We start from the raw sequence: 63272 nt of genomic DNA on the forward strand, positions 1-63272 counted from the left end.
ATTCCATTTTCCACTTTTCTGCCCACCTGACCAGTCCATTGATACCTTCCTGCAGCCTACAGCTTTCCTCCTCACTATCAACCCCAAGGCCAATTTTTGTATCATCTGCAAACTTCTTGATCAAGCCCCACCACATTCAAGTCCAAATCATTAGTATGTACCACAAAAAGCAAGGTACCTAGTACTGAGCCTTGCGGGACCCCACTAGAAACAGCCTCTCAGTCGCAAAAACCCCTGTCACCATTACCCTTTGCTTCCTGCCGCTTTCCTGTGGATCCCATGGGCTTTTACTTTTTTGACCAGTTTGCCAAGTGGGACTTTGTCAAAAGCCTTACTAAAATCCATGTACACTTCATCAATCGCGTTACCCTTATCAACCCTCCTTGTTACCGGCTCAAAAAAGTTCAATCAAGTTAGTCAGACACGACCATCCCTTAACAAATCCACGCGGACTGTCTTTGATTAACCCGTGCCTTTCTAAATGCCGATTTATGTTGTCCCTCAGAATTGATTCCAATAATTTGTCCACCACCGAGTTTAGACTGACTGGCCTATAATTACCCGGTCTATCTCTTTTTCTCCCTTTTTAAACAACGGTATAACGTTAGCAGTCCTCCAATCCTCCGGCACCACGCCTGTAGCCAGGGAGGATTGGAAAATGATGGTCAGAGCCTCCGTTATTTCCTCTCTTGCTTCTCTTAGCAGCCTGAGATACATTTCATCCGGGCCTATGCTGTTTGGTGGCATCTGTAAATTTAACTAATTTACACCGAGTGTCAATCCATCCATCCTGAACAATCCTATGCTTCCCCCCATTGCTGCATCTAATTGTTTCTTAAATGACTCCATGCTATTCTCCTCCGCTACTCTACTTAGAAGTCCATTCCGAGTGTTGATTTCTGTATGAAGAACAACCTCCTGATATCAGTCTCGAAGTTACATTTTACTAATTTGAACCTGTGGCTCTTTATCCTACTCCCACTTTATTTTAAAACACTGTTCCAGATTAAGCTTTTCCATACCATTTACGATCTTCCAGACCTCTATAAGATCACCTCTCAGTCACCTCCTTTCGAGACTGTAAAACCCAAGTCTCCAGTCGTTCCTCATAACTCAGACCCCTGACACTAGGGATCGGCCTTGTGACTCTTCTCTGCACTGGTGTCAGTGCTTGAGTGTGTCTCTTGTTTCTAGATGACCAAAACTGGACACAGTGCTCAAGGTGGGGTCTGCCTAGAGCCTGGAGACTTCCTCCAACTTGTATTCTATTGTTTTGGCTATGCTGTTTGGTGGCATCTACAAATTTAACTAATTTGCATTGAGTGTCAGTATTCAAGTCATTAACGTAAATTAGAAATAGTAATGGTCACAACAGAGAGCTTAGGGGGACACCACTCAGTACTTCCCCTCCCTCACACTGACAATGACCCCTCTAACCAGTTCCTATTGTTTTCTACCCTTCAAGTTTCTTATCCATACCCAGGTTTTGCCCTGAATCCCCACAGCTTTGAGCTTAATTAGTAATCTTTTGTGTGGAACTTTATCAAATGCCTTTTGGAAGTCTAAGCATACAACATTGTAGGGTTTACCACAGTCAAGTGGGTTGTCAGTTCCTCAAGGAAATCAAGGAGGATCTTTCCCTGTCCAAAGCCTTACTGTTTACAAGGTTGTCGTTCAGATTATCCTCAAGTTTACTCCTGATCATTGACTTAACTACAGACCAGGAGCCTGTAAAATAATTATCTTTGACTGTTTTGTCACCTTTTTTTAATGTTTTCAATACACTGGTATTACCCCAGTGTCCGTGAGTCCTTTATAATGATTGCTAGTGCCTTGCAAATCTCCTTGTTAATCCCAACACTCTGGAATAAATACTATCTAACCCTTGGTATTTATTTAAAGTCCTTTCAGCTTGTACAGTTCTTCAATCTTACATAGAATGTACAGCACAGAAACAGACCATTCAGCCCAACAGGTCCATGCCGGTGTTTATGCTCCACACGAGCGTCCTCTCACCCATCTTCATCTAACCCTATCAACATATCCTTCTATTTCATTCTCCCTCGTGTTTATCTAGCTTCCCCTTAAATGCATCTATGCTAGTCGCCTCAACTACTCTTTGTGGTAATGAGTTCCACATTTTAAACACTCTCTGGGTAACGAAGTTTCTCCTGAATTTCCTATTGGATTTATTAGTGACTATCTTATATTTATGGCCCCTGGTTCTGGACTCCTCCGCAAGTGGAAACATCTCTATGTCTACCCTATCAAACCCTTTCATAATCTTCTTTATATTAAAGTCCTGAATTATGCTGTGGCTCTTTTTTGAGGAAGGGCATTGTTCACGTCTTCCCTCATGAATACTTTGAGGAGGTAATCATTCAGAATGTTTCCTATCTTGTATTTATTATCAGTTTCAAGCCCATTGTAGTACTCAAAAGAATTTTTTAACTGCTATATTTTGCCTCTGCAGATATGCTTTTATCTAGATTTTTTTTTAATTGCTCTGATCACTCTAGTTCTGCATGATCCTATATTCATCCCCTTTCTCTCTACAGGCTTTGTAGATTTAATTTCTTCTCTTTATTTCACTTTTAATTTTTAATGCATTTGGGATAAATACCCAAAATTACATAGAGCTTAGGGGGACACCACTCAGTACTTCCCCTCCCTCACACTGACAATGACCCCTCTAACCAGTTCCTATTGTTTTCTACCCTTCAAGTTTCTTATCCATACCCAGGTTTTGCCCTGAATCCCCACAGCTTGTAATTTAGGATCGCCCTTGTTTATTTTGAACTTCGGTGTATACTTGGCCTGCTTATCCAGCATTATTCTTTTAAAGGTGCTGTATTTGTCTTCTACTGAAATGTTGACAAACATCCTTCTCCACTTTTGTCTCAATTCTTCACCCATCTCTTTGATTTAGCCTTTTTAAAGTTATAAACCTGGCTTCTGTTTTGTGGTATAATTGGATCCTGGTTCTTGTTAAACTTGATCATTGTGCTGTCACTGTGCCCATGGGCGCAATGACTTCCATTCCTTTTACATTATCTGGGTCATTTACGAATAACAGGTCAAGATGATCAGTGCCTCTCGTGGCTTCCCTTAGGCACTGAGTCATAAATCAGTCATTCATTACGTTTACCAACTCTGACTCTAAACCACTTTGGTTTTCTCAATTTACATTGGATTAATTGAAGTCTCTCATTAAAATAATGTTCCTGTTTTCACACAGAATTCTTATACCTTGTGTAGCAAACTATGTTGAACTGGTGGGCTCTGGAGTCGAGGGGGAATGGGGGTTGGAGAATGGGGGGGGTCAGAGAAACTGCAAAATGGGGACTTGGGGGAAGAGAGGGAGACTGGAGAATGGGGGGAATTGGGGCCCGAGCGGGGGGTTAGAGAGGGAGAGCAACCTGATGAGTGGGAGTGGCACCATGAAGCACAAGCCAGTAAATGGGCGAGTGAAATCAGAGGACCTTACCGAGATTTCCCACTGAAAAAAACAAGGGACAAGAAAGGCTCTTGAACTCGGGGCTATTAGACCACAGGATGTTTCACCACAGTGGCTATTGAGGCAGGTTAGACGTTTATTTAAAAGCGAATGGGATGGCTACCCCTTGGATATATAATTTGCAGACAGGGTCAGCTTCCACATTTATTCTGACAACACCCAACTCCACTTCTCCAACACCTGTCTTCACCCTTCTACTGTCTCTGTGATGTCAGACAAGCTGATATCCAATCTTGGATGAGCCTCAATCTCCTCCTAATAAGCATTGGAAACACTGAAGCCATCATCTTCAGCACCTGCCACAAACTCTGTACCCTTTCAACGGTTTCCATCCTCCTCTGCAGCCAATGTCTCAGGTTGAACCAGACTGCTCAACCTCAACGACCTCTGATCCCAAGCTGAGCCTTTAACTTTAGAGCCTCTCCATCACAAAAATCACCTACTTTCATCCCTATCTCAGCCCATCTGCTGCTGAAACACTCATACATGTCTTTGTCACCTCCAGACTTCATTACTCCAATGCTCTCCTGGCCGGTCTCCCATTCTCCACACTCCGAAAACTCTGCTCCTTGTATTCTATCCCGCACCAAGTCCCAGTCACCCATTACCTCTGTCCTCTCAGACTTACGTTGGCTCCTAGTCCTCCAATTTAAAATTCTCATCCTCATGTATCCCTTCATGGCATTGTCCCTTCCCATCTCTGTAACCTCCAACCTTCCTTCCCCCCCCCCGCCCCACAAACTCTCTGTTCCTATGATTCCGGTCTCTTGTGAATCCCACTTACCTTCACCCCACCATTGGCGGCATTGCCTTCAGCCCTCACTCTGAAACTCCCTCCCTAAACCCCTCCACCTCTCCACTTCCCTCTCCTGCTTTAAGACCCTCCTTAGAATCTACCTCTTTGACCAAGCTTTTGGTCACCTTTAAATATCTCCTTCTTTGGCTCAGTGTCCATTTTTTTTTTGCTGATGCCTCTGTGAAACACTTTGTCGGGGGAGGTGAGGCTGGCGGTTGTCCCTCACTCCTAATTCAGTCACGTTGCTTCTTTTCACTGATCTGTCTACCAATAGAAATTTAAAACAGATCATTAAACTAATGTGACTTAATGCAAATTCAACTTTATTTTGTTTTGTGAAATTATTCAAAGTTTACAAATATGAAAACATAAATGGCTTAGTACCTGTGGTTTGTTTGATTTGAAGTTGTTTTGGAACAAACATTTACAAAGTTTTTCACCAAGTTTTGCATTATTATCCAAAGCAGGTAGGTTAAATAAGAGATAAATTTCAAGTATAAAATATACATAGGTTCAAAAAGCAAAATCACATTATCTTGTGGTTTCCACCATTGAACAATTGTTTAGAAGTTAAAGTTGCAGGCTCTGATTAGCCTCAAATTACTGAACTTTGCTTGCAGCTGTAGTATATACCAGAAACTAGAGGAACAACGCAGTTTGTATTTTACAAAACACAGTAATAGCTGATGTACTCAGTCGTACATTGCCGATTACATACAAGCAAGGGAGTCTCTAGATTTTAAAAGCATGTTCCAGCGCATTATGTACTCCCATCAGAAATCTGGCTAGATATGTAGTTTTGGGAGTGTCAGCTTTTGGAAGCTATATAATTAATTTTCACCCACAGCAGGAGCGCTCTTAAGCACAAATGCTGCCGTGATGAAATTGTGTTTTGACAAAAGAGCCATCATTTAATTTATGTATAAAACCAAAAATGCAATGGTAAAATGAGAAGATATTTGAGCTCTAAGGGGTTGTTCCCTTTCTGAAGTGTCTCACAAAAGTTGACAAGTTTGCATTTTGTTCTCCCTCAGTAATAAATGATGTACGTCCTTTACTCATATTTAAATATCAAAAATATGAATGACATACAATAACATAGGTATGGGTTCTTCCTAAATGTGTTGTATCTCTAAAACATAATCACCAGGAATTTCCTTGGAAATTCTCCCAATCAGCTGCCGATACTGACTGACCTTCTGAATGTTTCTGAGTCGTACGTGACTGAATATGCATAATGCATTTCAGGAAGCATAAGGAACCTGATAAACAAGTTCCAAACTAATTTTTCTCCCGTTTTCATGGTTCAACAATATTAATTGGTCTTCATCAAAGCATTAATAAGAACTAAACTTGTCTTTTAATGTATAATGTAGACAACATGCTAAAATGTATTTATTGCATTAAAATATAAACAGTAATTAAAATAATATATATGCACACACACAATCATGAATATCCCACCAATACGCTTAAAAACTTTCCATTTCTATCACATATGTGTGATTGTAAAGCCAGTAAAACTCATGTGATGTGAATTTCACAATGGAATAGTCCACATATAGTTCAAAGAAACAGTTGGCTTTGGCTTTCCATTACATCATTGTAGAATATAAAACAGATGGAGTAACATAAATCTTAGAATTCAGATGATAGCAAGGCATACAAGCTTGATTCTTAGGGTTTACAATTTAATTTGAATCCTTTAATTGTGTTACAGGCTAGTAAAACATCAACAGATAAACACCACGATACAATACTATGGTCTAAATAACCTTTATACTCTCCAGTGAATCACATAACAGTAGTTTAGTAATGATATACTAATCCCTCACAGCCTCAGTCATTTGAACACTGCTTTTAATCATTATTAGTTTTGTTTCCATTTTATTGACTCCACAGTAAATATAAAAATAAGAGCCAGTACAGATTGAACAAATCCTGAAGTTTAATCTCAGGATTCAGATAATGTATATAAACTATTTAAGCTTCTCATCCATGCTGTAGTGGTCAGACCATTTAACTAAATTATAAGCTTATCACTCATTCCTTAGCCATCCATAATTACATTTATAATGCAATATATATACTATACTGAAACCATAGTAACCATTGCCAAAAAGATATTGTAGAATCCTAGTAACTGCCATGTGATGCAATCCCACCTTATTTGCTTTTGGTACCAGCTAGTGCTTTAAGAACTTAATTAAGCAAAATATTAAAAAAACCTACAGTTGAATAGTGAATCATGTGCAAGGAAGATATTGCCTCAAACAAGTATTGAAAAATAACTTCAAACTTGGCATGGTTCCACTAAGTAACTTTATACCATTAAAAGAAGTACAGTGAAGAACATGCTGGCAGATAAATCTAAACACAACAGAGTTGGGTGGACTGTCAACACAATGCCAAGGGGCATTAGGCACAGGCTTGCACCTATGATTCCTCTGGTCTCAGCTGGCTCATCAGTGGGATGGCCCAGGGGACTTTTGCACAGGAAAGCACTAAATCTTCCCGTAGAAAAAAAATGATAGGCACTTCGGATCCTTGTATATTTTCCAGCAGCAAATCAGTGTCACATAGGCCTGGGAATAAATCTATTATCTGTCATGCCTTTCATGAGGAGTTGGGGGTGGGGGGCATATATGCACATTACAAAAGCACAGCAAAGCAACACACTGACACCATTAAATTCAAAGAAAGATCAAAATTATATTACAAAATCTTTGTCATCATGCTTCAAGTGTTGTATGTAGCCCAAGGCAAAAAATCACTCTGGTTTCACCCTTAGTTGTGTTGCTTTTGTAGGAGTATTAGGTCGCTGTTGTTATCTGTGTAATAACCTTTTTAGCTGTCATTTAATGCCATGCTTTAGAACTCCTCTCCTGGACTCTAGCATCCTTCTATCAGTCACGTGAACAACCAATTCCACCACCGTCAGCTACATAACTCTTACTATGAGGGTAAAGTATCATTTAAAACTGAACCCGGCAGTGCTCTACTGTTACCCTGTAATTATTTTTTGATGTGTAGGTGGGCGTTGAAATCAACTTATTCAAATTTTGTTTCCTTCCAAGGACCATCTGTTCTGAAGATATTCAGATTGCTGTATGAGGCACTAAGTTGAGGAATGTGCAATCCATGTACGCCCACCGCTGACTTCTGTCCTTTGCTCCCTAAGCTCCTACAAATCACACACATCCAGAACTCAAGGGTGAAAAGTGGAGAACAGCATGAGCGTACAAACTGCATGTTCCTGAAGCTGAGCTTTACTGTGGAAACCTAAAGATCTCCATAACAGATGGTACTTACTTGGAAGAACATTTTTTTAAAACACTTTAGTCTTTTTTGTGATAGAAAATTACAGTTCAAGAACAACTATGAGACGCTTAAAGTTTGAACAAGACAAGCAAATTCAAAAACAACTTAAATGGAGGGACAGCCCATTATTTTTTTCCTTTTTCTTCTGAAAGCCATGACCCATGCTGAGGTGTGGTTCTGCAGACACCAGCAATCCTCCAGTACCTCAATTAAGTGGCTATTGTTGGCAGACTATTTATTCCAGTGGGCAAACATCATAACTGAGCCAATTTTCAGTGATCAAGAGAAGTAACCAGGTATCACACATCATTGGTCAAGGAAGGAACTCTGGCTAATTTACCCCTTCCCTCCAGTTGAGGGATCCTGGGGCATCCCCAGGGTCAACACAACTGACATGAATTAAGCACAAACTATGGATTGAACCTGATACCTTCCTGGTTTGTATAGCTTGGTAATACACAACACAGTGCAGTTATCAATTGAGTCAGTATGGGATGTAGTTGGAGAGGGCCCAAAAGCTTTTAACCAATCTCAGCTTTTAGCTATATTGATCATAAACTGCTTATGTCATTGTGACTCTCCCAGGAACCTATTATAAATTAAATAAAACTTTTAATCACTGGCATATTTTAGCTGAAGTTACGGTAAGGCTTATTTATTAAAATAAAATTGGCAATTTGTATAGATTATAGGATAAATTTTATGAATGCATGCTCCTGACATAGTATCTCTCCCACTGGGAGAGAATATAGGGAAATTATGGGGCATATATAGAGAAATCATGGGAGTGCTCCCCATAATTTACCATCTGTTTTAATGTGGGAGAGAATTTGCAATGTCCTGATATGCACTGCTGGTGGCTATTGCTCATTTCTGTATATTCATAAAATTCACCCTTTTTAAAATTATGTGCTGCACTGATCTCAAAGCATGTGAAAGTTTGACAAACATTTTCCTTCCTTTGTGTTAACTGGTCTCAGCTTGGGCAGCAGTTGAGGGGCTGCAATTAGTCTCACTGGAGGGAATTTTACCCCCCTATAACAGGTGGGAGAGGGTCGGGGAGGGGTTAAATTGGTAAAAATGTGAAACCCGACCCCAACCCGCCGCGAATGCGCCTAGTTCCAGTGAGTTTGGGGGCGTCCGAGTAACCAGTTCTGGAGAGGCGGGTCAGTGATTATAACATTTTATTGAGGCTTCATTCCTCAGATTTTGGCAGCCATTTGAGTTTAACGGCTGTGGGCCGAATTTTCTCGGTCTCGGGAAACTCGTCAGCTGAAGGGAGGTGGGAGCTGCCAGATCCAGCAGGTAAGTGCTTTTCCAGCAATACTTGTGGGCTAGGGGGTGCAGGAGGGCTCCCCCCAGCAAGCAAACCTTCTGCCGCAATGATCGGCCGAATGCCCCAGCAATCTTCAGACCCCCCCGTATCTTCCCCTGCCCTCGCAATCTTCTCCCTCACCCCACGATCTCTCCCCCCAAAACCCCCCACGATTTCTCCCTCCCCTACGATCGATCCCTCCCTCCCTCCTTCCTCGCTGCTGCACTCTGAACCCCCCACCAACCCCTGATCTTCTCAATTGCCAGGGACTGTCCCCAGCGGTCCCCGCCTGCTGCCTTGTGTCGCTGGCTTTCCCGCCCGGCGCTGGCCAGTCTTCAATCTGGCCGGCTGTCGGGCAGGAAACAGAGTAAAAAAATTCTAATGAGGTCCTGCATCAAATTTGGCAAGACCTCCACCATCCCGGTATTTTCGGGTTTCCGGGCTGCTGACAGGCTCACTCCCTCCCCACCCACCCACCCACCCACCCGTAAATATCAGCGCCACAGTCCCTGGACTTGGGAGGGGAAAAGTCATCAAGGTTCCCACTCCTGATTGCTGTCCAGTGGCCTGCGGGGAAGTTTGTGTGTATGGTCAGTGAGTAAGGACAGGCTGAGCCCCAGCTATGATGGTCTCCATGGTGGAATAGCCTGACAGCATACGCTATTTAGACTCATACACATGAAAAAATCACCGTTTGGGTGAGATAATGGATGGCTACTCAGCAAGAGTGGGTACCTTCAGGGTAGGAAGGGAGAAAACCAGAAAAAAATCCTTAAAACAAAAAATAAACACTTTCAAATAAATCAGACTGAATGGAAGCTTTGAATAATTGTTGGTTTGGGATATATTTATCTCTAAATTGACAAAATAATGAAAAATAACTCTGAAGTTTTTATTATATGTGAATGTGGACACTAACGACCTGTATGATCTGAATTTCAACACTGTAGAATTCATGTAAATATGAACAGACAAGTATGGATTTGACACAATGTAAAGTACCATTATTTTCACAAAATACTAGTAACAAGTAAAGTGTATTACTCTTCAGTGGAAAATTTAGTACCAAAAGGTCAGGATTAGCAAGGTAAAATATTCTATAAACAAATTTAAATTATTATTTAATCAGAAAAATACAACTTTCTGCTTCCAGTTTTGTATAAAGTTGTTCTAATGTCTTAACTTCATATCGATATGCGTTAAGCTTACAGCTCAGTAACAAACTAACTCTTTTCGAAAGCTCTCATCACCAAGATTTTCTACAAGACTGCCAACAACAGGTTTTGGAAGTTTTCTCATTATTGATACCTGGTAATTAAGAACATTGGGAGTGAAATTGGTCGTGGGTGGGGGCGCAAAATGAGTGATAGTGAATCGGCCGCCCGTTTTACACCCCGCCCAATTTTCTTTAATATTAACCCTGCCATGTACAAGCGTCGAGTTCAACATTTCATTTTAGTGCTTGCAAATTAAAGATCTAAATCCATTATAAATTGTGATACAAATAAAACCCAACAAGTGTGTAACCAGTTTACCAATGCATTTCATGCTTGGAAAATTACTTTCAGTAAATATTTATTACTTCTAAAGGAGCCACTTATAATATTTATGCATCATTCCATTTAATCACTGTTACTGCAACTATATCTAAATTGAAACCTTTTATTATACAAAGTACAATTTTACCTTTTACAGGGTACCTGTCGTGTGTAAAAGAAGATTGCTACGCTGGACTGGCACATTAATTATCTTCAGCAATGTAAAACAAATTAATTGAGGACATTTTGCTGTATCAGAATCATTTTCATAATCCAGATAGGAAATGTTTGGTGCATAACACATTTAAGTAGTGTAACTGAATCAGAAATTCTGTATAATATTATCAATTTGGTAATTTGGAGTTCTACGCACTGACTGGAATTGTGCTTAGATCAGGAGTCCATGATGTCCTCGCCAGATAAAATTATTAATAATGCACCATATCAATGCAGCTTTGTTCATCTGACATCCTCTTTTTATTTTTGGTATTCAGTCATATGTAATTTTTCATGTACAAAGAGGCCAAAATTTATGCTTCTCTAGGTGCTTGAATTTGTTCACACGTCTGTGACTAGTTCGATATTTTTATGTTCAACAGGGCTTCCAAGATCTGAGGGTTCAGCATCTCCTTCCTTGCTTGCTTCACTGTCTGTGTTGTTATTAAGGAAATCTTCACAGTTCATTTGTACCATCATATTGACCCTTTCAGCCACACAATGTGCTGTAAGACGTGCCTCAGGATCATGGTCCCAACACTCTATGATAGTATCACACAGGAAATGCATCCCCTGTACAAGGAACAATAAAAAAAAATGGTGGTTGCCACAGTATAAGAACATTAATAGTCATAAATTCATCGATAGTTAGTACTTCTTGATTTTAATTGGGACTATACTTGCATCAGTTCCAACAACACACTGTCATTAACACAAATATTCCAATATCACACTGCCATTAACACAAATACTCTAATGTTAGTCAGCCATAATCATAGATCATACTATAATAATGGGTCAACTGACATTAATTATTAATTTAATTAATTGCTCAGTCTATGACATGTTTTGCTTGTATGTTTTACTGAAATACCCCAAATAATTATCATGTAACAGCCTATTTTAAAGGCACTTTTGCATTTAGCAATTCTATAGTTAAGACTTCGATGGTTCAGATTCTAGTAGAGTGAAGTCCATGAGCCAGTTTCCCATAACTAGCTCACTTATCTTGATGGTGAAATCATGAAAATGTAGGTGAGTGATTCTGCTGTTTCAATTAAGGGTTTCGGTTTTAACAAGGTAAATGTAGGAACCTGCTCACAAATGTCATGTCCCCCTGATCCTAACAGTTAAAAAGTAAGATTGCCTTAAAGAAGGGGGAAAATGTGTGAGGGAGTACGTATTCTGAATAGTATCTAAAGAAACCTCTACCTCTCGTGGATATACTAATTCTTATTTATGTTTTACAGTCGCAAGGAGACCAACCTTTTTAGTCTCCTTTCTCTGCAGGGAACTATTTCAAACAAATATAAATAACACGTGGGCTCTGGGTGCATATGTTTTTGCCTTTCCAATATGGCAGGCAATGCACTTCCAGGTCGTAATGAATGTGCGCTTCCTGCCCGCCATATTGGAAGCTAAGGAGGCTGATTAGTGGTTAAAATACAGTCGAATTTCTGGGCCCAAATGCTCAAGTCTCTGGAGTGGGATTTAAACCCACAGCCTTCTGACTCAGAGGTGAGAGTGCTACCACAGACACCAGAGTAATCACCCATTCAATATGTATCTCAATCTCAGTCTAATCTGTATTTCCCTTGCCCTGTTTCTGGATCCTGTGAGTGGTCCCCTTACATGTGTTAGATCAGTCTACTCAAGGTACATTTTGCACTTTGTGAACCAGAGCAGCTCCAAAAACTGGCCTCCAGTATGCAGTGCACCATTAAAAAGTGCTCTTAAACTGAGTAATATCTGACAATCAAATATACAAGTGGCAATCAGTCAATGATTTTACTCTTCAGAAGATCCTAGACTTCAAAAGCCTAGCAGTAATGGTGACAAAAAAAATTGATTTTCATGGAAAATTATATTAACATATTTGAGCAGTGGTACAGGATTATCAAGTTTTCTGAATAAGTACTAGAATTTGTGAGTTAGTTCAATAATGAAAATGTTTACATTAATAAGAAGTACACTGATTCTACAACATACATTTAACATCACCCTTTCCTTGATATATAGAGAAAATGGCAATAACTCTCGAAAGGGCATAGAATGATTCTGCTGTTCCTCCTGTAAATGTCAAATATTATTTTGATTTATAAAGAAAGTTTGTGCTGGCAGAGTTAACAGCATTCATACTCCACTTTATCTCATTCTTCACCTACTTTATGTACCAGCCAGTTGCTGGGAATTTCAGGGCGACCTCTGTCCCGTAGTACAATGTCCCTCATACTTTCAACACATGGATGCTCACGAACCTTTGAACCAAAGGGTGATTCATAATTTTTCACCTCTAAGAAAATTAAAAAGATATTATTTATGAATGCATTTAATTTCCATTTTACACAGCCTGTTTCTCCAGAAGCACTGGATGTTGCTATATTGTAGGCAAAAATTAATAGTGTTTCTTGTAAAGCACTGTCAGACCTCCTTTTACATGGGGAGTGCTATATCAGTGTAGTTATTGCAGTCAATATTAGGGGTTAAAAATAACCAATTGTAATGAATTGTTGAAATGTTAAAGTATTATTTGGGGCCTTCCTGCTGACTTTAGCAGCCAGGTAAGTTTAACTGGTTGGAAGACATAATAGGGGTAATTTTCACCTTCAACACTTGGGCAATAAACTGGAGGAGTGGAGCGCCCACCTGCTATAGGACCCGCCTGATTTTCACTCCCAGTTTACTGCCCAAGTGGTGGAAGGTGAAAATTATCCCCAATATCCCTTTCAGTGCATCATTTAAAAAGAAAACATCCTGAACATTTTGACTCTCCTAAGCAGTTTCTTTTCCCCCCTGCCTCAATTTCCCTTTCAACTACCTTCCCTAACCCCATCTCTCCTGAAGGTAGTCACAGTTGTCAAGGTATAGTTGCCCTCCGTACTTCACCCAAGTGACAAGTCTTCACATGTGAGCCTGCACAATGATTGTTGGTAAGCTATTAAACTTTGGGGGTCATCTTCCAAATCCTGTCCTCACTCATGTCGTGTTCAAAATTTTGACTGGTTTTGATCAGGTAAATCAGGAAAATCTTATTCCCATTGGTTGGTGAGTCAATAACCAGAGGGCATAAATTTAAGATCATCACCAAAAGAACAAAGGGGGAAGGCAGGAGAATTTATTTATTTTTTTGCACAGAGGATTGTTAGGACATGGACTTCCCAACAGAAACAGTGCTGGAAGCAGAATCTATAATAGCTTTTAAAAGGGAAATGGATAAAAACATGAAAAAAAATCAATATAAGAAAAGGACAGAGAATGGGACTAAGTGAATAGCTTTTTCAGAGAGAAGGCACAGGTGCAAAGGGTCTGAAAGGCCTCCTTCCATACTGTAAAATTCTATGATTTATGCCCATGTACATAGAATTCTGGCTAGAGTTACTGGATAGTGAGCAGAAGTGGTTTCTTTCCCCTCCTTTGCCTGGAAATACCAAGGCATATTGTAATGTCTCCTTTGTTGTCCTTTGAGATCACCTAGCTGAGCACAGACCAGGAATCAAACTTCAGAGTGAGATTTTCCTAGTCCCTATGGTTCAGTCCCACACCACTCAGAGCATGTGCCCAGTGAGCCAATTTACGAAAGAATGTCCAGGATGGGCCGAATGGTCTCCCTGATGGCGCTCACAAAGATAATTTTCTAAAAGTATTTTGTGATGTTTTGAACTGTATAAAAAGCAACTAAAGAACCATCAAAATCAATCAAAACACTACTTAACACCTGCTTTAAGAACTGATACAACTCATACAAATTCTTTTCAGACAGATTTGAGTGACAGGTACCTCTTAGACTCAGGCCCACAGCCACATTGCACGGCACCTTAAATTGCCTAGACCCTTGTTTATTTGATAAAAGTCATTGCATCTGCCAAACTGATACTGAAAAGGCTAAGCTCAAGTTACAACATATCAATCAAAATATTATCTGGCAAGTGAATTTGAATAAACTACATTGTAAAAGGGATCCACCTCAGAACCTTTACAGGAAAATTGGCACATGTAACTACACAGACAGGAGAAGAACAAAATGTTCCATCTACTGACTTTGCTGCTCATTATTTCAAAAGAGCATTTCTACTACTCTTTAAAAAATTCTAAATTGGGATAATTGCTTAGTCCAGTCCAATCCAAACGTAAATCACAGACTAAATGTCAATTGCATACACCTGCTATGCCTCTTGACATTTGACACTTTTACTTTACCTGCAGTGTTCATGTGAAGATAAAAGGCCAGGCAGCGGGAGAACAGCTGTTACAATGTGTCAAAATGACTATAAATAATAATGAATGTGTGTTTTGAAAGATGTAAAAGCAGTTCACTGCTCAAAATGAAATGCAGTTCTCATAAAACATGTAATAAGAATTACATATAGGAGGTACTTCTATCTTTTTTAAGTGCCAATTCAATCTTAGCATTACCTGTTTCAAGACTGCACTGTATCAACTAGTTACTAATTCAACTTTTTTCTCTCATGGAATGGAATCTCCCACAATTGCAACCCAATGTGTAAATTACACTTCAATACTAAGGGAATGCTGCATTGTTGGAAATGCTGTTTGTTTTGGTTGAGATTTTAAACTGAGGCCCAGTGTCCCTGCTCAGGTGAATGTGAAAGATCCCATGGAACTATTCTAAAAAAGAACAAGTTTTCCTGCTGTTCTGGCCAACATTCCCCCTCAACTAACTCCACCAGAAACAAATTATCAGGTCATTCCTTCATTTGCTGTTTGTGGGTCCTTGTTCTGTGACTGCTGCATTTTCCTACATAATAACAGTGACTGCAATTCAAAAATAATCTAGTGGTTGCAAAATGCTTTAGGGCATGCTAAGCATGTGATAAGGCACTATATAAATATAATTTTTTTCTTTTATAATATGACTTTTATAATGGAGGCTGAAACCATCATTCTGAGGACTGCAAAGCTGGTGCGGATAAGTTAAGGGATCATTACTACATTTCATTGTACAATAATTTTGTATAATTTAAATTACAATGTGATTGCTTTGAAGTACAAGGTTTGCTTTATCTTTTTGCCTCATCGCTGACTTTATTTAAAAAATAAATTGCTAGTTATTGGTAAAAATGTTAGTTTGGAAGGATGGACATCTGGAAATGTAGAAGATCAATAGACATCAGCTCTCTTAGAAGTGCAGCAAATAGAGAACAGATCCAGCCTGCCATCATTGAGGCTGTGGGAAAAATAAAACTGTCCGGTGGCAAATTAGTACAGATTGATTCTGGACATTAATAAGATTGCAGATGAGGGATTTTGGCTCACACTCTAAAATTACATCCTTTGCTCATCCAAATCCAGGCAGAAATACTGTAGTTGATCTTTGTAACATTCTTAAACACTCTTTTATTATAACTTTATTGAGAAGCCTGGGTGAAGACTCATTATGTAGGAACATGATACCCCACAGTAGAATAGCTTGTCACCATTGATCGCCTAGGCTCACTCGAAGAATAGGCACTTGGGTGAGGTGCTTGGGGGTGAAGCCATCTCCCAGCCCAATGAAGTGCCTTCAAGCAGAGAGTCTTGTGATTGTTCTTATACTATTTATTGTTCATCCAGTAATAAACATACCACCGCTACACCTTTAACAGATGCAGTATTTTCTAAAATATTTAGCAAAATGTTAGAACAATTTCACTGCTTCCACATTTTTGATGTGTTTTTATCCACATGTATTTAGGAAAAATACAAAATGAAATGTTTAGTAAGCAGGAAACATCCAATGGTGACCCTGGAGCTTTGTAATCACATTTGAAATAGATCTCTATCACCTACATAAGTGAGATATTAAAATTAAAGATTAATTTGCAAAATATCATTTTCAAAACTCTGAACCTTACTTGTATATTTAAGGAAGGAAAAACATTTTTGTGAAATAAAATTTTAATATTCCCTATGAGAAAATATAGTGGCCAATCATCAGATATTATTTATGTAATATAGACTATGAGGTACAACTCTGCTTAACTGGGTTGTTCTAACATGATATTACCCCAAGATGTCAGTAAAGAGCTAAAATACAACACATTCAATTGCAGTTTAGGTACAAATAACTTGACATTACAATGGGATCCAGCTGGATCCAATAATCAGAAGAAACAAAATAGTTGCATGTGGTAAGGTTTGCATGTACCAAGAATAATATTCATTACAATAATACTTATATTACTATTAATTATACCATTACTTACTATGTAAGGAGCAAACTGGCTAATAATTTGAATATTAAGACATTGTCATAAATTTGCTTGCAATAGGATTGGATATATGAATTCTAAATGTAATGGAACAAAAACATTTTTTCTGGAGTTCCACTTTCCTGTGGTTTGCATCTTTTCACTCTTTTCTGTATTGTAATTAGGATTGTGGTGCTCATCCACAGTACATAAGCAATGGGATAGATTTTAACTTTCACCACTAGGTGGAAAATTGGCAGTAGCAGATTGGCCGCCCATTATACACCCCACCCAATTTGTCTTTCCATTGACTTAATTTTAGTAGGGTTGGAAAAAAAAGAGGAGAATAAACAGAAACTACAGTCACAGAAAGGAAGTTAATGTATTAAATGGCCTGTAATCAGAAACTGTTAGGTGATATAAAAGATCATCTTGAGGCAACGGAAAGACATCAAAAAAAGAGCAAACAAATATGCAAATAGCTAGTGGTGAAAAGAAATGAGAGAGATGGAAAAAGGCAAGAAAATGGGGGGGATTCGGTGAAAAAAAAGGCCAATACATTATGTACAAAACCCCCAACCCCAAGAATCTACACCCAAAATGTAAACCCCCCCGCCAATGTTTACAGATCCATCCACATCACCAGCACCCACGCTGTAAAGAAAATGGAGGATATAACTAAGAAAGTCAATGGAAAAAAAAATCAAGTGGGGGGTGTTAAACCAGCAGCTGATTCGCTATTGCTGATTTTGTGCTACCACCCAAGAGCAATTCCCCCCCACTCTGATTTGGATAAGTTTAGTCAGCTTATTTTGTTCACAATAAGGTACTAGATAAAGCTCTGTGCTGAATCAAGGAAAGAAAGGATAAATTGGCATATTCGACTGTGGCCCATTTGAACTTACCCTGTTAAATAATCAGGAACAACATTAATGTCAGCTGGGAACATGTCTGCAGTGGAAAAGCAGCAACTAACAGATGCATGGGACTACTTAAGAAGACCAAACTAGCCTTATAACTCTCCCTTTCTCATTTGCATTCATTGTTAATCAACTCTGATAGACCTTGTTTAGTCTCCATCAAGACAAGGGTTTGAGCTGCTTTAGCGTTATTTACAGCAGGGTAGCTCAGAATTATAGATGTATTAAATAAACAAAAATTCACAGCTTAGGTAACATGGCAGTTCAGGCATGATACAGATCAGATACCAATGGAGTGGACGACATGAACAGATGACATGTTGCCTCCCTGGTGCTAGGGTCAAGGATGTCACGGAGCGGCTACATGGCATTCTGGAGGGGGAGGGTGAACAGCCAGTAGTCGTGGTCCATATCGGTACCAACGACAGGTAATGATCTCAGGATTACTACCAGTGCCACGTGCTAGTGAGTATAGGAACAGGAGAATAGACCAGATGAATGCGTGGCTGCAGGGATGGTGTAGGAGGGAGGGATTTAGATTCCTGGGACATTGGGACCGGTTCTGGGGAAGGTGGGACCTGTACAAGTGGGGTTACACCCGAGCAGGACCGGGAACAATGTCCTCGCAGGGTTGATTGCTAGTGCTGTTGGGGAAGGTTTAAACTAGAATGGCAGGGGGATGGGAACCTGAGCAGGGAGACAGAGGAGGGGGAAACAAGGATAGAAACAAAAGACAGAAAGGGAAGAAGCAATAGTGGAAGGCAGAGAAAACAAGGACAAAAAACAAATAGGACCATAGTGCAAAATAAAACTAAGATGACTAGCAATCTTAAAAAGACAAGTCTAAAGACATTGTGTCTTAATGCGCGGAGCATTCGCAATATGGTAGATGAATTAACAGCGCAGATAGATATTAACGGTTATGATATAATTGCGATTACGGAGACATGGCTGCAGGGTGACCAAGGATGGGAACTGAACATCCAGGGGTATTCAATATTTAGGAAGGACAGGCAAAAAGGGAAAGAAGATGGGATAGCGTTGTTAGTAAAGGAGGAAATCAATGCAATAGTGAGGAAGGATATTAGCTTGGAAAATCACAATGTGGAATCTGTATGGGTGGAGCTAAGAAACACCAAGGGGCAGAAAACATTGGTGGGGGTTGTCTATAGATCCCCAAACAGTAGTGGAGATGTAGGGGAGGGCATCAAACAGGAAATTAGAGACACATGCAAGAAGGGTACAACTATAATCATGGGTGACTTTAATATACATGTAGATTGGTCAAACCAAATTAGCAATAATACTGTGGGGGAGGAATTCCTGGAGTGTGTATGTGATGGTTTTCTAGACCAATACATTGAGGAACCAACTAGAGAACAGGCGATCCTAGACTGGGTATTGTGCAATGAGAAAGGATTAATTAACAATCTTGTTGTGCGGGGTCCCTTAGGGAAGAGCGACCATAACATGATAGAATTCCTCATTAAGATGAAGAGTGAAATAGCTGAATCCGAAACTAGGGTCCTGAATCTAAATAAAGGAAATTATGAAAGTATGAGGTGCGAGTTGGCCATGATAGATTGGGGAACTTTACTAAAACGGATGACGCTGGAGAGGTAATGGCTAATATGTAAAGAACGTGTGCAGGAATTACAACAATTATTCATTCCTGTCTGGCGCAAAAATAAAACAGGAAAGGTGGCTCAACCATGGCTTACAAAAGAAATTAGGGATAGTATTAGATCCAAAGAGGAGACATATAAAATTGCCAGAAAAAGCGGCAAGCCTGAGGATTGGGAACGGTTCAGAATTCAGCAAAGGAGGACAAAGAGATTGATTAAGAGGGGAAAAATAGAGTATGAGAGTAAACTAGCAGGGAACATAAAGACTGACTGTAAAAGCTTCTATAAATATGTCAAGAGAAAAAGATTAGTGAAGACAAATATAGATCCCTTACATTCAGAAATGGGGAAAATTATAATGGGGAACAAAGAAAAGGCAGAACAATTAAAGACATACTTTGGTTCTGTCTTCACATAGGAGGACACAAATAACCTGCCAGAAATGTTAGGGAACCAAGGGTCTAGTGAGAGGGAGGAACTGAAGGAAACCAGTATTAGTAAAAAAAATAGTGCTAGGGAAATTAATGGTGCTAAAGGCTGACAAATCCCCAGGGCCTGATAATCTACATCCCAGAGTACTAAAGGAAGTGGCCCTGGAAATAGTGGATGCATTGGTAATCATCTTCCAAAATTCTATAGACTCTGGAACAGTTCCTACAGATTGGAGGGTGGCAAATGTGATCCCACTATTTAAAAAAGGAGGGAGAGAAAAAACAGGGAATTACAGGCCAGTTAGCCTAACATCAGTAGTGGAGAAAATGCTAGAGTCTATTATAAAAGAAGTGATAACAGAACACTTGGAGGGCATTAACGGGATTGGACAAAGTCAGCATGGGTTTATGAAAGGGAAATCATGCTTAACAAATCTACTGGAGTTTTTTGAGGATGTAACTAGTAGAATAGATAAGGGAGAACCAGTGGATGTGTGTATTTGGATTTTTAGAAGGCTTTTGATAAGGTCCCACACAAGAGGTTAGTGTGCAAAATTAAAGCACATGGGATTAGGGGGAATATACTGGCATGGATTGAGAATTGGTTGACAGACAGGAAACAGAAAGTAGGAATAAACGGGTCTTTTTCCGGGTGGCAGGCAGTGACTAGTGGGGAACCGCAGGGATCAGTGCTTGGGCCCCAGCTATTCACAATATATATCAATGATTTGGATGAGGGAACTAGATGTAACATTTCCAAGTTTGCAGATGACACAAAGCTGGGGTGGAATGTGAGCTGTGAGGAGGATGCAAAGAGGCTCCAATGTGATTTAGACAAGTTGGGTGAGTGGGCAAGAACATGGCAGATGTAGTATAACGTGGATAAATGTGAGGTTTTCCACTTTGGTTGTAAAAACAGAAAGGCAGATTATTATCTGAATGGTGATAGATTAGGAAAAGGGGCGGTGCAACGAGACCTGGTTGTCCTTGTACACCAGTCGCTGAAAGCGAGCATTTAGGTGCAGCAAGCAGTTAGGACGGCGAATGGTTTGTTGGCCTTCATTGCAAGAGGATTTGAGTACAGGAGCAGGGTTGTCTTACTGCAGTTATACAGAGCCTTGGTGAAACCACATCTGGAGTATTGTGTGCTGTTTTGGTCTCCTTATCTGAGGAAGGATGTCCTTGCCATGGAGGGAATGCAACGAAGGTTTACCAGACTGATTCCTGGGATGGCAGAACTGACGTACAAGGAGAGATTGGGTCAACTAGGCCTATATTCACTAGGGTTTAGAAGAATGAGAGGTGATCTCATCGAAATATATAAAATTCTAACAGGACTAGACAGACTAGATGCAGGGAGGATGTTCCCAATGGCTGGGGAGTCCAGAACCAGGGGTCACAGTCTCAGGATACGGGGTATGCCATTTAGAACCGAGATGAGGAGAAATTTCTTCACTCAGAGGGTGGTGAACCTGTGGAATTCTCTACCACAGAAGGCAGTGGAGGCCAAGTCATTAGATGTATTCAAGAAGGAGATAGATATATTTCTTAATGCTAAAGGGATCAAGGGATATGGGGAAAAGCAGGAACAGGGTACTGAGTTAGACGATCAGCCATGATCATTTTGAATGGCAGAGCAGGCCCGAAGGGCTGAATGGCCTACTCTTGCTCCTATTTTCTATGTTTCTATACTGATATGATATTGGCATTCTTTTCCTCTGAAACCATGAGAAACATTAGGAATTGTACTACAGCTGTGTCAGGATAATTTACAATGTAAAACCAACCTTCAGGATATGATTTTGTACTTGTTTTACATCAGAAACAAAATGTTTGCAAGATTTGCATTTCTCTTCTGGTTTAGCATGCAATAGCATTTTCTTTGTATCATTTAACAAATATATATTTGATGGCCTGACATTAATCTTACCTCCAATGGCCTCACATCGAGAAGCCATCTCCCATAAAACCAGGGCCATTGAGTAAATATCCATCTGTTTAAATGACTCAAGATCTTCCAGGTTAACACGAGATTCTAGAACTTCAGGTGCCATATACCTGGCAGTGCCAACCTGTCCAACAAGATAACAAATTTCTGTTTCCTTATGTAGTGGACAAGGCATATTTACCAATCTATGAACATTGAATGTAGTAAGAATAAGCAACCACAATAGAATGAGACATCTTCTAAAATCAAATGTACAATCTTCAGATTAAAAACCTTTGAAATAGCACCTAAACATAATCTTCTATTCTTTTTTAAATATATATTTTCTCACTCTTTAGATTTCCTTGCATCAGACAATATTTCCTTGCAGAGGATGCCCTGGGTAACTGCTGCAGTTCCTAATCTGACACTTGGCACTTTTCAATGTTGCCATCTTTCCTTTGGGCCTTATGGGATCACATGATACCTTCAACAAGATTTGACCATGTATAGCAATATTACAACTCTTCAGCTGAAGGACCGTTTTGTGTGCACTGTTCTGATCCTCATCTCGTGATAAAATTGAAAAAAATCTAATGGCAAGGAGTAAATATGACACTTTGATATCTCAAGTCTTAAAGTATGTTATACAGCTCATTATACAAATGTGCGTGTGTTGGTAGGAAGGTGCATGCCAATGGCTTTTGCATGTATTTTTTGTGTTTTTTTCTGGTTTACAGTAGTCAGATATTCTATAAAATAGCTTACTGCAAATTCATGTATAAGTATGCCGTTTTCTATTAAATCCAACGTAAATCACTATTTCTATAAATTTAAGTCTTTACACTTGGCAGTAAACTCAGTTTATGCACATCAACGTGTGCAAGGATCATGCGAGATGCATTTATCGACCAAAGATACATAAGTAATGATATATAAGGCGAGACTATTTCCTATTGTCTTGAAATGCTGATGGAGGAGTAAATGTGCTCAGGTGCTCATTAGTTGAGCGTGAATGAATTTGGATATTGAGGCCAGTTCTGGGACAGAAGTGGCCTATACAGGGAACTGTAGGATAGTGGTTATGATACTCGACTTAGTGGTTGTGAATTCAAATCCCAACATGACAACTTGTGTGAAACTAAACTGAAAAAGAGAGGGAACGGTCAAAGCTACTTAACTGGAAAAAAGGCAATTTCAACAAGATTAAAAGGGAACTAGCCCAGATAAATTAGAAAGAAAAACTGGCAGATAAAACCATGGGAAAACAATAGAAAATTTTCAAACAAGAGATGATTAAGGTACAAACTAGACAACCCCACAAGAAATAAAGGAGGTTGAGCAAAAACTAGAATTCCTTGGATGAATAGAGAAATGAAAATTAAAACAAGACTTAAAGAAGAAGCGTATAACAAATCTAAGGCTAATACAAAAAAAATTAGCACGTAATAGACAATATATTTGGAATCAAAAAAAAGATTAGAAAGACTAAGAGAGGAAATGAAGAAAGAATGGTTGGGAATGTAAAAGAATAATTTTAATGAAATAGAAAGGGAACTGGCTCCCAGTCCCCCAATGCCACAAATTTAAATTCTCATTCTTGTATTTACATCACTTTGTGCCTCACCCCTCCCTATCTCTGCAACCTCCTCCAGCCCTACAATACCCCTGAGCTCTCCATTCCTCCAATTCTAGCCTCTTGTGAAACACCCCTCCCTTTACCCCACCACCCAGAGCCATGTCTTCAGCTATCCATGTCCCCAGCTCTGGAATGCCTTTCCATACCCCTCTGCCTCTCCATCTTCCAGGCCTTCCTTAAAACTTACATCTTTGACCAAGCTTTTAGTCACCCCTTCTAATATCTCCTTTTTTGGTTTGGTCCATTTTTTAAAAAATTATGTCTCTGTGAAGGGTCTTGAGGCATTTTTCTACGTTAAAGGCACCATATAAATGCAAGTTGTTATTGTAGTTAAAGAGTAGAATTGATTAGAGAGGAGAAAGAAAATCTCATGGAGGACGAATGAGTGATACTAAATGAGTGATTTTCCTTGGTTTTCACAAAAATTTTTGAGCAAATTCAGCAATTTTCACTACTTTAGTTAGCAATTTCACCAAATCCAAGAATGAGATAGTTTATTTACAACTGCAGGCCCAGAAATTGCGGACTAGGGCTAGGTACTAGTAATGCAGATTGTGGCTGCTCCGTAGAAACACATAAAAGTCACAACATGGAAGAAAGGACATTCGGCCCAACCAGTCCGTGTCGGCATTTACCCTCTGTGTGAGCAAATAATCCTACTCGCACTGTTCTCATATCCTTTCACACCCTTTTCCTTCATCCACCTACACAATCTAATCTTGAATATAGAAATACTTAAAAATACACATCATAGTTGATCAACTGATGCATCACAATTAGAAATAATATTGCAACAGCTATCTGTTTTTTCCAGTTTCCTTTAAAGATGTACATATTATTTAGATAACATGTTTTTTCACTTGGATATGCACACGATACACAGAATACAGCTGTTTACATTTATGAGATTGAAACATCTGACTGTTTTTTTGCAATCTGAGATATTTCCATTATTTCCATATGTTTACCCCTTAGAGCATCAGCACTTCTGGGAAATTCCACTCTCCCCGACCTGGCCCGTTATTTTACAAGTTTTCAGCTTACACACCGTGACATTGGAAAAAGAAACACCTAATATTAGAGCACAAATGCTACTCATTTGTTAGGGACAGATTTCTTAATTTATATTAACCCTATACAAATAATATAGACACTAAAAATAAATTTAAGCAAGATCTCCCTAGCTCAATGGGTAACAACAGCATCTGGTATAATACTGAACCATACAAACCAGGAAGATCCCAGGTTTAATCCCTCGTTATTGAATAAAATGGTGACAGCCAAGGCAGCAGAAAGGAAACTACATCAGTGTGCTCTGGAGGGAAAAAATCAGCCAGAGTTCCCATTTCTGATTAGAATCATACTGCACTGTGATGTCCTCCACAGCTGAATAACATGCCAACACTTTCTGCCTAGGCTTATACATTAGGATGGCCACTTGGGTGAGGTAGAACAAAGGTCAGCAAAAATAAGCACCTTCAGGAGAGAAGGAGGGGAAATGTTTGGCAAAAATAATGACCTATGCACATAGATGAGACTTGAGTGGACCTTATCTGTGCACACTTTGGGATAAGTTTTTGTCTCCAGTGCTCCTGGCACACTGCATGGCACGTTGGAAGCACATATTGGGAATTTTGCCAACGCCTGATTTATGGGCCTACAATTTTCCACAGATTAGGCACCGCCTTTCTCTTGAGTCCATGGTCAAACTCCTGAGTGCTTGCATTACAGCATTGGAAACAAAAATACAGAAATGGATACAAATTCAGTTTTGTGTTTGGTTGGATGTAACCACGTTATTCCTGTGCCTAAATAGCATTTATATCTATACACATAGGGAAAAAAAAGGGGTTTTAAAGTCTGCATTTCAGCTGTTTTATTACAATACAACCAAGCCATCCCATTCATCTACTAACTGACATTGCATGCTATATCAGTCATCTTTATGTTACATGATTGTGCTTGAAATGTAATGTTAGACTCACCTGGCCACTATTGGCAAAGTCATCGGCTGTTAGAGATGGGTCAAGCCGCAGAGCCAGCCCAAAGTCACACAATACACACTCCTTTTTGTTTTTAACTAGGATGTTTGTGCTCTTAATGTCTCTGTGAGATATAGGAATCTTTGGGGTCCCACAAACAGTATAGTCACTATGGAGATGTGCAACCCCATTAACCAGGGATCCTGTCATCATATACATCTCTGTCCAGGTCAGAATGTGATTGGTGAGGAAATCTTGTAGATTTCCCACACTGTGATAGGCTGTAATAAGCCAGTATTGCTTTTCCATTCCTCTTCCTCTTTCCTCTGCTGTGAGAAACTGGAGCACACTCTCGTGTTTGAGATCAGCATCTGAAAAAACCTTTTTTTCACTTCTCCATGATGAATATTCTTCACAAGGGAAGATTTTCACTGCAACAGTCTCATATTGCCCTGATGTACTATGTTTGAGTTTTGCTTTCCATACTTCTGCAAATCTTCCTTTTCCAACCATGCCATCCAGTTCAATGGGCAGCAGTTCATTATTATGATTGATGTTATTGGCACATGTTGCACTGATGTCAGAATGACCATCATCAATCACCACAGTACATTTTCCACCGTACTCTCCAGCTTTTCTATCATCGGTCCTAGTTAGGCTTCGGTGCTCTACCTGTTTCTGGGGCCACTCTTTGGTCACTTTTCTCTGTTGTCGAGTGCGAAAGAGATAAAATGCCATTGTTATCATGAAAGCAATCAGGATAGGTGGAAGTAGACTCAACACTGCCACAGGAATGACCTCATTGCTTTGTGGTATTGGATATTCTGGAAATAGAAAAAAAAATGAATAAGATAACCTTCCTATATTATAGGGAGTCATTGTACTATGAGATACATAAAATATTCTACAAATAACCCATAAGTATTAAAATCATGGGTAGGCACTATAGGCCAGTCATGAATTCTATATCTGACAGAAGAATGCAGCCATTCCTCCTTGGCCATGTTAATATGGGTGCAAAAGTATCACAATATTTATACGTTGCACTTAAATTCACATTGCTTGATGGAATAAATTTATGTTGCTTCATTAGCACTGAGTGCTTTGTAATTTAAAGTTATAGGAAAGCCCATAGCTACCTACAACACAAAGGTGACCTCATTGGCCACGAAACAATCTACAGCTGTGCAATGCTTCCACATGTTGGAAGGTAAAGTGATTCTTTAACTGTTTGAACACATGCTGGAAGAGTATGATATGGAAAAAAAAATCCCTAGGATACAAGTGCAGAGAAATAGTTAAGAAAACTTTACCAGGAATGAATAATATTGTACATGGATATGATTAGACAGAAACGGTATGCAGTGAGAGGAGGGGAGGTGATGAGAGAGATGCTTTTGTGCAGTTTCCTTTGTGAATTCTAAACTCACCCACTGACATTTCCCTGAGAATATGGGGCAACAATATTTTCATGTGCAAGTTTGGTGGGGGGAGGGGGGATTGGAAGAAAATGTCATCAAAGTTTTATCTGCAGAAAATGTTTCACTCACAGGGGGAAACTCATTCTGCATGTACATACAGCTTACAATACATGTAACCTAGTTTAAATCCTGGTAAAATGACTTCATGTAGACGGTGTTGTTTAAAAATTAACAAAATAAAATAACCCAGACTTAATTTGGTTGTATATTTGTCTGTTGTCAATTTTGTAAGGCATTTACTAACTTCCTGGTTGTGAAAGGAGGTGTGGTAATAGGGAAAGATAAATGTAATATATGAGATAAAATAGTCAGTAAGGATTTTTTTTTAAGAAAAAGGCATATACTCACCATTTAGTTTAGCTTCAAATATAAGTTTATCATTGCATTCCTGTTCTTTCGTACAGCCACAGACATACACTATCCCTTTCCCTACAGGCTGTTCAGTCATGATACAAACCGTTGTATTGTAAGTTGTGATTATTATGTCCTCCACTGGTAAATGTGGATAGTGACACATAGTTTGAACACTTGTGGATTCATTGTCCTTCTTCCTATGGGAAATGGCAAAGGTTTATTGAAATGTCATGTTGACAATTAAATACAAAGTAGCAAAGTTCAGAAAAATGATTGACCATTTCTCATTCATCAACATAAAACAATAATTTGTGCATTTTGTTATTTTGGGAGGAATATGTTAATAAGAAAGATAATTATGAGTAGAAAGCAACTAGTGCAAGAATTTGTTGAAATATTTCTTACTGGGACAATGTGGTGGGAAGTGTATTGGTGCTCCAATGGTGCTGTCCATGGAGTGATGGGGCAAAGCTGTTCGGGAAAAGCCAAATGTTTTACCGTATTCAAGGAAATATTGGAGGGCATATCATCCCAGGCCACTTTGGGTAATTTCTGGTAGTTGGATAAACAGCAGTTCTTGCAAAGGGGCCTAAGAAGAGGTTGCCTATCCTCCCCTCCACCAACCACCCCCCCCCCCCCCCACTCTTTCTGGTAGCTATGATTCCTGCCAGGGTGAGATCAAAAAGGAGAGGGGAAAATACACTTAAAATGGAGACCTAGGTGTAGCTTGTCTGCCCACTCTGTGGTGTGTGGTATAAGGGATACTTATGTGGGAGATGAAAAGTAAACTAATCATGTAGGAGCAAAATGGCAAAGAAACAATCTTTAAATGAAAATAATGAATAAGGAATGCTATTCCTAGGAAAGAAAGTTGAGTGGAAGCAAAATGCTTTACTACAGAGAAACTGTAGTTGTGCATCTCCTAGTGTCCAGTTGCAGAGTAGCATTGAAACCTGCGAGGAGATCAACTGTCCACCTACTTGTCCAGAAATGTTAAATATATAGAAAATAACTAAAACATTTAAATAAAAAATACAATTACTAAATGAGAAGAGGAAAAATCCCTGAAGCTCCTGATCAACTGTTTTTTTAAACTTCTTTCCCATTTACTTCCCATCTCTCCTGAAGCCAATTATTCATGTAGCCATTCATCATTTGTAAGTCTTCACAGTGAATGTTCACACATTATCCAACTGTATCACTGGGCAAAGGGCAGGAGCACAGAGAGGCCCATCTCTGCTCTTACTGATGTCAGCTAATATTGTAGACCAGAGATTGCAGTTGGAATCTTTGTGTTTTGTATGACCACTACTTTACCATACAGTGCATTTACCCACTGAGAAAATGGAGGAGTTCAGAAAATGCCTTTATAATCTAATTTTAATAGGAATATTTTTTGATACAAAATAATGAAATTGTTAATTTTCAGGAGCTTTTCTTCCCATATTAAGAATTTTCATGCGTTCTGCAACTACTAAATTAACAGTTGACCATGGTAAGTGCATTGTCTCATTTGGAACACTTTGCTTTAATGGGACATTTTATTCAGCAGGAAGCAATTACCACAAGCCTTTTTATATCATTTTCTTCAGATAACAAGGTAAGATTTCCAGAAAGCAAAATGCATCATGTCACTAATGAATTCTGGTGACACAATGGGCCTCTCTAAAAACATCTTACTGTAGCTTGCAGTTTCTAATGTAAATATTATATTCTGGGGAATACAACTGCTTCAATATTTCAGAAAATTTTAGTTGTTTGAAAAGAAGGACTTATTAGGAAGCCAATCATAACAATAACAAAAAAATGTAATTTATGTTGATTTAGATAAAGGCCATTCATGCTGATAAAGACCAAAACCTTCTAGATATGCAGAGAGAGGGTGAGTTTAGAACATTACTAAAAATTTATGGATATATTTGTGTATAAGGAAAATGACAATTCACCATAATGTTGTTAACTTCAGATAATTCACACAAAAGACATGTGCACAGAATCTAAAACTACAATTAACACTTACCATATGGCAACGCATATTTCCTCTGAACTCTCACAGTAGGAGTTCAAGGTACAATTGCTGTAACACACATTGTGCTCGCATATTGGGTTAGTATAGTCGCACCATTTGCACAGGTTTGTCTCCAAGAAACTTGTGAAGACAAGGGTATTCAAAACTGCAAAACAAAGAAATATAAGCTCCCAGAAACAAGAAATCCACATGTAGCCTTCGTGCAGCTGATACTGATTATATTTTAAACAAAAAAGCAAAACAAAACTATATTACGTTTTTAACAATGAAGCTGTATTAAAGGGGCTGTATCATTTTGCAGAAGAATCTCAATGATATTTATTTTCATGTAAGCTTTCACAATTGCAATATAATGATATGAACAGACAGTATGATATAGGAACACTTAAAAAAAAAACCACATGGTTAACAAAACTTTTTTTTAAATCAAATTTAACAAAATTGGCATATCTTACATCTGCCCCTAACCACAGCAATGGAGAGGAGGAGAGGAAAAGAGAGGGGAGGGGAGGATAAGATAGGACTGATAGAAAAAGATTCGGTAGAATTTGTGACTTAAATTACTTGGAAAATAGACAGGCGAACACATCTGAAAAACTCTTCTTTTGTAAAGTTAAGTATAAATGCTTTGGTCCCCCAGTGGTCAGCATAAAATCAAGAGTTATCCAAAACCACATGCTTGGACCAATTGGTTTTGATAGTGTTCAACATGTTATTACATGGACTTGTTCTATGTGAGTTTCCATAGCTGTTTATTTCCCTCTTTTAAAGTCACATGTTGGATTCATTCAGTGTTACGAAAGTGAACTTTCAAACTACAGAGCCAGTAGTGGTCAGAGAAGTTCCAAACAGCATCAGAATCAAAAAATGTTTTGAACTATTATACACACCAGAAATCTCAGAGATTCATCAATAGAAATCCATTTTAAAAAGGATCAGAACTTGTTTGCCATTCCACATCTGCTAATCTGTTATGGCTGTTAAGACACTTTAACTCTGCGCTTCTCTTTATGGCCCTATTTGAACCTTGCATAGTTCAATCCATATCTTGTGAGGAAATCAGACACAGTTTTGTATCAGCGGTTATATATAAGAGGCAATTTGGAGCAGAAAGAGGCTAAGATTGACCAAGTAAGATTCTAATCTTCTATCAGGAAGAACATTAACTTCTTGGAGTAAGTTGTGTCCCAATCCCCTTCCCCCCCACCCCCCCCCCATAGCTCCATTCTGACTGCCACATCATTCATATTAACTTTAATTAAATCCAGATGATGAACTGCAAATTAAGCCTTCGATGATTTAATAAAGCTGCACAAACATAAAAAAGAAAGATTGCGCATTTATGAAAGAGTTCCAGATGTTACTGAGGCAAATGCAAAACATCAAAATATAAACTTCAAAAACTTTGGATGAGACAATACTAGAGTGAAATAAAACTGATTAAAAACAGCTCATTTTCCCAACTAAAATGGAACCCATGCATTTCTTTCATAAGCCAAATATAATCATGGATTAGGTTTCTAAACAAAAACATGAAATAGGGATTGTTGCCAAAATTTATATAAATATACTATTTGCTTAAACTAAAAGTGCAAGACTTGAAGGCACAAAGTGCAGATATTAAATTATAAATAACTGAGCCGGGGTTGCCTGCAGTTCCATTTTCAGAATATATTGATATGAGTTATTGATAACTAGTGTCCTAATTAAATATAGAAATTAAAGGTCTAATATGAAGAAAACTGCAATTGAACAGTAGGCAATATTGCCAGTATAAACTTTACTCAGGTTTAAAAATAATATTTCTGGAAAGTACCACTTAAAAGGTTCTTTTATAGTTTCACCATGTTTCTTGATCGTTCTTTGAATTGCAGTTCTCAGTTACTCACTTTGAACTTTGCTATTCACTACTTACCTAATGTAGAGAATTGTTTACAATAATACAACATAGTGCATGCTAATTTTGTATCCACTGTTAAAAGTTATAGTCAGAAGCACTTAAGAACAGTGACTTAAACTGAACCAAATTAAAAGAAATTGTGAAAAAAAACATGAACGAAGTGCTGGCCTACTTTCCAGATCATTTCTAAACCTATTTAAACAAATAATAATAATCTTTAAAGAAATAAGTTGAATTTGTTCTGCAGAACCTGACAGTACTGTTTGTTCACCAGCAAGGGCCAATCAGTGTATGTTCCACTGAAGGCTGGATAAGCAAAAATATTTTTATCAACAGAAACATGTAGAAATCATGCAGTAGATCTGCATCGTTCATTCAATACCTTTGTTTGACCTACACCATCCACATTCTAAAAAATCAGGACAATGTTCTTTTTCATACACTTAAGCCTCCTCTTAAAAGCCGACTCATTTATACTTTTTATATGAATCTTTTTTATTTGTAACTCCCTGAATAGGTTTCTTGAAACAAAATTTCAAAGACTGTAAGCTAGCGATCAGTCAGCAATGTTTCACAAAATAGGATAAATTAGAAAAAAAATCAAAAATTGAAAGTGATAAAATATGCGGGGGAATGAGTTGGTACAATAGTGATTTCAACAAATGATGCCACTCACACCTTTAGTATAAAACTTAGACATTAACTATGCATCCTCAAGACAATTTTAGAGGAGTACCCAACAATGCAATAACAGTTGAGGCATCAATGCACTAACCATTTGAAATGCTTTACTTTCTTTATTGTCCTGTCAGAAAACAGATTTTGTTTTTATTCGTTCATGGGATGTGGGCGTCGCTGGCAAGGCCAACATTTATTGCCCATTCCTAATTGCCCTTGAGAAGGTGGTGGTGAGTCGCCTTCTTGATCTGCTGCAGTCCGTGTGGTGACGGTTCTCACACAGTGCTGTTAGGTAGGGAGTTCCAGGATTTTGACCCAGCGATGATGAAGGAACGGCGGTATATTTCCAAGTAGGGATGGTGTGTGACCTGGAGGGGAACGTGCAGGTGGTGTTGTTCCCATGTGCCTGCTGTCCTTGTCATTCTAGGTGGTAGAGGTCGCGGGTTTGGGAGGTGCTGTCGAAGAAGCCTTGCCGAGTTGCTGCAGTGCATCGTGTAGATGGTACACCCTGCAGCCACGGTGCGCCGGTGGTGAAGGGAGTGAGTGTTTAGGGTGGTGGATGGGGTACCAATCAAGCGGGCTGCTTTGTCCTGGATGGTGCAGAGCTTCTTGAGTGTTGTTGGAGCTGCACTCATCCAGGCAAGTGGAGAGTATTCCATCACACTCCTGACTTGTGCCTTGTAGATGGTGGAAAGGCTTTGTGGAGTCAGGAGGTGAGTCACTCGCCACAGAACACCCAGCCTCTGACCTGCTCTTGTAGCGACAGTATTTATATGGCTGGTCCAGTTATGTTTCTGGTCAATGGTGACCCCCAGGATGTTGATGGTGAGGGATTCGGCGATGGTAATGCCGTTGAATGTCAAGGGGAGGTGGTCAGACTCTCTCTTGTTGGAGATGATCATTGCTTGGCACTTATCTGGTGCGAATGGTACTTGCCACTTATCAGCCCAAGCCTGAATGTTGTCCAGGTCTTGCTGCATGCAGGCACGGACTGCTTCATTATCTGAGGGGTTGCGAATGGAACTGAACACTATGTAATCATCAGCAAACATCCCGATTTCTGACCTTATGATGGAGGGAAGGTCATTGATGAAGCAGCTGAAGATGGTTGTGCCAAGGGCACTGCCCTGAGGAACTCCTGGACAGGACATACCTGGACAATTTTCTACATTACCGGGTAGATGCCAGTGTTGTAGCTATACTGGAACAGTTTGGCTAGAGGCGCGGCTAGTTCTGGAGCACAAGTCTTCAATTTCCTGGGGATGATTAGCCTCCAACAACCACTACCATCTTCCTTTTTGCTAGGTATGATTCCAGCCACTGGAGAGTTTTCCCCCTGATTCCCATTGACTTCAATTTTACTCGGGCTCCTTGGTGCCACACTCGGTCAAATGCTGCCTTGATGTCAAGGGCAGTCACTCTCATCTCACCTCTGGAATTCAGCTCTTTTGTCCATGTTTGGACCAAGGCTGTAATGAGGTCTGGAGCCGAGTGGTCCTGGTGGATCCCAAACTGAGCATCGGTGAGCAGGCTATTGGTGAGTAAGTGCCGCTGATAGCACTGTCGACAACACCTTCCATCACTTCGCTGATGATTGAGAGTAGACTGATGGGGCAGTAATTGGCCAGATTGGATTTGTCCTGCTTTTCATGGATGGGACATACCTGGACAATTTTCTACATTACCGGGTAGATGCCAGTGTTGTAGCTGTACTGGAACAGTTTGGCTAGAGGCGCGGCTAGTTCTGGAGCACAAGTCTTCAGCACTACAGCTGGGATGTTGTCGGGGCCCATAGCCTTTGTAGTATCCAGTGCACTCAGCTGTACCTTGATATCACGTGGAGTGAATCGAATTGGCTGAAGACTGGCTTCTATGATGGTGGGGATATTGGGAGGAGGCCGTGATGGATTATCCACTCGGCATTTCTGGCTGAAGCTGGTTGCAAACGCTTCAACCTTGTCTTTTGCACTCACGTGCTGGACTCTGCCACCATTAAGGATGGGGATGTTTACAGATCCTCCTCCTCCCGTTAGTTATTTAATTGTCCACCACCATTCACGACTGGATGTGGCAGAACTGCACAGCTTTGATCTGATCCGTTGGTTGTGGAATCGCTTAGCTCTGTCTGTAGCATGTTGCTTCCGCTGTTTTAGCAAGCATGTAGTCCTGTATTGTAGCTTCACCAGGTTGGCACTTCATTTTTAGGTGCACCTGGTGCTGCTCCTGGCATGCTCTTCTACACTCCTCATTGAACCAGGGTTGATCCCCTGGCTTGTTGGCAATGGTAGAGTGAGGAATATGCCGGGCCAAGAGGTTACAGATTGTGCTGGAATACAATTCTGCTGCTGCTGATGGCCCACAGCGCCTCATGGATGCCCAGTTTTGAGCTGCTAGATCTGTTCTGAATCTATTCCATTTAGCACGGTGGTAGTGCCACACAACATGTTGGATGGTATCCTCAGTGTGAAGACGGGACTTTGTCTTCACAAGGACTCTGCGGTGGCCACTCCTACCAATACTGTCATGGACCGATGCATCTGCGACAAGTAGTTTGGTGAGGATGAGGTCAAGTAGTTTTTTCCCTTGTGTTGGTTCGCGCACCACCTGCCCTAGGCCCAGTCTGGCAGCTATGTCCTTCAGGACTCAGCAAGATTGGTCAGTAGTGCTGCTACCAAGTCACTCTTGGTGATGGACATTGAAGTCCCCCACCCAGAGTACATTCTGTACCCTTGCTACCCTCAGTGCTTTCTCCAAGTGGTGCTCAACATGGAGGAGGACTGACTCATCAACTGAGGGAGGGCGGGAGGTGGTAATCAGCAGGAGGTTTCCTTGCCCATGTTTGACCTGATGCCATGAGATTTCATGGGGTCCGGAGTCAATGTTGAGGACTCCCAGGGTCACTCCCTCCTGACTGTATATCACTGTACCGCCACCTCTGGTGGGTCTGTCCTGCCGGTGGGACAGGACATACCCAGGGATGGTGATGGAATTACTGAATTAGGAGTAGTAGTGCCCTCCGACTACTGCCCTCCAGCCCTATTATGACCACCACAGACTAGACCATAACAGTGAGTTAAAAAAAAGTTGTGCTACAATATTGTTTTGCTGTCATCAAATAGATTTGGGTATCAGCCCCAACTTTTGAGCCAGTGTTTTGGTTTAGTGCTATGCCACTGAGGAAGGAATTGGGTCAACATAATGAATAGTGTGTTAAGTTCTGCCAATAATATTCTAATGCATGGGCTTTGGTCCTGAAGTGCTGATGGCACTATGCCACCATATTTCATATCTTTTATGTAGAAGAGCATTGACAATGCAAAGAGTCAAGTCTGTGCTGGGACAGGAACCCACAATTAGCTGATGGTAACAGAAATCATAGGATTCTACCCTATGGTAGCTAAGAATTAATGGTAATTCTTAAAAAAGCAATCTGAAAAGAGAAGCACAAGCTGGACTCAAAATCAGGTTTACAGAGATGAAAAATAAAACTGAAGAGTACTACTGTATTTTGCTGGACATCCTGCCCTTAGTCTCAGTAATAAACATGTCATTTTAATTGTCCTGCAGTCATGTTCCACTTCATTTTTAACATGCTCAGACAGAAAGTGGTTTATTTTAATGATCCTAGTTACCATTGAATGAACTTTTCCATGTGGTGTTCTTCAAGTTTATAAACCTGATTGTGTAATTTTTATATGTGCACATCACCTCTTCAAAAACGTAATGTTCTTTGCAGCTTTTAAACTAGCATATACAAAAATACTTTTTGTACTTTTTTAAGATGAATGTTTTCTTGTCATATTAAATAAATTGTTAGTCACACATGATATCTCTTGATTGATAATTTGATTTCATTTTTGGTTTTTGTTTCAGATTTCCAGCATTTTTAGGTTTTTTATCCTCTTTCTTTAAGATTACAGCCTTGCTTGTTGATACATTTCTGCAGCCCTCAAGCTTTGATGACAGTACTTGGAACATTCCCAGTTCATATCCATCAACAATTAGAAATTTGGGATTGGCCAGAAACCACATTGAGCATCCCCAATATTATCCTAATAATGTACTTCAATCCTGGTTGTAAAAGATTGCTCTCCCTCAGCAAAAGACTGAGCCAGATTGCCAAATTAGTGGCACATTTAAGGCAAATATCAGCTGTGGACTTTTGTAAATAGAAATTAAACTTTACTTAAATTAATGTTACTTTTACAAGGGTTTCTACAAAAACTACTTGGGAAAGAATCATCATATCTAAAACTAATTCGGTGACATTCCTCAGGTGTGAAGTCCTTTGAGCTCATTAACTTCACCTTGCATCAATCGACTTTTCACTCCCATTGACAGGCGACTAAGTTTCATTCTATTCATTAATGATAGGCAGGCCTATTGTCGTTTCACATTCCACTTTTAATGATGTGAGTTTACATTGTAAATAAACCTGCTAATACAATTGTTTTCTTATTGAATCTATTTTTGCTCAATAGTTACCAGATAATGATGGCAATGTTTAAACTGTAATGAACAGCCTTTTAAAACTTCCTTTAGTTATCATTTTCAAAAGGCAGGATAAATATGAGGAGCATGTAGGTTCCTCATATCAAGTTATTTTGACTTAATGATGCTATAACCACTCAAGGTGAAATATCAATGCTGTAACATTACATCATTGTGTCAATGCATGAAAATAATGGTATAATAGCAACATGATGTTATACATATATTTAAATGTTTTAACATATATACAATTATGAATCTGGAAATTTCTGCTGGTTTAACTTTGGGTTTTTTGAGTGAATTCTCACCTGACAGTTAACCCCACCCTCCAATGATTCTGCTTTTAGCAGTGTATGCAAATTGTGAAATCTCTTAGCTGCACAGCTGTTAGTCTGATGGAGTGCCAAGATTGATTATATTGCTGAGCAACATTTAAATTGATTAAGTGGGCGTTTGAATCTCTGCAGGAGATTTATGTAGGAGCGAGCAACCCAGGGGCTAGCAATGCAATATTCCTGTAGCAATGGAGGCAACCAGAGCAAGTATCGTTACATTTGCCAACCAAACACTAGAGGTGCTTATTTGTGAAGTGTGGAAAAGGGGGGCTGTCCTGTATGGGACATAAAAACACCTTCCTCAAAAAAGACTGGTTCAGCAGCCATGGGAACAGATTGCTAATAGAATCAATGTTATTATAGGACCCAGCAGGATGGGATACAGACCTGAAGAAAAGTTGCCAAAGTTAAGACTGCAATATAGTTTTTCATGCCAAGTACCTACCTTCACTTTGCATGTCAAAGTGTACTCTCATAAACTGTAATTCATTTTTTGCTGACCCATCTTAAGCATTCCTAAGAGCTAAGACAGAAACAGCCCACTAAAGCTTGCCATACATGGCCATCCTGCAACATGAGACAAATACAAACAGCAACTTAGAACTGAAACTGTTGTCAGAATTTTTTTCAAAGGAGCTTAACACAAGAAATCCTTGTAAGATAAGAAAACTGCATGATACATGTTACTTTCATGTCGGACAGGATGTGCCGCAGGATGGCCAGGTGTATGTCATTGTATATATTACTGAATGTAGCAAAATCTGATTACTTCTAATCTGCTTGAATGACAAGATGGCACATAACAAAATAGCACAGCAAGACTGGAGGGGGTCGCAGGAACTTTAAGCCCTTGATCCTGTTTGAGTATTCCAGCCCTACACCCTTCCAGGAACTCTGCGTTCCTCTGGCCTCTGGCCTCTTGTGCATCTCCCACTTCATTCGCCCCACCATTGGCATATAGCCATCTAGGCCCAATGCTCTGGACATCTCCCCCCTAAACCTCTCCACCTCTCCAACTCCTTGTCCTCCTTTAAGACGGTCCTTAAAATCTACTTAACCTATTGGGCGGAAAACAATAACTGGCTGGCGAATGGGAGAGAAAATTTGGGCAGCCAGGGGCTGCTGGCCTGCACAAAAGGAAGGCTTTCCAGTAAGCAGATAAGTCACAGGTAGGTGGTTTCACGAGGGTCTCCTGGAAGGGAAGGGGTGGGCGGGGAGGGTTCCCAGGAAGGGGAGGCTGCAGCTTTCCTTATGAGGCCCAGAGGAGTGCTCCTACTCCTCCTGGCTCAACAAAGGAAAGCGTTTCAGTTTTACCTTGGAGGGCCTCATTGTCCTTCCTGACAGCTGTCGACTTGCCTTCATCTAGTGAGAAAGCTGCAGCGGCTTCCCTGCTCAGGCCTGGCTTAAAATGCAATTGGGATCCCACTGATGTAATAGGACCTTGATTTGCATTAATTCATGACTGATTCTGGGGGGTCGCTCAGCCACCTAACTGCAGTGAGCAGTTAAAATGGTGGCCATCACGATTCCAGTGGGAATGGGGGCAGTAAGGCACAATGCTCCATTTTAAAGGTCCCCCAACACCTGTTTCTGCCTGGTAGAGTGGGTTCACATTGACCTCTTTATTCCTGATTATGTAGAATAAGGTAGTAGCACAGCAAGGGATGGGCATTGATGTTAGTTGAAGAAGTGCAGAAGACATTGTTGCAGCAAATGCTTTGGGCCACTTTATTGTAGACGTGTAGACAGGATAATTCCTTTCATGGGCAATACAAGTATTTAGCTAAATGAGCACTCGGTGTTCCAAGTTTCCTGGTTGCACTGATGTTTCAGGAGTTACATCCTCATGGTCACTGTTTGCCTCCTGCTCTGACTTGATTTCCTCCTCCATGATTTGCAGCAATTTTAAAACAGTGTTCTTGAGTCATTGCCAGGTAGTTGTGCTTGGGCCTGTAAATCTGATGGATGGCATAGAGGCAGGTCTGGACTGTACACCTTTGGTGCTATCTGACATCTCTGGCAGCCTTCTATGCTACTGCTCATCCTCCTCCAGTAAATGAAGTGAATGGGAAGCAAGGAAAGCAACCCTCAGAGTAGTGAACCTCCTATCTGCACATTCTGTATGAAACTGCTGCAGTTCCCTTCTGATATTTGGCATGTGAGAAACTGCCTCCGCTATAATTCTTATTTCATATGTATGGAATTAACGTATCATATGTACGATGCATAAAGATTGGAGTTTTGTGAGCTCCTCCCTTAACAAGCAATAATCTGCAAATTTTAATGAGCATAACATGGTTGTCATACAGCACAATCATTATAGTCACCACAAGCTCAAATACTAAAACAATTTCCTGAATTAAAGCCAGTATAAACCTGTAAACTGACAGTAATTTCCAGGCTATGAAGATTACAAGTATGAAAAATACATTAATTTCTGTAACTTAAAAGATCAGAGTGCTCCTTCTTGAGACTGTGGAAACTTGGCCAGGCATTGACCTGAGGATATCAGTGGATTCATTTCAGTTCCATTTTATTTTCCTTTATCAGATACACTCGCTAAAACAACATTCTGTTTGGGAATTGTGGCCATTCCAGGTCTATATATTAACTGATAGGTGAGAGTTGTTTTATTTGAGTTATTTCCTGTGGTTAAGTTAATTCTTGGTCCTTATGAGGAACTGTGCCAAATCATTTGGGTTGACAATAATAGATGATAACAGGAGATTATACTTTTCAATAAATATTTAGAAATACTCACTTACATCTCTTTCAGTTTCTTCAGGTCACACCACAACTATGGAACGAATAATTGTGTTCACATCAGTTGCTCATGATCGTACTAAAAAACAACCACAAGCAAAACCTTTGCATTTTGAAACACATTACAGCTTTCTTACAGTCTGCTTTTTTTCTTATTTGTTCTCAGGATGTGGGTGATGCTGGCAAGGCTGCATTTATTGTCCAGCCCTAGTTGCCTGAGAATGTGTTGGTGGGCCTTCTCCTTGAACCACCGCAGTCCTTGTAGTAATAGTGCTCCACAAAGGTGTAAGGTAGGGCATTCCAGGAGTTGACCCAGTGATGATGAATACAAGTCAGTATGGCTTTACTTGGAGGGGAACTTAAAGGTGATGGTGTTCCCTCGGCACTGCTTTTGTCCTTCTCGGCGATAGAAGTGGCAGGGAAGAGAGGAGCTGTTAAAATAACCTTGGTGAATTAATGCAGTAGATATTGATTCCAATGACAGAAGCACCAAACAATGAACTGCTTTGTCCTGGATGGTATTGAGCTTCTTCTGTGTTGTTGTAATTACGTCTAATCGGGCAAGTGCTTAGTATTCCATCACACTTCTGACTTGAGACTTGCAGCCACTTGCTGCAGAGTACCAAGCTTCTACCCTTCCCTTGTAGGCCTGGTGTTAATATGGCTGGTCCAATTCAGCTTCTGGTCAATTTAGGAGTCAAAGGATGATGGCTGGGCTTTCTCTTGTTCAAGATAGTCATTACAAGGAACCTATGTGATATGAATAATACCTGCCACTTGTCAGTCCAGGCCTGGATATTATCCATGCCCTGCTGTAGGTTGGCATGAACTACTTAATTACTGGAGGAATTGTGAGTGGAGCTGAACACAGTGAAATAATTAGCGAACAGCCCTGCTCCTGACCATATAATGGAGGGAAGGTAATTGATAAAGCAGTTGAAGATGGTTTTACTGAGGACACTTCCCTGAGGACCTCCTGCAGTGATGTCCTAGGGCAGTGATGACTGGCCTCCAACAACCACATCCATCTTCTTTTGCATGAGATAAAACTTCAGCTACTGGAGGGCAATTCCTTTGATCCCCACAAACTTCAGTTTTGCTAGGGCTCCTTAGTCCCATACTCGGTCGAATACTGCCTTGATGTCAAGTTCAGCTACTCTCACCTCTCCTCTAATGTTCAGTGTTTGTGTCCATGTCTGGATTAAGGCTGTGATGAGGTGTGGAGCTGACTGTTTCTGGCAGAACCAAATCCTGAGCAGGTGGTTGGTAAATAAATGTTGCTTGATGACACTATTGATGACTGCTTCCTTCACTTTACTGATGATTGGGAAGAAGCTGATAGGATGTAATTGGCTGGATTAGATTTATCCTGTTTTTTTGTGGATAGGACATACCTGGACAATCTTCCACATTGTAGATGCCAGTGTCATAGTTATATTGGATCAGCCTGGCTAAGGGAGCGACTAGCTCTGGTACGCAGGCTTTTATCATTATAGCCGGGATGTTACCAGGGCCCATAGCCTTTTCTGTGATCAGTGCACTCAGCTGCTTCGTAATGGTATGTAGAGTGAATCAAATTGGCTGGGCATTGTTTTCTATAATGTAGGAGCCTTCTTAGTTGCCTGGTTGTTCACCACCATGATCACCTGGTTATTGTAGAGCTACACAGCTTTGCTCTTCTTCTTTCTCTAGCAACTTAAAAATAAACATTAATTATCAGCGCCCAAGTTCGTCATGCACTCTATGGCCTCTGGTGATATGGAGTGAATAGAAGCTATTCCATCACGGAAGGATCTTAGTGATCAAAGGATCTTAGCAGAGCTTTACTCTGATTTGATGGTTGTGGGACCACTTAGTTCTGCTTCTAGTCTGCTGCTTTTGGTGTTTAATATGCAGGTAATCCTTTGTAGTAACTTCACTAGGTTCATACCTCATTCTAAGGTATGCCCGGTGCTGCTTCTGGCATTGAATCAGAGTTGAATCAGAGGCATCACAGCCTAAACCAATCTCATCCTTACCAAACATTAACACATGGACTTCCAGGGGGGATCACTGGATAACAATCAGGAGCAGGGGCTAGGACTGATTCTGCCCTCTGAACTCTGGGCACTGCAATGAATTGTAGCATCCTTGTGTTAAACCAGCTGAGATAAACAGTTAGCATTACTAGCACTCAAATCTGGGACTATACTTGTCCGAATGGCTCAGCTACTCATTAACTAAATCCATGGAGCTATTTATAAAGCTCCCAGCTAGTTTGATACTTAAATAACATTGTTCTGTGGTACTGAAGGTACCATGAGTTACATTTAACTTGGGGAGCAATGGATGCCACCCTGCTCAATTTCTTTACTTCTACATTTTTTTTGTACCACAAAGCATAATGTAGTTTGAGAAACTCTTGACCTTCTATTGAACTTATCTGTAGATCACCTCGATGTGTTTATTTTTTCAAGTATTAATTTATAAAATACATTTGCATTTGTACAGCTTCTACTGGAGGAGATTGTATGGAAGAAAAGTCCACTCAGGAAAGCTGAAGGGGAAATGGGAGAAGGAATAAAAAACACATTAAGTCGGAGCAAATTACATCCAGGTTGTCAGTCTTTTGTACAGAAGGAACGGCCAAGTTGTTCAGTTTGTTTGCATAGATACAGACCAAATCACTACTTCCCGGTACCTGGGGCCTTGCATAAGGTTTAAGTCGACTGATATGTAACCGTTTTATTGAACTCATCTGGCTCTTTCAGAAATCAGATTAAAAAGATCTTTTGCGTCAGCGTTGTTAAAACTGCCAATCAGGTCAATTTTACACTACCCAGTTGTATTGTTATACAGATTTTAAATGCCATAGGAATGCTGGCAGGTGGATGTACTTTAAAAAGAGTTCCAGCCTTTATTAGAAAAATAGATGCAAGCTGCAATATGTTTTATTTGGCTAAGATGTATTATTTCTATATTAACCAACTACTGTACTCTATTGTCCCTGACTCATTAAGGACAACTGTGGTGTTGTTTGGTCAGCACCGTTGTTTACATAGCTCACTATTATCCGGTTAAACCAAACTATTACAATTATTTTTGTTAAGCCACATTTGTAAAAGATGTCCAAAGTAGAACCACAGAAATTTACAGCAGAGATAGTCATTTTGCCTCTTGTGTCTGTGCCACCTGTTTGATACAGCAACCTATATCTAATTCCACTACCCTGCTCTTTCCTCATAGCCCTGTATCTTCCCCTGATTCAAATGTTTATCTACGTTTCCATTAAAAGAAGCAATGGTTTCTGTTTCAACAATTCCCTGTGGCAAAGCATTACATGCTGTAACAGCTCCACATGAAGAAATTTCTCCTAACCACTCCACTCTCTTAGAGACAACTTTAAATTGATGGCCCCTCATCACTAACTTCCAACCAAGTGAAATAGTCTTTCTCTATCAAAACCCGTCTAATTTTAAAAATCTCTGTTCAATCTCTTAGCCTTCTCTACTCCAGTGCAAATAGTCCCAGTATCTCATCTCTTCTCATAATTATAGTTTCTCATCCTTGGTTACTTACTTTCAATGTTTATAAAACTCATTTTATTAAAATTATTTTATGCTGTTTGTACATGGATCAATAAGACCTTGTAACTAAAGTGGGATCTCTATTATCTGCACTCTATTTATCTGCTTTCCCGATTATGCAGCAAAATCTCAGGGGACAAAGGCTTGTGTGAGACGTTGCTTCATTTCAGAGCCCATTAACACCAACTTCCATCTGCCTAACATAAATCAACCTAACAGCCAATGAAAGATTAAATTCAATTTATGCTATTTGTATTGAACATGTCTCTATTTCCGTGCAATTAGCATTGCTATGCCATATGTGCAACATCAGAATTTGGGGACTCTCAATCATCTGCCAGTTTCCATTGTCTACCAAGTTCAAGGAGGGAACCTACATTATGGTGGACAATGCAGATTCTACTGTACTTGTAATGCATGCATTAAGAGACACTGTTTTTTGGTGGCTGAATATGGCCAATTTTAACTCGTACCACTGGCTTAAACAGGGCAGTAGCAGCCTGAAAATGATATTGGTTTACGCTGGCGCTCCAGTCACCGTCATCTTGGGTAGGGTCCTGAGATGGGGAAATTTTTATCGCTTGCTTGAGGTCTCATTCTGTGATTACATTAATTCATTGTTGGGCCTACTAGCTTATGGTGATCGAATGGGGCCAATTTTCCTGTTCATAATGCCCTGAATGCACCAGTTCCCAGAGCATTACAGAGTGGAAAAAGCGATGGAGGCCTATAGTGGTGGATCTCTGTCCTGTCTGCACATGATGTGTGTTTCCTAGGGCCAAACATATGGGCCAAAGCTCCTGCATGAAACAGGTGGAAACGTTTGAATCCCATTTAAATAAGACAGAAGTGATGTCATAATGCCATACATTCCATTTTCTGGACGTAACATTGGAACACATCTCTGCCCATGGAAACTTCCTGTAGGAGTTGTGGGGCTGCTTTTTCAGATTGAAGGATCTGTAAAGGGTTAGCTAGCATATTTCATTTACCTTAGGTAGGAACTTTGTTCAAATTCTTCTGTGTAGCAGAATGGCACTGTGTGTATGTGTAGACGATTTGGCTGCTTTTTCTGACAGCAGCCACCAGGCCAAAGTTACATCCCACCTATTATTTGGCACAAGCACCAAATTCAAAGGGATGGTCCTTCCGCCACTCACCCAACACATATAAATTAGCTGACCCTGGGAAAAACAGCTGACTTCAGTGCAATCATACCAGGCACATGTGGAAAGCACACTGCTTGAGTTATACTGGAGCAAGAGGGGGCGAAAATTGGCCTCTAGTTACACAAAATTTTATTACACGGATTATGGCATTCCCTCTCATTTTTGCTGGTGTTTTGGAATCATATTCTGCAATCCTTCCAATTTTTCATGAAAACCACAAATCAATGACTTTAATGGATAATATTGAAATACAAATAACTATTTCTAAATTTTTGAGGCTGAGGTAGCAAATATTACTGATAAGTAATTATGTGCTAAAATTAATGTAATCATTGCCAATGAAGTTGCTTTTAGCAGTTGTCAGTCAATGATAAAAGAAGAGTTTGATGTTACACAACTTGAAGAGGAGTGAATATGATCCATTTGTACATAATGTTCCTCACCTCAGGAGATCGGATCATTGCCACAATGAATTTAAAAAGAACCTGGCAATTTATTAGAAAAGCAACAAATATTGAAAAATAACTTGTAAAGCAAATATTGAAAAAAATCTAGGAAGGCAGTTGAGATCAAACTTGATGAAAAGAATGAATTGAGTAAAAGGAGCATTGATGTGGGCAAAGAAATTAACAAGTTGAGAAGAAAGATAGACATAAACAGAGACAGTCTGCCTGTGCACTCACATGCAGCATTGCAGTCAGTTCCAGAAACCTGGCTCTGAATTATTAAAAGTGGAGGCTGCACGTTCCTCTCTAGTTTATTTAAAAACACATTCTTAACTTAGGAGTACAACCTTGTAACATCAGTTGGAAGTACTTACCTTTGAATATATGCTGTCTTCTTGAGCTCTTCCAAATCCTACAGAACCAAAAAGGTTTGCCAAAAAGAACTAAAGAACTTGCATTTATATAGCGCCTTTCGCGACCTCAAGATGTTCCAACATGCTTCACAGTCAGTGAAATACTTTTTGCAGGGTAGTCACGGTAATGTAAGAAATGCGGCAGCCAATTTGTGCTGTTATATCGTAGACAGAGGGGAAATTTAATTACACTATATGCACAGAGATAAATTCGTCCAGCTAAGTTTATAAATTTTAGAATCATTAATCCACCCCAGAGAGAGAGGAAACAGATTAAATGTTTACATTGACTGTCAAAAGGTTAAAACTGTTGATTCTTGAAAGGCTCCCCATCTGCCGTATGGATTGCTTCTCCTGAGTCTCATTTGGGCCACACAGTGATACCATCTCATGTCTGCAGAGGTGAGGGTACGCTGTTCAGCCAACACTACATATACACCTGGAAGTCCCAGCGAGACCTCAACAACTAGAGGTGATGTCCTGTCCCTATCCAGGGAATCTTCCACTATGAGGGAATAATTTAGGAGTAGAACATGAGCTAAACTATTTGCCGCTTCTACACAGGGTACAAAAGAAAGGCACAATGAGGCATTATAATAAACACCTTTAAGTGCACTGCGCATTATTCAGATAAATGGGCTGTGCATCATTGAAATTCTAATGTAGCAGTTACATATTGCATCACACATGTCAACCTAGAAAGCTATCAAAAGCTGACCAAACAGCATCACAAAAGCTGACACATCAGCAACAAAGCTGACAGCTGAGAAACAGCCCTGAATATATACCTTATGACGCAAAAGGATAAGGGGTTGCACTGAAAGTACAATGGGACATAAGCAGGTCAAATTTAAGCTGCAGATAAATCCAGAATTTGACCACTTTCACTTTAGTGGACAAATCCTGAAGTGCATAAAAGCACACCTTGCAGCAATAATGAATATAGAATTACTGAAGGAGACCCGGCTGGAGATTTTCAACTTGTGCTCAAAACAGACACGTCACCCGATGACGTCGACACAAGGCACTTTTACAGCAAAGTGTGGTGCCAGTCTGTTAACACCCATGATTTCTGTGACTGATTTAAAATTGGCAAATAGAATGCGAAAGCTGTTGAAAATGCTGGCCTCGCCAGCGACGCCCACATCCCATGAACGAATAAAAAAAAGGGCATTTGGGTCCTAAAACAAGTGCAGGACCCTAATTAGCATGCTTAAATAGGTGCCTGCCAATTTCAGGCGGGTACGATACTTGCCTAAAAGATGGCCCGATTCAAAGTAGCGACGAGTGAATTCTGCGCATGAAACAGGCTGACTTTCCGTGTCTTACCGCTCATTTTTTGGAGGTAAAACAGCCATTCACAAATTGAAATTCCCCCTCTCCTGTGAGTTCTGGAGGTGAGATTTATTTTCCAGGGGAATCTGGGGGCATTCTGTCCCACAGAAGGTTTTGATTTTGACCCTTTGTTTTGCGCATTTTCCAGCATTTTGCAGCCCACTATGATTCTGCATTTCATAGTAGAAACTAATTTCTTCTGGAAGTATTGGAGATATTTTAAATATGAAATTGTAAGTAATTGTATGAACTTCAGTCTAACTTTACAGGCAAAGTTAAAAGAAATGGGTAAACACCGTCTAGTTAAAATCACAGAAAGGGGAATGTCAAATGAACATGTCAGGCATTCACCTGCTGTTATCATCAAGAGTAGTTCTAGCCTACATTGCTCGTTTGAACCGATCAAAAAAGGTTTACTTTCTTCCGCTGGAAATAAAATTAATCACACATCGCAATCATTAAAAAAATGTGTACAAAAATGTGGTTTCCAGGAACAGGCATGGAGAGCTTAATTTTGTGCTCACAGGCACATTTGACTGATAGGATCTAGTTTACAATCTATTATATGAACATACAAAAATGAAGGATGGAGAAAGACCAGCTGTTTTCCACACATCGTCACCACCCTCCTCCGCCTCTGTCCTCCCCACCCCTATACATACGTACATACACACACCAGCCATGCGATCTCCTGGCAGAGGCAAAAAGCAGAGAAAAATAAAAGGCAAATTTAGGAAGAAAATTGTTTTTCACTTTAGGCAGGTGCGTTACCAGTGCCTTTTGGGTTGAATATCATGGCTAGAGGGTACAGAACAAACCTGAGCCGCGTGCTTAATTTTCTAGTGATGAATGCATGGCACCAACTGCAGAGGAGAGGGCATCCAGTCAGGAATTGGAGGCAGTAGGAGGGACGGAGAAACAGCAAGGAACGGTGAGACACTGTCTGAGTGCTCAGGGTGGGAGGCAGTAGGAGGGAAAGGGAAAGCGCAAAGGCTAATTGCTTCGGGTGGGAGGGAGAGGGAATGAGCAAAAAGCAGGAAGAAATGGGTGCTTGGAAGAAGGAATTGACAACCTACAATTCTCCTCTCAACCTCAGCTGTGGAGAAAGCTCTGTTATTAAAAGCTTTTACAATGTAAATAACAGGGCCTTCCCAAACTTGTGAGGAAGCCTTTAAGGGAATCAATTCCTGTATTTCAAAAACCCATGCCTGGTTTTAACCAGGAACCAACTTTTGAAGTGCAGCTGTGGGATTCCCTAAAGGTCTTCTGCATGATTGAGGAAGACTTGTTATGTAAACTGGAAATACAGAGCTAACAGGTGCTTCCCCAAAGTTATGGAAAAGGCCTTTACGAATTCCTGCCCTCATGCATCAAAAGCTGGTTCCAGATTACGGCCAGGTATGGGCTTCTGAAATGGGTCTGGAGACCAAGGAGGCAGAAGAGTGTATGCCTGTTGGCCGCAACACAGAGTGGGATGAGATGGGAAGCAACAGGGCTAACGAGAGCAGAGAATGAGGATAGAGTGGCCAGAGGGAGGACAAACTGGAGAGAGAAGGTTCAGTGAGTGAGGTTTGAAGCTCAAGACAAGAGGGAAGAGTGCAAAGGGAGGGAAACTTTAAACAAAGTCAGAGCTGAAGCAAGCTGGACTCAATCACTGGTTCTGGAGGAAGTGGGACAGCAGAGAAAGTGAGAGACAGGAAGCCAGAAAGGAGGAAAATTTAAACAAAGTCAGAGCTGGAGGGAGTGCTGCTCGTGTTTTTTCTTTGAGCACAGGGAGGCTGCAGAGGGCTAAGGGGTAAAAGAGGAGCCAGTGATTTCCAGCTGTGGCCATTATCTGGGTAATGAAATGAGGAGGTTCTATAGTACCATCTGAGGGCAGGAGGCCAGTTTACATTGTTACTGGCATTGTTAACATTGCCATTAGAAATGTTTATGTAACTGTTTTACATTATAAATGTTGACATAAAGTGTTATTCAAAATCTTGACACATGAAATAAGGGAAATGGGTATAGAAGTGCGCTCTAAATGAGGTAGATAATGATAGCTGGGTGAATTGTGAAAATATAAAAGAATCAAATAGAAAGGAAAAAATAGCAAATTAAACACAACCAATACAGAGGAAATAAATTGGCAAATTCCTAAAAGTATGAGACTTGATGGCTCAATAATCATGATGTAGATCATGAACTTGATGTGCTGAAAGGCTGAGTTTTCCACTTTTGTGGAATCCTGGTGCATCTTCAGCACTTCCACTTGGCACATGAATATGCCCCTGAACTGGGACGATTCAGGAGTGCACGCCAGCCTCTGTGGCTTCTGTACTGCTTTGTAAAGTGGCAAAAAATTGGAGATTTTTAAAAAATTGCACCTAAACCTGCGCAATCGATTTCATTTAAGGGTGCCTCCACCATCCTTAGCAACAGGGACAAACGGACATCCCCTATGCCTTGGGTAGCTATAGCACAAATTATGAAAAATACGTTGGATGACATATTTTCATCATTTGCATAGTATGACTGTACACCCGGCCATATATGAGTGATGCATTGTTAGACTCACCCCCATCACTTCTGGCAGGATATCCCAAAGAAGTTCCTGGTTCTGTCCGCCCAAGTTATTCTGAGGGGCTAGCATAACTCAAGAGGAAATTCTAGACTGAAATATATTATTTCAAAGATATATGGTCAGATTTTGTTGTCAAAATAACGGTGAGACTAATGGCACTCGATATTATTTATGCACAAATGGTACAGCAACTTCAGGTGAGGAGCAGGTGCGCACTTAAACGTGAATATCCAAAAGTTGCTGTCTGAGTTGCGCCGCTCTGTTGTTAGCTTTGTGAAAATGGCATCGCGCTCTCTGTCTCACCATTGAAATGCATTGAATGGCGTGAAGTTGCTGCACTTGCGAAGTAGATACGAACTAAACTCACCACAGAAAGTTAAGTCTTGTCATTTCAAGTGTAAGTACCCTTTTAAAGACTGCCAATCAACCTCTCTGGCACTGAAAATTAACTATTACAAGTGTGGAGTCTCATTCCTTCAGGTATTCATTGTTGTTAGAGATTCTTAAAAATATTTTAAAAGAATCATCTTTTCCTTTCTGTCTATTTTTTCCCTCTCTCTTAATCCAATCTTTCTTTCCCTTTCTTTATTTCACTTTCTGTACCTGATTTTACATTGAATTCACTCACTCTAATTCACCACTTCCTTCTCAGTCCTTGTGCTGTTTATTTCTCAATCCTTCAATCTGATTGGTTAAGGAGATACACAGTTACTTGCTCTGTTCACTCAGGTCCCAGATGCCCTGTTTCCCTCGATGTGACCTTATCAGCTCGCACTTTCAGCAACTTGCCATAAAAAATTGAAAAATCTAAACATGCAAGGGCAAGGCTAACTAATAGCAGACGCCGTTAGATGCCCTACTACAGCAAATTTTAACATGGCAGATCAAAGCTCCGCAGTCCAGCCACATCCAGTCGTGAATGGTGGTGGACAATTAAACACAAACGGGAGGAGGAGGCTCTGTAAACATCCCCATCCTCAATGATGGCGGAGTCCAACACGTGAGTGCAAAAGACAAGGCTGAAGCGTTTGTAACCATCTTCAGCCAGAAGTACCGAGTGGATGATCCATCTCGGCCTCCTCCCGATATCCCCACCATCACAGAAGCCAGTCTTCAGCCAATTCAATTCACTCCATGTGATATCAAGAAATGGCTGAGTGCACTGGATACAACAAAGGCAATGGGCCCTGACAACATCCCGGCTGTAGTGCTGAAGACTTGTGCCCCAGAACTAGCCACACCTCTAGCCAAACTGTTCCAGTACAGCTATAACACTGGCATTTACCTGACAATGTGGAAAATTGCCCAGGTATCTCCTGTCCACAAAAAGCAGGACAAATCCAATCCGGCCAATTACCGCCCCATCAGTCTACTCTCAATCATCAGCAAAGTGATGGAAGGTGTCGTCTACAGTGCTATCAAGCAGCACTTTCTCACTAATAACCTGCTCACCGATGCTCAGTTTGGGTTCTGCCAAGACCACTCAGCTCCAGACCTCATTACAGCCTTGGTCCAAACATGGACAAAAGAGCTGTATTCCAGAGGTGAGGTGAGAGTGACTGCCCTTGACATCAAGGCAGCATTTGACCGAGTGTGACACCAAGGAGCCCTAGTAAAATTGAAGTCAATGGGAATCAGGGGGAAATCTCTCCAGTGGCTGGAGTCATACCTAGCACAAAGGAAGATGGTAGTGGTTGTTGGAGGCCAATCATCTCAGCCCCAGTACATTGCTGCAGGAGTTCCTCAGGGCAGTGTCCTAGGCCCAACCATCTTCAGCTGCTTCATCAATGACCTTCCCTCCATCATAAGGTCAGAAATGGGGATGTTCGCTGATGATTTCACAGTGTTCAGTTCCATTCACAACCTCTCAGATAATGAAGCAGTCCGTGTCCGCATGCAGCAAGACCTGGACATTCAGGATTGGGCTGGTAAGTGGCAAGTAACATTCGCGCCAGACAAGTGCCAGGCAATGACCATCTCCAATAAGAGAGAGTCTAACCACCTCCCCTTGACATTCAACGGCATTACTATCACCGAATCCCCCACCATCAACATCCTGGGGGTCACCATTGACCAGAAACTTAACTGGACCAGCCACATAAATACTGTGGCTACAAGAGCAGGTCAGAGGCTGGGTATTCTGTGGCGAGTGACTCACCTCCTGATTCCCCAAAGCCTTTCCACCATCTACAAGGCACAGGTCAGGAGTGTGATGGAATACTCTCCACTTGCGTGGATGAGTGCAGCTGCAACAACACTCAAGAAGCTCGACACCATCCAGGACAAGGCAGCCCGCTTGATTGGCACCCCATCCACCACCTTAAACATTCACTCCCTTCACTACCGGCGCACAGTGGCTGCAGTGTGTACCATCCACAGTCTGCACTGCAGCAACTCGCCAAGGCTTCTTTGACAGCACCTCCCAAACCCGCGACCTCTACCACCTAGAAGGACAAGGGCAGCAGGCACATGGGAACAACACCACCTGCACATTCCCCTCCAAGTCACACACCATCCCGGCTTGGAATTATATCGCTGTTCCTTCATCGTCGCTGGGTCAAAATCCTGGAACTCCCTACCTAACAGCACTGTGGGAGAGCCTTCACCACACGGACTGCAGCGGTTCAAGAAGGCGGCTCACCACCACCTTCTCAAGGGCAATTAAGGATGGGCAATAAATGCTGGCCTTGCCAGCGACGCCCACATCCCATGAACGAATTTTTAAAAAATCTGTACATATTTGATTGAGAACCATAAGTCTAAAATTAGTGGTGCATTCAGATCTCGAGGTGAAATATTTTCCTTGGATTTTGTTAAATAATTCCATATATGCCTTCACTTCTGTGTTTGTAAATGTTATCCGTGTTTCTTAAATATTGGTGGATTAGTGCTGGCAAAAGTTCTTAGCTTTGTGGCTAAGTATATTTGGTAAACAGATTACACATGCTTTTATTAATTTATACCAGGAATTATCTGGGACCACTTTTACTTGAACCAATTTCAAAGGTAATTCTAGAAAAAAGCTAAGAATGGATCATCAGTAGGGTTTACACTCACAATCATATACTTTGGCTTCAGTTTCACAACATCATCAGTTCCACGTCAGTTGCAGCATGCAAGTACACTCCTAGTACACGACTCAAAAACGAATGCAGTGCCAGATAACCAGTCCCCTTGCCATGTCTTAGGTCAGAGGCAGAGTGAAATAATTAGAATAGGACTGGCAGAAATTCTAACCACAAAAACAAATTCAGTAGCTCAACTCAGCTGGCCTGTGGGACCTTCATTAATTCTTGATTTGAGCTGGTAATACTTCCAGTTCCTGGAACACATTTCTCTGATAAAATGCTAAATCCTTGCCAAAACTATGTCTAATCTTGATAAATAAGGCAAACAAAACTACTCCATAGTCAAAATTCCATTTAAATATATTCATTACACAGATGTGGGTACCTGTCCCACCTAAGTCTGAGATCTTCATTCTATCAAACCAATACTATACTGAACCACTGTTAGAATCATGGATTTTTCTATGGAACTGTTTACTCTCAACAATTTTATAGTGGTTCCCATTAGCAAACTCTGTCCCCGGTTATATGGAAGCTGTATCTTTTGAACAATCAGCCCTTAGCAAAGGTGCATACCAGTGGATTAACAATTACTCTCTTTGAATCAATTAAACACAAGATAGGCTTATGAACAAGGCATACATTTATTTGCAATTAGAGAAAATAAATTCAAAAATTCAGCACATAATCGAAGCAGAACATATATAAACATATACACAATGCAGTGAAATAACTACTTTCATAGGAACTTCAGATGGAAAATAAAAGTCACCTTGGTTTCAAATAACCCTGGCTTTAAGTTCTTCCTATCTTTCTCTTATCAATGTAATATTACTCAATGCTGAAAACGAAATAACATCCTCCATCTAACTAGGTACCAGAATTTCAAAAGAACTATGTAGTGTTTCAACGTCCTGCATTTCACCTTGGTGGTGGGGAAAAGAGGATCAAACCTCAATACTTCTGGTACTTCCTTTCAAGTCTAGTTTTCAGGCATTCTTGACAATTCTACATGCCTTTTTTGATGATTGTGGCCCATGGAATAAAGGGGGCAATAGCAACATGGATACAGAATTGGCTAAATGACAGGAAACAGAGAGTAGTGGTGAACAGTTGTTTTTCGGGGTGTACACTGGTGTTCCCCTGGGGTCGGTGCTGGGACCACTGCTTTTCTTGATATATACTAATGACTTGGACTTGGGAATACAGGGCAAAATTTGCAGATGACATAAAACTTGGAAGGATGGTGAACAGTGAGGAGGATAGTGATAGACTTCAAGAGGATATAGACACACTGGTGCTATGGGTGGACACGTGGCAGATGAAGTTTAACGCAGAAAAATGCGAGGTGATGCATTTTGGTAGGAAAAATGAGGAGAGACAATATAAACTAGAGGGCACAATTCTAAAATGGCTAGAGGAACAGAGGGATCTGGAGTTATATGTGCACAAATCGTTGAAGGTGGCAGGGCAGGTTGAGAAAGCGGTTAAAAAAACACATGGGGTCCTGGGCCTTATAAATAGAGGCATAGACTATAAAAGCAAGGAAGTCATGATGAACCTTTATAAAACATTGGTTCAACCACAACTGGAGTATTGAGTCCAGTTCTGGACACCACACTTTAGGAAGGATGTGAAGGCATCAGTGAGGGTGCAGAGGAGATTGACTGGAATGATTCCAGGGATGATGGATTTAAATTATGTGGATAGAGGAAGAAGCTGGGATTGTTCTCCTTGGAACAGAGAATTTTGAGAGGAGATTTGAGAGGTATTCAAAATCATGAAGGGTCTAGACACAGTAGATAGAGAGAAACTGGTCCCATTGGTGGAAGGGTCAAGAACCAGAGGACATAGATTGAAGGTGATTGGCAAAAGAACCAAAGGTGACATGAGGAAAAACTTTTTTACACAGCGAGTGGTTGGGATCGGGAATGCACTGCCTGAGGGAGTGGTAGAGGCAAATTCAATGATGGCCTTCAAAAAGGAACTGGATAAGTACTTGAAACAAAAAAATGTGCAGGGCTCCTTGGATAGGGCGCAGGAGTGGGACTAGCTGGATTGCTCGTGCATAGACCCTTCGTGGACTCAATGGGCTGAATGGCCTCCTTCCGTGCTGCAACCTTTCTATGATTCTATGATTAGATCTTGTGTATGGTGCATCGCAGAGTAAATCTAAGGGTGGTAATTAACTAAGTCCTTAGCAAAATAATAGTGCGTCCCTCATACTCGAGGATGACAATGCCAACAATGAAGGGAACAGTAAGGTAGATGGATGCGTTGGTGACTATGCAGGCCAATATGTGACACACATTGGCTACCACAAGCCTCACATAACCACATTCCCGTAGAGGGGGGCAGGTGGGGGAAGGTTCTCCTGTTGATCCCTTTGACGTTGCCAATCCTTCTGTCTCTTGCATCTTGCCTCCACGCTGGCACGGCATTGTAGCTCAAAACCCTTCACTCCTTCTTTCACTTCAGCACACCATTGCCATCTGTTGGTGGCTAGGCTTTCTCAAGAGTCAAAGATCATGTTGCACTGCTTCAAGTGAATCTTCATTGTGTCCTTATAGCACCTTTGTTGTCGGCCTGCTTTCTTCTGCCATCCAACAGTTCTCATAAAACATTTGCTTCGACAACCATATGTCGTCCATCCTAACAACATGTCCAGCCGAACAGAGCTGAGCATTTATTATTACAGCCTCAATGCAGGTGCTGTCAGCACATTCTAGTACTTTCTTGTTAATGATCTTATCCTGCCGCCTAATATAAAGTAAGTTACGAAGGTGTCTTTGGTGAATAAAAACCATGGGCACATTATTCTCGTTGACTGAAATAAATAACTTAACCATATTGATTCATTTAATGGTACATCGCACAGAAACTTCAAAAACAAGAATTATTGCAAATGCAAAAATAACAAAGCCATAGTAATGGATGACATTAATTATCCAAAGATGGACTGGGTTAAAAGTAATGTAAGTGAAAAAGAAGGGGAAGGGTTTCCACAATATGCCCCCATCTATTTTCTAGATCAGTGTGCTGTTAGTCCTTTTTTTTATTCATTCATGGAATGTAGGCGTCGCTGGCAAGGCCAGCATTTATTGCCCATCCCTAATTGCCCTTGAGAAGGTGGTGGTGAGCCGCCTTCTTGAACCGCTGCAGTCCATGTGGTGAAGATTCAATAAGGAAGGAGGCAATGGTGGATCTAGTTCTAGGAAATATTTAGGTTTGATATGGAAATTGAAAAGTAGAGGGAATAGTGAAAGAGAAAGGTGCTTGTCTGGGAAGATGCAAATTTCAACAAGGTAGAAAGGGAACTATACAACACACTTCTATACGCATTTCCCTTATTTCATGTGACAAAATTTTGAATAACACTTGTGTGTCAACATTTATAATGTAAAATAGTTACATAAACATTTCTAATGACTATGTTAGCATCTCCAAAAAAGAATTAGTAAAGTGGGTGAAGAGAAGTTCTCAGTACAGCACCAAGTGATAAGACTGTGGGAATATAATTGTAATTTGAGAAAACTGTGATTTTAAAGAATGCCTTGTTTACACCTAATGTTGTAAACCTATGGAGAAACATTCACTTAGCTCAGTGAGTGCGAGCTGAATTAAAATGTTTAGAAATGAAGTGACAAATGCCTATTTATCAGGGAATCGAAAAACTGAACACTTTGCAGTGAGGTAGAATGGAAACAAAAATACATTTGCTCTCTTCCAGAACGTTGGCCTAAAGGAAGGGAAAGGGTAGATAGTCTGAACGGGCATTTCATTTTTCTACTTTCCTAGGTCCCTGGATTCAATTATGAAGCTAAGAACTACGGCAGCAAGACCCACATTGGCAGGATTTGTAAACCTTTTTCCACATCCAAAGGAACCAGTCAATAACAGAACATCTTGATATTTTTAATAAAGTGCTAAAGGCATGGTTTTGGCTAGTTTGTTCAATGTATCGTTGTAACACTGCCGTATTGTCGCCGCTTTAAGTGCAGCCCTCCTCCCCGGGCGGCTACTATTGGTTTCCTCCCGACTGTAAGAGTGACCTCTAGCGTACAAAAATACCTTCAGAAAGGGATTTCCATCCGAATCCCGCACAAACCTATTTCATATCTTTCCATCGTAAAATTACTAAACTGATTTTTCAAAAGATCTGCTGATATCATATTCTTTAAATCATAATTTAAATTGGTTGTTTGCAACATAACATTAATTTAGGCCAGTGAATTTGAAAACAGGATTGTTTAAAAGAGCATATGCTTTCAAACTGAGATCCTTTGGGATTTCGTAACATACTTGGAGTGATTTGGTGTTTGCCAGGAAGCAATTTAGTCCGTGCTAACGCCGTAAAGAGCAGTTGATAATCGCACTAATTTTTCCTAACAGTAAGAGTTCAAATGTGCTCAACGCGGATTTTCGTTCATATTAAATCGGAAATTACAGGATTATCAGCAAAATTAGCAAATTCAAAACAGGCTAAGTATTCCCAATCGCAGCCTCACAGTTCAACAAAATGCTGTCATTAAAACTAATCTATTTTTTAAAAAACTAATTGAAAGGCCATTCATTTTTAAACAGAAATGTCTTCTTTGTTTTCTTTGCCCCTGTGAGATGTACAGATTGAACTAAAACAAAAGGCAACCGCTGTCGGGATCTATTAAATGCAAAAACTGTTTTCGGAATATTTGAAGCGCTGAGAAGTAATTGCCTCTGTGAAAAATGTGGATTCAATAGTAGAAATGATCAAAAACTGATGTTTATGTCAGTAAAACGTTAGACGCTCGGATTCTAACTTAGATCGGAATCGATTGTTAATAACGGTTGGAGTTACAATTTAGAGGAGAGAGTTAAACAGTGGCTGGAGCTAAAAAAAAAAACAGTGATTGGTATGATTTATGATCCCCCACACTGTAAGTTCTGACAGTGTATTATTCCTTCACTTACCGGAAGCCAGGATCAAGACAGATGTTGGGGTTAAGGCACTCCAGCAGCCCATTCTCCTTCCAGGTAACCGAGCATAAAAAGTCCCACTGAAAGCCCCTAAACTATCGATCTGTGCTTTTTACTTCCATCATGCGAATTTGGTATAAAGATCATAGCAGGCAAAGAGCGAGATGAGCGTGAATGAGTCATGTTGGCGGGGGGAGGATCTTGGCCGGGCTTTGCTGTAGGCGGATCTGATGCCAGCTGTTCCGAACTTGCCTTTAAACTCCAGCTACAAGGCTCAGTGTGGGGCCGCCCAGGAGGAAGGTTTTGAAACGTCAACAAATCAACACTGACTTTCTACATGCAAAAACGAACGGTATCAAATCAGCATTTGCTATTTTTTTTTAGCTCGAAATGTTAATTTCACGAAACAACACTGATTCCGGTCTAGTTATGACAACAAAACTAAGTCGCCAAGGAATTACATCCCATAGTCTGCAAAGCAAAACACTAGTGGACTTCCATTAAAATAAGCATCAAATACTTAGCATCCGAGCAGCTTCTGAAAAATGAGTTTCAGAAGCATTCCGCCTCACAGTGACTTATGGAGAGAAAATAGCAAACTATATGAAACCCACCTCTCCGGGTAATACACTTCATTTGGTAATTGAATTATTGGCATATATGTTTAATTTAAGTGCAAGTGTTCACTACACTTATTCTGAAAGAACTTTCAAGCGTCTGTTTTTTTTCTATTATTGTACTACTTCTGGAATATCAATAAAATAAATGGAAAATGCAAAAAAATGAAGGAACGTTCTAAATCGAAATAAATATCACAGTTCATACGCTTCTCTATTTTAAAAACTAGAGATCAAACTTTCAAAACAAAACTCAAAGAACTTGTACCAACTGAAATGAAATCAAACCGTTGCTCCAAAATTTGAAAGGTACTTCAAGTTATGGGATCTAAAATACGTGGTAAAAAAGGCCACATTTATTCTCTGTAGTTCAGATTTAGTCAACTGTAAATATAAATATGATTTAGAAACAGAATTGTCTTGAGTACAGATTTGGAATTATTCACAGAAAATAAATGTAGAAATAAGACTGAAATATAACTTTTTAAAATGCCTATATTTCAAAAAATATATCCAAAATAGTGCCATCCCAAAATGGACACTGGATTCAAGAGAGCAAATTTAGACGATATGTATCTGTTGGGGAAAATTACAGTCCAGTAAGAACTCACCTATACATTAAACAAATTTGGTAAACTTTTTTTGTTTTAAGGTGGTTTACATGTGTCTATACATCCCGTTCCTACGATATTCCGAGTGGAAGCACACTACATTGTCAGACGATTGACGATAATTTAGTTCGTCATAATCAGGCAGGAGATGTTCTTTTTATATTATATATTTTTATGTTTAATATTATTATGATAGTTTGTATTTTATTTATGCTCTTGTTATGTTTAAAAATGAAAATATCACAAACACAGTTGAGTGCATTGGATCATGTATGCTGCTTCTTGCCTCGGCATAGGCGGTTGGCCGCCATCACCTCCTTAGCTTCGCATTGTGACCTTTCCTGAGTGTAAATATCGAACTAGAGTTACTCCAACATTGGTGGCCACGTCTTTAGCTTCCGAGATACCATTCTCTGGAATTTCCTCCCTAAACTTCTCTGCCTCTCTATCTTTAAAGATTAACTGAACAAACAGATCAAAAATTATAAATATAAACCGACATAAGATTATTTTCCCTATAGCTACTAAACGTCAGCTGGAAACTGAGGAACTTTAGACAGTATATTATTTAAAGTGAATTTTCCAGTATGATCTAAGTGTATCACTTTTGTTGGTGCAATGGTGAAATACTACAGTAAATTATTTTTTTAACTTGTTATTTTCCACCCTCATTAATTTTCGTTGTGCCGTGGCTAATGTTCAAACCCAGAGTGCAGGTTATCTTCCTCCCGTCAGGCCTCTCTGCCAGCATAGCTCTTAAACTAATCCCAATGGAAAGTGCCTGGTTCTGTTCCCCGCTCCTATAATGGAGCAGCTGATTTGACGAACTCATCATGTGGGGAACCCTATGAACACAATACTTATTTTGATAGACAATAAAGCACACTTACGCTTCTTACTTTTACCAAAATACATTACCTGTACTTACATCTGCAATAAAGTATAGTGTCCGTCAAGTCTTTGTAGGTTATTTGACCAATTAACAACAAATAATGGTTGCTGCATGCATGTTTATATTGTGTTGAAAAAGATTAGTGGTGCTTAACTATAAAGTCGAGCTCTCTTATGTAATTAAAACTGTAATTAAAGCCTTTAACTTTTTGCCATGGATCACCTAACTGAAGGAGAATTTTGTTTAGGGTTTATCAATGGGCTCATAAAAGCGAGGAACACTATTTTCTTGAACTCCTCCACCCCCCCCCCCCAAAAAAAAAACTGCTATATATCTTAAAGGCTAATTTGTTGTCACTGCTAAAAAATGTAAATAATGAAATCCGACGATCTCACATTACAATGGATCTTAAAATGCTTAAATCACACAGTTTGCGCCAGAGAATTGCACCGCAGCTGACTGTACAAAGTAGTGACGATCATAACCTTGTTCATAGGTCCAAGCTGCTAAATTGCAAAGACACCAAAATGGTTATTAAAAATGCGTTTTCTCCTAATATTAGTAAATAATCCCTGCAGTTTGTTTTATTTTGAAATGTAGTATTTTCACCGGTTCAGTTGACTCTTGGTATTGTTGTACGATCCGCCACCTATGCCATGCACTAAGGGTGCATTTACAATGCAGCTACCGACCAGAGACCGGCAGCGTACAGTTCAGATTTCAGCGAGTCGGAACCGCGTTTATATTGGCTGGCTCCCGCCTGGCTGGGTCGCGAACAATCTTGCCCAAGGGAGAGCAGTGCGCATGCTTGGATGCAGGCGTCTCAACAGTTGAAGAAAATAACAAACTTACAATTATATATCGCCTTTCACGACCTCAGGCACCCCAAAGGGCTTTACAGCCAATTAAGCACTTCTGAAGTGTAGTCACTGTTCCTAATGCAGGGAAATGCTGCAGCCGATTTGAGCACAGCAAGATTCCACAAACAGCAATGCGATAATGACCAGAAAATCTGTTTTATTAATATTGGTTGAGGGATAATTATTGGACAGGAAGAACTACCCTGCTCTTTGAATAGTGCCATGGGATTTTTTTACGTCCACCTGGGAGGGCAGACGGGGCCTCGTTTTAACATATCGGAAAGATATTTAGCTGGATGGGCTAAAAATTGATAAAGAGGTACTAGATCGGCTAGCTGTACTTAAAGTAAATAAGTCACCTGGTCTGGATGGGATGCATCCTAGGTTGCTGAGCGAAGTACAGGTGGACATTGCGGAGGTACTGGCCATAATCTTCCAAACATCCTTCGATAAGGGGGTGGTGCCAGAGGACTGGAGAATTGCAAATGTTAGACCCTTGTTCAAAAAAGGGTGTAAGGATAAACCCAGCAACCTCGTTGGTGGGGAAACTTTTAGAAACGATAATCCAAGACACAATTAACAGTCACTTGGACAAGTGTGGATTGATTAGGGAAAACCAGAACGGATTTGTTAGAGGCAAATCGTGTTTAACGAACCTAATAGAGTTTTTTGATGAGGTAACAGAGAGGGTCGATGAGGGCAATGCAGCTGATGTGGTGTATATGGACTTTCAAAAGGCGTTTGATAAAGTACCGCATGGTAGGCTTGTCACAAGATTGTGGCCCATGGAATAAAGGGGGCAGTAGCAACATGGATAAAGAATTGGCTAAATAACAGGAAACAGAGAGTAGTGGTGAATGGTTGTTTTTTGGAACTGGAGGGAGGTGCACAGTGGTGTTCCCCATGGGTTGGTGCTGCAATCACTGCTTTTCTTGATATATATTAATGACTTGGACCTGGGTGTACAGGGCACAATTTCCAAATTTGCAGATGACATGAAACTTGGAAGGGTAGTGAACAGTGAGGAGGATAGTGATAGACTTCAAGAGGATATAGATAGGCTGGTGGCATGGGCAGATGCATGGCAGATTAAATTTAACGCAGAAAAATGCGAAGTGATACATTTCAATAGGAAGAATGAGGAGAGTCAATATAAACTAGAGGGCACAATTCTAAAAGGGGTACAGGAACAGAGAGATCTGGGGGTATATGTGCACAAATCGTTGAAGGTGGCAGGGCAGGTTGAGAAAGTGGTTGAAAAGCATACGGGATACTGGGCTTTATAAATAGAGGCATAGAGTGCAAAAGTAAGGAAGTCATGACGAATCTTTATAAAACATTGGTTCGACCACAACAGGAGTGGGCTCGATGTTACCAGGGCTGCAGGTTCACGGCGGGGGGACTATTGGGCGTGTGGGTAACGTGCCTGGTGAAATTAGTCTGCCCCCCGCGCGATCGCAGCCTAATTGCATCCACTTACCTGGTCTTCGGGGTTCCCCACTGCTGATCTGCGCGTTGGGCGGACTGCGCATGCGCAGTAAGGTCTGTCAGCTGGAGGAGCTCTATTTAAAGGGGCAGTCCTCCACTGACAGATGCTGCAACAAATAGAAAAAATTACAGCATGGAGCAGCCCAGGGGGAAGGCTGCTCCCAGTTTAATGATGCCTCACTCCAGGTATCATTAGATGGGGTGAGGAGGAGGGGGAGGACAGAGATCTTCCGCCCGGCGGGCGGGACGAAGCGGCCTGCCTCTACCATCAGGAAGGCCTGGCTCGAGGTGGCAGAGGAGGTCACCTGCACCACCAACATATCGCCCACCTGCATACAGTGCAGGAGGCGCTCCAATGACCTAAGTAGGTCAGCCAAAGTGAGTACACTTACTCATTCCCCTACACTCCACCTGCCACATCACCGCCCCCACCCCACATCTCCTTCTGCACTGCCAACACTACTCTGTCACATCACCCCTCATACCCACTCAAAGCTCATCCTCATCTTACCTGCACTTACTCACCTCGCCTGTACTCCTCCCGCCACTACCACTCAACCCAATCCTCATACAATCTCATGGCTCTATCTCATACTCACCCTCTCGTGCATCTCTTTCACAGTCAGCCTCACTCAACCTGCCACTACCTGTGCTACAGCCACAGGGCATGCATCACATATGTGCGATAGGCAGCATAAGGCAAATGTGTCGTGAGCATGAAGGGGATGCACAATGGTGTTTGAGGGTTTGTCATGGTTTTTACTTATATTTAATTTCTGACCAACTCACATTACATATTATATTGGCACCACTACTGCCACGTCTTTGCGAATCTTGTCTGGTTTGTGCAATAATGCCCTTTCCTGAGGATCACAATGAAGACCCACAACTGATGACACCCATTGTGTCACTGCAGAGTGGTGTAGTTGTATTTGCAGGGCTCTTTTGTGCAGACGTCAGCGATGTCCCCGGTGGCACCCTGGAAGGATGCGGAGGAGAAGTTGTTGAGGGCAGTGGTGACTTTGACAGCGACAGGTAAGAAGATGGTGCTCGGGCCAACCGGGAGCAGCTCGGCATGAAGGAGGCTGCAGATGTCCACGACTACATGTCGAGTGACTCTGAGCCTCCGTGTGCACTGCTGCTCAGAGAGGTCCAGGAAGCTGAGCCTCGGTCTGTGGACCCTATGGCGAGGGTAGTGCCCTCTGCGACGCATCTCTCTCTGCGGTTGCCCTCCCTCTTGCTGTGCAGGTGGATGTGTCACAGCACTCTGTTGTGGAGCTCCACGTGTCAGAGGTGGACAGCGTGGCCGGCGAGGCTGGTGAGGCTGGTGATGCTGTTCGCCCTCCGAGAAGGTCATGACTGCAGCTACGGCGGCCCCCCCTGGAAGATGTACATCTGAGGGGGTCCGCAAGGTAGGTACATGTCTCTGGACCCCGGGGTAAGCGTGCAAGTTGGTGAATTTTCTTGTCAGGAGGAGGGTGGTGGAGGCCAAACTTTGTCCCAAGTGACAGAGTGGCCTCCTGCAATGAGTGAGGGTCTCCCCGCCCCCACCTGTCAAATGGACCTTTGCAGCTGCCACAGGCTGACAGCTGCAACATGTCCATTTCAACTGGGAGTGTTTCCCCCAGTACCGGAAACAGTCCCAGTTGTTTGTAAAATCCCACCCCTACTGACATAATCCTTTAATCAGGTCTATTAATGACCTGAAATACCTAGATAAATACTGTTAAGTGGAACCCCGCTGGCTTTAATTGCCTGTGGGATTCCCACCTGCGGGGGCTGCGCGCACATCGGCGCGTCTGTGGGGAACCCGGAAGTGGGCGGGTTGGAGCCGGGCTC

The 63272-nt window shown here is 40.7% G+C and overlaps 1 protein-coding gene across 1 annotated transcript; it reads right to left on the reverse strand.

The window, feature by feature from the left end:
* Positions 1-10094: 10094 nt before the first annotated feature.
* tgfbr2l (transforming growth factor beta receptor-like) lies at positions 10095-57161 on the reverse strand. The gene is made up of 7 exons (XM_067986771.1): positions 56960-57161; positions 29271-29424; positions 27245-27447; positions 25419-26239; positions 21798-21939; positions 12869-12996; positions 10095-11276 (listed from the first exon to the last, which is right to left on the reverse strand). Exons 1-7 carry the CDS (start codon positions 57009-57011, stop codon positions 11046-11048), a joined length of 1731 nt encoding a protein of 576 aa, XP_067842872.1. The 5' UTR covers positions 57012-57161; the 3' UTR covers positions 10095-11045.
* Between the last annotated feature and the right edge of the window lie 6111 nt (positions 57162-63272).

Source organism: Heptranchias perlo, chromosome 7 (genome assembly GCF_035084215.1).
Source record: "Heptranchias perlo isolate sHepPer1 chromosome 7, sHepPer1.hap1, whole genome shotgun sequence".
NCBI classification, from domain to species: domain Eukaryota; kingdom Metazoa; phylum Chordata; class Chondrichthyes; order Hexanchiformes; family Hexanchidae; genus Heptranchias; species Heptranchias perlo.

Excerpts from the sequence above, each read along its gene's own strand:
- tgfbr2l (XM_067986771.1), bottom strand. The coding sequence starts at position 57,011 with ATGGGCTGCTGGAGTGCCTTAACCCCAACATCTGTCTTGATCCTGGCT. Across the intron at positions 26,240-27,244 it reads ATTTGAAGCTAAACTAAATG|AATATCCAATACCACAAAGC; the intron begins GTGAGTATATGC and ends TTCTATTTCCAG. Across the intron at positions 21,940-25,418 it reads ACTTTGCCAATAGTGGCCAG|GTTGGCACTGCCAGGTATAT; the intron begins GTGAGTCTAACA and ends CTTGTTGGACAG.